The sequence below is a fragment of the Gigantopelta aegis genome, chromosome 6 (assembly GCF_016097555.1).
Source record: "Gigantopelta aegis isolate Gae_Host chromosome 6, Gae_host_genome, whole genome shotgun sequence".
In the NCBI taxonomy this organism is placed as follows: domain Eukaryota; kingdom Metazoa; phylum Mollusca; class Gastropoda; order Neomphalida; family Peltospiridae; genus Gigantopelta; species Gigantopelta aegis.
The window spans coordinates 25,233,876-25,293,485 of NC_054704.1; the positions used below are offsets into that span (position 1 = coordinate 25,233,876).

Below are 59,610 nucleotides of genomic sequence, written 5' to 3' on the forward strand. Positions count from 1 at the left end.
TAAATAGATATTATTTTAAGATGTAATATGCATTTGAACGACGTTTAATCTTGACCAAGTATAATTGCATGCGGTGCATAAAATGAGGACAGGGGACTCATTCGGATATCCATAAAAATAGATTAACGTATGGGTGGTCTAATTATCTTGTGTTTAATTAATAAATTTATTGTGTTAAATGTATTCCATAATTATTGTATTAGATGGAAATTGACTGTTAATACAGCAAAAACAAACGTTGTTTCTGGGTAAAAAGGTCGTAGACCTCCTGTGTTTACTATAGATAATAGCATGTTAGAGGTAACTGATTGTTATTAGTACCTTGGATTGTATTTTTCAAAGAACCACACATTAGCAAAGAAACGTATCGTGGAACAAGCCACAAAAGCCACGTTTTTGTTTAAATCTTGAATATGTAACCTCAGTTTGCCTATTGATTTCCGACTTAAAGCCGCACACCCTAGTTCCATCCAGCGAAAATAAATTATAATTTGGTTAATCTACAAACCTGTAACACACTTAGATCACGTTTTTATCAAATGGAGTGAAAAAGCAGGTTTTATATCGATAAATACCATGGGAATCCCCATGTCCCAATTGCTTGAAATAATTTTGAAAGTTAGTATTCTGATGTCACCGGTAGATGTCGCTCGAAGCACAACAATGCCTACGTCACGACAAATTTCACAGACTTGGGGTGCGTTCGTTTCACCTCTCCTGGACATGTTCCAACTGTTCTGTCCTGGTTGTATCCCCTCTCCAGATATCGTAAGACTTAGCAAAAGTATTGGTTTTAAGGGTTTGTAACGTTTTGTATTGAGACACTTGTCTGAACTTTATTGTTACTGAAAATGTTCACGAACTGTGAAGAAAAATCTCACAAATGAACAACAACAAATCGGATGTTGATTGCGCGAACCGTGCACGAGAAAACAAACCGAACCAAAATAATAACGGTCACGTGATATACCAACGTCTGTGACATTAAAAATAGATTGGACCTCGCTTGCTTAACGGTTTTTTTTCGACAGAACGTCTTGTGAAAAAATGCATTTCGTGGTTTTACAAACATCAGGATTACCAAAAAGCACTTCAGGTGAATGGAAATGTGTATTCTAAATAATAAAATGTAAGTAAAGTGCAATTTTATTTGTGAAAAATGGGGTTTAATAGCGAAAAACAACGCCGTAATGGTTAACAAATAGCTGTAACTAGGGTGTGTCCCTTTAAACTTTTTGACCAAACCATTTTACCTATTTTATTAAACGATTATGAGATATGGTGTTTTTAAAATTGTTCTATTATTGAAAGTGTACATACTAGGTTCCTAAGAAGTATTATTGGCGTGAAACGCAGTACACCTACATTGTATGTATATGGTATATGATGAGCTTGGAAGATTTCCACTTATTATCTATGTGAAAGCTATAATGATTAGTTATTGGTGTAATGTGGTAGTAATGTGAATAAACTATATCTTACAATATATATGGCATTACTATCTGATTATGCTAATGGCATCTTTACATATAAATGATTTAAAGTTATTAAAACTATTTTGAATGAAACTGGATTTAGTTTTGTATGGTTATCGCAAAATTATGTTAACTACGGTAATTTGAGTAACGTTATTTTAGAGAGACTGAAGGACCAGTATTTGCAAACATGGAAAGATATTGTTCATCATTCAAGCAAATATACTAATTACATATTTTTTAAAGACAGCATTAACTTGGAACCTTATTTATTATTACTAAATAAAAACAATAGATGTATCGTACTACCAACCACAAGCTACCAAACAAAGTTGGAAGGTTGGAGAATATTCCTAGAGATAAACGTAATTGTTGTTTATGTGTCGTTGGTATTGAATATCACTATTTGTTTCAATACATTTTTGTACAATAAAGCAACATGCATCTATATACTAAAGTATTTCTTTACTAGACCGTGAATTGTTTTGTAGTACGAATATTAAGTTACTAAATAATATTTGTAAATTTATTAACTGTTTTAAAAACATTTAAATCCCCAAGGAAGAGTATACATAAACAAGCAAAATGGCAGACGGCAGAAAACTGCATTTACAGTCTTGTATGTGGAATCTCTATCACTGTAAATACTAATGGGGTTTTTTTTCGCGGTGTCTGTAATTGTCATGCAAATATTTTAAGTAAATGACATGCTTTCTTACAGGTTCTAAAAGTTAGTATAACCCCACAAATATTTTTTTCCTGCTGCGGGTGTTCAATCCCTCCCCCTCCCCGACACGATAACAGAATAATCATGAATAATCATAAACGTTTAAAACACGCAAGATAATAAGATGATAAAAGTTGTCCACCTTTTGTTTACAAATCGTCTGCTTTTGAAATTAGAATGTTGACACTTTTCATACCCAAGCAGCTAACAAAACGCTGTAAATATCATACATAGTTATTTGTTATAAAAAAAAATCCAATAAGTTTTTAGGAATTTGATTATGTTATGTTATTATATATTACAGAATTTAATGGCATGTTATGTTATTAAAATATATTACAACTCAAAATATGTGTGTGTTTTGTTTAAACGTTTGACTGCTGCTGTAATTTGTGTTTAATTATAAAACAGATCTAAAACGTAATAAGTTCGTTATCCGGGTTTTTGACAAGGAGTACGGGATTGCACGCCCCCACATAACTAATGGTATTCGTAACTGCTGCAGGTTTTCACTATATATTGTGTTACATATGCCTAATGTGCTATTTGATCCATTTTGAATTTTCAACCTGTGTATCATTCTGTTTAATTTTCAGCTATTAAGCTTTTGTGACCATGTGTCTACAATATACTGACGAAGAATACTGAATTGTCTGTAGTATATAGGAAGCAAATAAAGTTAGTTTTGCGACTGTTGCACTCATTTAGTAATATTATACTTTGATGTTTTCAAAGTTTGTTTGTCCTCGTACTCTACGTAACCAATATTTTATCATACACTAGTAGTAAGTCATTATTTGAGAGTACAAACGATAGTTTCAAGGAACATGTCGTCAAAAATATATTTCTCCGTCGGTGAGCTCATCCAGTGCACGACGACAAGTATCTATTACCCTGTCTGTGGGATGATGGATACAAAACACCCCTTGCTCCTAATGAACAAATGTAGTGGTGTCCACTCTGATACTATATTTCAGAATTACAAAACGTTTGACATCCAATAGCCGATTATTAATGAATCAATGTGCTCTTTAAACTTTAACTTCTTATGTGGTTGTATTCATACAAAATCTAATATTAAACATAATTTCCCCGACGTTGGTAGAAGAATATACATTTGGTAAGCTTTAGCGAGTCATCTGCCTTTTTGAAACATTAGTTCCAAAGGAACAAGCTATTGCTAGAAATGTACGTGCCGTTTTACCGTTGTTAACAATAATTACATTAGCATAAGTGTTTTAATTTACTGTCCAAATGAACAATATGCAACAATTCTCGAGTTTGTAAATATGCAGATTTCTCACTAATCCTCTGAAACTGGATACTATAGATGTTGCCAGGCCATATTTTATGAGCATGTGTCTGCATAATGTTAATAATGGATTCAGATAGGCCATTAAGATTGTTCATAGCAATATTTACCATAGACAATATGTGCGTCTTATATGACCCATCATCGACAGTGAGATACCGACATTGGCAGAGTGGTGTAGTGGTTAAGCCATCAGACTTGGTAGGTTCTGTGTTCGACTCAATGGACAAGACCACTACACCGACTTCTTTCTCACTAACCCCTAACCCATTGTCCTGAACAGACAGCCTAGATAGCTGATGTGTGTGCCCAGGGCAGCGTGCTTGAACGTTAATTAGATATAAGGACGAAAATAAGTTGATATGAATAAATGAGTGAAAAAAGAGATAATGCCTAAAATCATTCTGACCTACCCATGATATATCGATTTCTAATTCATCACCACTTCAAAAGTCTACAGTATTTCAAAACTTAACCACCCACCCACCTCCCGAATGACATTTTAATGCAATTTGTTCTCTAATTTGAATGGATTTCATTGAAAAAATATTACCTAATTAAATTGGCATTTGCAATTGTTTGATAGCGTCGCCGCCATCTAGATACAAAAAGTATACGTATCTTGAAACTTGAATCTTCGAAACTTGAAACTTTATTTCTGTACACTCAGGCCGTCAAATGACATCATCTGAGGAATGATTGTACGATGGGTAATTACAGTGACAAGATAACAGGAGCTCGTTATAGAATATATACAAACATAATTCAAACTGGCTATATATACATTTTAAAATGAAGACACATGGTATTGTTTAACATAACAGGATATTATGCTAATATTAATCTTTGTTTAATAGTATGGAGTAAATTTAAGCACTAGTGACCCGTGTCATTGGGCTGAATAAAATTTAAACGTTCTACAACAAATAACCTGTCACTCCTAAAATGGACATTATCAATTTCTTAATTTTTTCTTTTGTTAAACGACACCACTAGAGTTCACTGATTTATTAATCATTGGATGTCTAACATTTGGTCATTTTGACCAGTCTTAGAGAGGATACCCGCTACATTTTTTCATTAGTAGCAAGGGATCTTTCATTTGAATCATCCCACAGACAGGACAGCATATACCACGGCTTTGATATACCAGTCGTGGTGCACTGGCTGGAACGAGAAATAGCCCAATGGGACCACCAACGGGATTAACCCTAGACCGGTATGCACTCTCCACTACTATGTCGAATACTGAATACATTGTCTCTTACAAAAACTTTGGGTTGATAATAATGTATGTGCTATTCAATGAATACAATCCACATTCATTATTAGTCCCCTTTCGGTCCAACCGGAGTAGACTATATGTTTCATCTCCGTCTGTCTGTCTGTCTGTCTGTCCCACATATAGTTTTCTGGATTTTTTTAGATATTGAGCTGAAATTTTGTATATAACTTTATCATATACCATTACAGATCAAGCTTGACTTTCATGACGATTTACACATTTTTACCGAATTATGGCTCTTGACCTTATGGAATACAGAAATATGTTTTTCCTCGATGTCTCGAGCTATTGGACTGAAATTTTGCATATAGTTTATAGTGTATCATTACAGATCAAGTCTGACTTTCATTACGATTTACCTATTTTTGTCAGATATATGTCCCTTGAATTAATGAATTTAGGATATACGAAATTTATTTTTCCGAACTTTATTTGTGCAATGCCTCAAGATATTGAGCTAAAATTTTGTATAAAGCTTTATTATATATTATTACAGATCAAGTTTGACTTTCATGACGACTTGGGAAGGGAAGTACCCCAGTGGTAAAGTGCTCGCTTGATGCGCGGTCGGTCTGGGATCTATCCCCGTCGGTGGGCCCATTGGGCTATTTTTTTCACTTCAGTCAGTGCACCATGACTGGTACATCAGAGGCCGTGGTATGTGTTATCCTGTCTATGGGGTGATGAATATAAATATCCCTGGCTACTCCACATTCATTACAATTCATTATTATAATATGTGCTCCACATTCATTAGTATACATGTACATAATAATAATGTACACATTATATTTATACACTTCACATTCATTACAATACATATAATCTACACTCCACCTGCTTTATTATAGAGATGATTTACACACTTTTCTTTATTATACATATAACCTATACTCTGCATTCATTAATATAAATGTATTCTGCATTCCACAATTATGATTATATATATGATCTACACTTCATATTCATTACTATACATACAAAAAGGAATGTGTTGTCTCGATTATATGAATAATAATTATAAATGAACGGGGAGTGCAGATTATGTGTATAACAATTAATGTGGGGTGTAGATTATAAGTATAATAATCAATGGGGAGTGTACATTATATGTATATTTAAAAACAAAAAATTTCTTTAGGCATAATTGTCAATTGATAGCAATGAATGGGGAGTGTATATTATACGTATAACAATGCATGGGGAGTGCAGATTATATGTATATCAATGAATGGGGATTACATATTATATGTATAGCAATGAATGAGGGAGTGCAGATTATATTTATATAGTAATGAATGGGGAGTGCAGATTATATGTATGGTAATAAACGGAGAGTGTATATTATGTGCATAATAATGAATGGGGAGTGCAGATTTTATGTATAATAATGAATGGAAAGTGCAGCTTATATGTATAGTAATGAATGGGGAGAGTAGATTTGTCGTATAATAAGGAATGAGGTGTGTGTAGATTATGTGTATAATAATGAATGTTGAGGGTATGTTATATGTATAATAAGCCATGTGTATATTATTGTCTAATACGCTGATACCCATATATGTTACTAACATGCACCACAATTAAGTTACCTTTATCTGATCTTCATTCTTCTGTTTTGCTAAGTACAATCATTTTCCATTTTTCGTTGCAAGGTTGTCTATAATTCGCTTTTTTTCCATTGTGTTTTAGATCGTCCATCTAATTTCCTTTAGTTAAAACATTATATAATTAATGTCGTTAAACAAACAATGGTTGTTCATGTCGGATCTTTAAGCATGCAAGGTGGCACTTAACTGTGGTGGGGTGGGTCTGATGTAATCATTTGTCATTATACAATATGAACCTGTTCAAGACCAAGCTTCGCAATATTATCTCCACATAATTTCTGTCATACTAATCGCAAGTAAGGGAAGCCAGTGATGGGTGAAGAGATTCTGGGATCCATCCGATCACCACATATGATGAGTTATTAGTTTTATTCTGCAAATTTGCAAGGGCGGATCCAGAAGAGTTTTAGCCTCTTTGGGTCCGCTTCTGATTCATATACCCAACACCCTCGTTTAGATTCGCCACTGAGATTTATACCACCTTTTTCAAAGTGCACTGGCTATACAAACGTCAAAAACACTAAAAAATATATAATTATGTGAGTGCTTAAAAAAAGTATACCCTACGTGTAATGGGGGAGTGCACATTATTCAGAGGGAGTGCATATTATACATATAATATAGGCTGAGGGAGTGTATATTACACGTATAATATGCACTGGGGAGTGCTTATTCTACGTATAATGTTGACTGGGGAGTGCAAATCCAGGGGAGTGCAAATTATATGCGACACCGGTACCGGGATGCGAACCTTTCTGAATGTACGTTCAGCAATTGTTTATGCTTGTCAACACTTCTGTCATTGGAAATGTCAAAGGTTAAAAGAGCCGCCAAGTTATATTTTACCATACATGAATTTATAAAGAGGAAAAACAAACCAGCACATTGTTTCTTCAGCTGCAACATGGGTGAGATGAGAAACACTTTCTTTGCATATGCATCAATTTATAAAAAAGGAAAGAAATATTTGTTTAAAGACACAACAGCATATTATTTCACCAGCTGCTTTGAGAAGGTCAAAGTTCAGACACAGTAGCTTTCAAACAGACTACCGGTATTATTTTTAAAGGAAAGGAATGTTTGCTCATCGACCAATGAAAACTGAGCATCTCGAACATTACAGATTTTAGTGCCAAAAACATGTACACATATGTTGTTGGGTATGCAGAGTTCTTTTTTTCTAATTGAAAGTTCAAAGGATGAAGCATATGGTGGCCACATTAGATTTTAAAAGAAAAGGAATGTTTTAATGACAATTCGCATAATACTTAATCAGTGGCAGGGCCATAGTTCAGAAACAGTAACTTTGTTGACCTTTCATGAAACATCTTTCTTTTAATAGAACATAATTGAAAGGAATCTTTGCTTAACATGGTTGGTTCTGTCAGCATTGACCAATGCAAATTGATCATCTCAAACATTATGGATATTGGTAACAACATGCTTAATTCATTTTCGCTAACTGTAAGTGTCTACAATAATTTCTCTTCCAACAACAAAATTATCACCAGAAATTACGAGCAAAGAAATTCGTTTTTTGTTCATGTTTGTTGCCTATAGGTGGCTAATATTAGGTCGGATACCGTTATTGCCGCTTGCGGTTATATTTTAAAGTTATTTTCAGGTTTATATCAAATTATTGTTCAAGCACTCTTTCCTAGCACACACACCTCAACTATCTGGAAACTCTATTCAGGACAATGGTTTAGCTGTTAGTAGTTGTAGTGGTCACACACCTACCCATTGAGCCGTTGAAACTCGCTCTGGGTTTGAATTAACATAATTAAATAGAAACATCATATTTATTAAAAGAAGAAATTTTGTTTATTTAAGCGTAGTTTCTCGTGTAAACTTGAATACAACTGATTCAAGAGAATCGGTCACCCACGAAAAAGTAATTGAAAAATACAGCGCTTGACTAATTTATATAATTTTAAACAGGTGTACCCCATGAAGGGAAATGAAATGAGAGAAACACTGATAACATTTTAAGCCATTTTAAGAAGCATAAGTTTACAACTTCCAAAAATTAACCTAAATATCAGTGCCTACTGAAATGAACTGAACTATCTTCTCTTAATTTGTAAATGTCATGTGTTCCAACATAAAGTTTACTGATGATCCATTTTTCAAAAAGTATATGCACAGCTACCATCTGCTTTGTGGTGGGTGGAAAATAAACGAAGTACTACATAATGAAGACATGCAAACGTTACTGCACAGTCCACAACTGAACTCATACTATGTTCATTTTCAAAGCTTCTTCAGACTATAGGATATCGTCCATTTTGTTTCGAAACTCCCTGTAGGATCAGTAGGTGAAGGTATTTCAAGACCATCTATTGGGTAAAAATTAATTTCAATGTGTTTTACACTTAGCATGTTAGATCCTATGAAGAATCTCAAAACCCGTGCCAAACCTTTTGTCGTCTTCAGCTTTCACATACTGGGTTAAATATCGAAACGTTGTGGTTTCGCAAGGGCTCTTTAGTGTTGGTTTAAATAGATTTACCACCCGTGGGCCTGTAGGTTTCCTTTCTTCGAGGAATGATTTGAGCTCTTGCACAGTTTTAAAGTAGTTCTTTGTTAGTGAAGTTTGGGCTAAAGCTGTTATAGAGTCTAATGCATATTTTGGTTTCTGTATGAACTGCTCAAGGGCATTCTAATTGTTTCATGTAACAGTCTATCCTCCTTGAAATAGCCAGTCATTTCGTTTAAAATGTTAACCCTGTTCAGGGTGAGAGTCGGGATTGGTGTTGAGATATATAACAAAGGAGATTGGCTTGCAGATTCTCTTAATGGTGATGATGTGGGTACTTGGGAAGACAGAAAACGTGACAGTTCATCTAACACCTCGTACCCGTCTTGCAGTTCCTGGAAGTGTTCGATTTCAGTCCTGATAATGGTACTGTTAGGCGTGCAGCTTTCCCTTTCAGTACAATTGTATAAGTCTTGCAACTCGTCCCAAATTTCTTCTTTCGTTAACTCTTGAAATTCATTTCTATCTAACTCTTCCATTGTATGTATTACTTCGATAACTGGCTGTTGCAACGTTATTGTGTCATTCAAGGTGTTTATTGTGTTGTCATTGGGAACTTGTCCAAATTCTATAGTCATGTTATTGTCCTGTGAATGTCCTCCTGGCTGTTTCTTTGTACATTTGTATAACCGCAATCTGATTAAAATTAGCTCTACTGGTCTCACCAGTAGATCTAACAGCATTGCATGGACTGCCCATGTCCAGGTGATATTTCATCTATAAATAACACTTTAAATATCGACCAATTACACTTCGCCTTTTATAACGTTATTCGGGAGCATACAAATTCTAAAAATATCGTTCGAGACTATTTATGCAATAGGCGAACTTGTTGGTCTATTTCAACATTGAAAAAACAGGGGGAAAAATGCAATAATAAACTCTGGATTGTATACTAATATAAACAGATTTTATGGCTATACCATCACGGGGTTTGTTTGGGTTTTTTTGTCTTGAAACGAATTTTAGATAAAATTTTATGTTGAAATTAGTTTCCGGCATGCTTCGTAATTCACCCGAATCATTTCGTATACCCTCGGCATAAACCCGAATGATTTCAAATTCTTTTCAAATCACTGGCATGATTTTGCAAGTAAGGTTTTGATTCGTCGAATGAAAGGTCAACAGGACATGAGCTCCAACGGGCTGCTGTTAGATCCACATGTAATAGTGGAGCTAATTTTAATTAGATTGGTATAACCGTAGCATTTTGACTCTTGTATTCTTATATAATTCTTCAACAATGGTCTCATCATCTATTTTCTGTTTACAAAAGTCAGTAATATGACATTCAAAGTTATCTTCGGGTCCTTTCATAGACGTTCCTCCAGGAAAAAAACTACTCTTTTGCTTCCTTGAGTAAGTCTTTGTCTCGTTTTGATATAGCTACGGTGCGTTGCCGAGTACCCCCATCTTTTTGTCTGCGAACTTGTTTATAGTCCGAGATATCTTCACTGTAATCCACCCAGCCCAGATCTATACGCCTGTGTTTCTGTTTTGCGTTTACATTTCAAACTTTTAAATTAGATCTTGCTTTATGTGCTGCGTTGTGTGTTTTTGTGTGTACCATCTAGCACATCTTGTAGACGTTTCACCAGCTTTTTATCCTTCCATACCTTTGGGGCATGTCCTTTGTAAAATGTATTCTGGCGAAATTGCCTGATGCTAGTCCGTTACCATATTTAGGCAAATACTTTGCCAGATCTTCATCAGAAATAATTGCCAGTACATTTTCATCAACCTGAATGAAAATAAATGTATACATTTATTACAAAGTAGCAGAATGGCCTATATTTGACTAGAATGCTGAACTTGTAGAGTAGTGAGTAATGCACGACAAACTCAATTAATCGAAACACCACTTACATATATGTGCGTGCGTGCGTGCGTGCGTGTGTGTGCGTGCGTGCCTCTTTTGTTGTATGTGTCTACATGCTATATAGACCAGTAAGTAACTCCGGACCAATCGCGTTATGGAAGTACAATATTATTACGAGGAAACGCACTATTATTATGAGGGAACATGATATTATTATGAGGGAACACGATATTTATTGTGAGGGAACATAATATGATTATGAGGGAACACAATATTTAATATGATGGAACATAATATTATTATGAGGGAACATAATGTTATTATGAGGGAAGATAATAGTATTATGAGGGAACATAATGTTATTATGAAAGAAAGAAAGAAAGAAAGAAATGTTTTATTTAACGACGCACTCAACACATTTTATTTACGGTTATATGGCGTCAGACATATGGTTATGGACCACACAGATTTGGAGAGGAAACCCACTGTCGCCACTACATGGGCTACTCTTTCCGATTAGCAGCAAGGGATCTTTTATTTGCGCTTCCACAGGCAGGATAGCACAAACCATGGCCTTTGTTGAACCAGTTATGGATCACTGGTCGGTGCAAGTGGTTTATACCTACCCATTAAGCCTTGCGGAGCACTCACTCAGGGTTTGGAGTCGGTATCTGGATTAAAAATTCCATTCCTCGACTGGGATTCGAACCCAGTACATACCAGCCTGTAGACCGATGACCTACCACGACGCCACCGAGGCCGGTTTTGTTATTATGAGGAAACATAATATGATTATGAGGGAACATAATAAAAATATTTTCACGTCGTCTCCGGGGCTTCGTAGGAATTTCTGTATACACCAACATAATTTGTAACAATATGTTTTATAAGTTTATATTGTGACAGTAAGTGACAATCTGATTATTTGTGATTTTCTTAATCTTTGTCCGATCGGACTTCCATTCCTCGGAATACTAGTCTGTTGGACGTGCATTACGAGAAATGTAATTCTGTGGTACTTTTATTCCTGGTACTCCTAATCCACAGGACTTTCAATTCTAGTATTCCTAGTCCTCTGGAATTTATTTCCAATATTTGCTTATTACATATATATGATCTGCTCTGGGTTGTGTACCGGTACGTGACCTGCTCTAGGTTGTGTACCGGTACATGACCTGCTCTAGGTTGTGTACCGGTCGTGTACCGGTACGTGATCTGCTCTAGGTCGTGTACCGGTACGTGATCTGCTCTAGGTCGTGTACCGGTACATGATCTGCTCTAGGTCGTGTACCGGTACGTGACCTGCTCTAGGTTGTGTACCGGTCGTGTACCGGTACGTGATTGCTCTAGGTCGTGTACCGGTACGTGATCTGCTCTAGGTCGTGTACCGGTACGTGACCTGCTATAGGTCGTGTACCGGTACGTGATATATTCTAGGATGTATACCGGTACGTGATCTATTCTAGGATGTGTACCAGTATGTGATCTATTCTAGGTTGTGTACCGGTGCGTGACCTGCTCTAGGTTGTGTACCGGTACGTGACCTGCTCTAGGATGTGTACCGGTACGTGATCTATTCTAGGTTGTGTATCGGTACATGATCTATTCTAGGTTGTGTATCGGTACGTGATCTATTCTAGGTTGTATACCGGTACGTGATCTGCTCTAGGTTGTGTACCAGTACGTGATCTGCTCTAGATTGTGTACCGGTACGTGATCTGCTCTAGGTTGTGTACCGGTACATGATCTATTCTAGGATGTGTACTGGTACGTGATCTGCTCTAGGTCGTGTACCGGTACATGATCTGCTCTAGGTCGTATACCGGTACGTGATCTGCTCTAGGTCGTGTACCGGTACGTGATCTATTATAGGATGTGTACCGGTACGTGATCTATTCTAGGCTGTGTACCAGTACGTGACCTGCTCTAGGTTGTGTACCGGAACGTGATCTATTCTAGGATTTGTACCGGTACGTGATCTGCTCTAGGTCGTGTACCGGTACGTGATCTATTCTAGGTTGTGTACCGCTACGTGATCTGCTCTGGGTCGTGTACCGGAACATGATCTATTCTAGGTTGTGTACCGGTACTTGACCTGCTCTAGGTTGTATACCGGTACGTGATCTGCTCTAGGTTGTGTACCAGTACGTGATCTGCTCTAGGTTGTGTACCGGTACATGATCTATTCTAGGATGTGTACTGGTACGTGATCTGCTCTAGGTCGTGTACCGGTACATGATCTGCTCTAGGTCGTATACCGGTACGTGATCTGCTCTAGGTCGTGTACCGGTACGTGTTCTATTCTAGGCTGTGTACCAGTACGTGATTTGCTCTAGGTCGTGTACCAGTACGTGATTTGCTCTAGGTTGTGTGCCGGTACGTGATCTATTCTAGGTTGTGTACCGGTACGTGACCTGCTCTAGGTTGTGTACTGGTACGTGATCTGCTCTAGGTTGTGTACCGGTACGTGATCTATTCTAGGTTGTGTACCGGTACGTGACCTGCTCTAGGTTGTGTACTGGTACGTGATCTGCTCTAGGTTGTGTACCGGTACGTGATCTGCTCTAGGTCGTGTACCGGTACGTGACCTGCTCTAGGTTGTGTACCGGTACGTGACCTGCTCTAGGTTGTGTACCGGTACGTGACCTGCTCTAGGTTGTGTATCGGTACGTGATCTATTCTAGGTTGTGTATCGGTACGTGATCTATTCTAGGTTGTGTACCGGTACGTGATCTATTCTAGGTTGTGTACCGGTACGTGATCTGCTCTAGGTTGTGTACCGGTACGTGATCTGCTCTAGGTTGTGTACCGGTACGTGATTTGCTCTAGGTCGTGTACCGGTACGTGATCTATTCTAGGTTGTGTACCGGTACGTGATCTATTCTAGGTTGTGTACCGGTACGTGATCTGCTCTAGGTCGTGTACATGATCTGCTCTAGGTTGTGTACCGGTACGTGATCTGATCTAGGTCGTGTACCGGTACGTGATATATTCTAGGTTGTGTATCGGTACGTAATCTACTCTGGCCCGTGTACCGGTACTTGACCTGCTCTACGTCGTGTACTTGTGCGTGACCTGTTCTAAGTTGTGTACAGTTACGTGGTCAGCTCAGTGTTGTGTAAGTTGTTAACCGGTACGTGATGGGGTTTTGTTTTGTTGTTGTTGTTATTTGGGGGGATACGTAAAGCTGCTGATCGCAGTTATAGAAAGTTTGAACTAATTCCGGCTATTACAGCTATTTACCGTTAACTTACTCATGAATTAGAGCAAATCCAGCGAGTTTGTGGACGTCTTGGAATTTGTTGTATCACGAAGTGCATTTTATACGAAATAGAAATGGTGCGTATCTGCTCTAGATTGTGTACCGGTACGTGATCTGCTCTAGGTTGTGTACCGGTACATGATCTATTCTAGGATGTGTACTGGTACTGGTACGTGATCTGCTCTAGGTCGTGTACCGGTACATGATCTGCTTTAGGTCGTATACCGGTACGTGATCTGCTCTAGGTCGTGTACCGGTACGTGATCTATTATAGGATGTGTACCGGTACGTGATCTATTCTAGGCTGTGTACCAGTACGTGACCTGCTCTAGGTTGTGTACCGGAACGTGATCTATTCTAGGATGTGTACTGGTACGTGATCTGCTCTAGGTCGTGTACCGGTACGTGATCTCTAGGTCCGCTACGTGATCCTCTGGGTCGTGTACGGAACATGATCTATTCTAGGTCCGGTACTTGACCTGCTCTAGGTTGTATACCGGTACCTGCTCTAGGTACCAGTACGTGATCTGCTCTAGGTTGTGTACCGGTACATGATCTATTCTAGGATGTGTACTGGTACGTGATCTGCTCTAGGTCGTGTACCGGTACATGATCTGCTCTAGGTCGTATACCGGTACATGATCTGCTCTAGGTCGTGTACCGGTACGTGTTCTATTCTAGGCTGTGTACCAGTACGTGATTTGCTCTAGGTCGTGTACCAGTACGTGATTTGCTCTAGGTTGTGTACCGGTACGTGATCTATTCTAGGTTGTGTACTGGTACGTGACCTGCTCTAGGTTGTGTACTGGTACGTGATCTGCTCTAGGTTGTGTACCGGTATGTGATCTGCTCTAGTCGTGTACGGTACGTGACCGGTACTAGGTGTGTACCGGTACGCTGCTAGGTTTGTGTACCGGTACGTGACCTGCTCTAGGTTGTGTACCGGTACGTGATCTATTCTAGGTTGTGTACGGTACGTGTACGGTGATCTGCTCTAGGTTGTGTACCGGTACGTGATCTGCTCTAGGTTGTGTACCGGTACGTGATTGCTCTAGGTTGTGTACCGGTACTGATTTGCTCTAGGTCGTGTACCGGTACGTGATCTATTCTAGGTTGTGTACCGGTACGTGATCTATTCTAGGTTGTGTACCGGTACGTGATCTGCTCTAGGTCGTGTACATGATCTGCTCTAGGTTGTGTACAGGTACGTGATCTGCTCTAGGTCGTGTACCGGTACGTGATCTATTCTAGGTTGTGTATCGGTACGTAATCTACTCTGGCCCGTGTACCGGTACTTGACCTGCTCTACGTCGTGTACTTGTGCGTGACCTGTTCTAAGTTGTGTACAGTTACGTGGTCAGCTCAGTGTTGTGTAAGTTGTTAACCGGTACGTGATGGGGTTTTGTTTTGTTGTTGTTGTTGTTTGGGGGGATACGTAAAGCTGCTGATCGCAGTTATAAGAAAGTTTGAACTAATTCCGGCTATTACAGCTATTTACCGTTAACTTACTCATGAATTAGAGCAAATCCAGCGAGTTTGTGGACGTCTTGGAATTTGTTGTATCACGAAGTGCATTTTATACGAAATAGAAATGGTGCGTATCTTTAAAACTAGGATCAGTAGCTTTAAAATGGGGCTTCTACAATTGTCTACAATATATTAAAATGTTTACATAATTCGTATGTATTTTATATTCTGCCTTCCTGCCCTCCACTCTCTGCCTCCTTGCCCCCCCCCCCCCTCTCTCTCTCTCTCTCTCTCTCTCTCTCTCTCTCTCTCTCTCTCTCTCTCTCTCTCTCTCTCTCTCTCTCTCTCTCTCTCTCTCTCTCTCTCTCTCTCTCTCTCTCATTGCACTGAATTCTTCATATAACATTTATGCATTTAAGCATTATATCATAACATATTTAGTGGCAGAACCAAATAGGTGTCCAGAATTTAGTTTCCATTGCTGTTAGCAGTGCTTTTTTCTCTATCTAGACCAAGTGTTGCGAGAGTCACATATGTTTGACACCAAATAATAGTGCGAGTACATTTGCACAAAGGAAATGATCTTCGCTGAGGTGACTCAGTCTTTGTTATAAATTTGCTTCTATTCTTATAAACGATTTTCTCCAGTAAGTCTCATTCTAATGAGTGATAATTTGAAGAAAGGGGTCTGAGGGTGAGTCATGATCAAAACAGAAGATAAAAACCTACTGTGCAATGAATTTATTTCAATTTATTATCAGATTTACTGTATAAAACAACAGCCGTTATCGTTTTATTTTTTTAATAAATGTTTCCTTTTTTTTCTGTTAAGCAGAAGTAATATTTTGGCTTCGGTCTTATGAAAAGGAAACTATTTGTTCAACACCACCTCAGCACATTTTAAATTACTGCTATTTTGCGTCTAACATGTTTATTATGACACTAGATCGCGGAGAGAGAGAGAGAGAGAGAGAGAGAGAGAGAGAGAGAGAGAGAGAGAGAGAGAGAGAGAGAGAGAGAGAGAGAGAGAGAGAGAGAGAGAGAGAGAGAGAGAGAGAGAGATTGATTAGGCTACTCCTACGGATAAAGCAACAAGCGGTCTTTTAAATACAACAGCTTGAGATGTATCAATCGTGAGGGTGATGGTGGGATTATAGTCTAATAGGGGCAATCGATCCCACGACCCATTGCACATTGGGCTAGCGCTCTACCATAGAGATAAACTGAAACACACACACAAACACATACACACACAGGAGCTGGTTTTGATTATTTGATTACACTATCCCCAGTGTAATTGCCAGTGTGGATGTAATAAGAGAAAAACTAAAGTCATAATTACATATGTTTTTATTGGCAGGTTTATACAAACAGACTTTAAACAGCAGCGTGTCACAACCATTGATGCAATAGCACAACACAGAATGAGGGCGGCAGGGCTTATAACACAACACAGAATGGGGGGAAGGCTGATATCACTACACAGAATGAGGGCGGGAAGGCTGATATGACAACATAGAATGAGGGCAGGATGGATAAAACCACAATACAGAATGAGGGCGGGAGGGCTGATATCACTATACAGAATGAGGGTGGGAGGGCTGATATCACTACACAGAATGAGGGCGGGAAGGCTGATATGACAACATAGAATGAGGGCAGGATGGATAATACCACAATACAGAATGAGGGCGGGCGGGTTGATATCACTACACAGAATGAGGGCGGGAAGGCTGATATCATATTATAGAAAGAAGGCGGGAAGTCCGATATGACAACATAGACTGAGGGTAGGATGGATGATACAACAACACAGAATGGCGGCGGGTGGCTGATATCACAACACAAAATCGGGTTGGAAGGTTAACAATATATTTATTATAAGGTGGGGGTCAAGCAGAACACAGAATCGGGTTGGAAGGTTAACAATATATTTATTATAAGGTGGGGGTCAAGCAGAACACAGAATCGGGTTGGAAGGTTAACAATATATTTATTATAAGGTGGGGGTCAAGCAGAACACAGAATCGGGTAGAGGATAATGGTTAATTGTATGCCTATTTACAACTTTGGTGGTTATATTAATATAAATGGTTTTGATAAACCAATCAGCAGGATCATAGGCCGAAACTAGCCTGAAATAACTGAAGGTGTAGTAAAAAAAAGACGTATCAGTACACAATACTATACGCTTTTCTGTAGCTGTATATATATATATATATATATATATATATATATATATATATATATATATATATATACATACATACATACATACATACATACATACATACATACATACATACATACATACATACATACATATATATATATATATGATATTTCATGTTTTTTGTCAGATATGATTTATATCTCATCGAGTGAATTTTGCAATTATATCTCACGAGTCGCGCTTGCGCGACGAGTGTAATATGATTGCAAACTTCACAAGATGAGATGCGATATAAATCATATCTGACAAAAAAAAAAAACATGAAATGTTCTATTTACTATATAACTTTTGGCAGTTTACCTTTATTGTTAAAATGCCGGCAGCAAAATAGTTCCGGCTTACTTACAGTGAAGATAACACTTTCTACAGTGACGATAACATATTTTAGTGTGTGAAATAATGAATAAACACTTTTATTTCACTGATATTTTATGACATTTCACTGAATGTTATATAACAAAGATAGATTATTGCATGGGCGGGAGTGCAATACGGAATTTATGAAACGATTTGGGAATTTTGTTTATTCCCGAGCGAGAACGACGGTTATAAAAAAAAATCCCAAACAAGTTTCATAAATTTCGAATGGCATGATGGCGAATATTATAATTATTTATTATCTACAAACTGTGATTTTCAACTAACGTTAAATATGATTGTAATCGGTTCACAATCGACCTTAATGACATCCAGCGATGTCAAATACAGTGATGTGGATTGATGTCAATTTCAGAAACCGTGACTGTCGCAAGCTTGCAGCTGTTATAGCGATACGTGACGTCAGTAATGTGCAATGACATTTTTCAAGGTATTGTTATGACCTAGGCAATAAAGATTACGTGGGGAGAATACGAAATGTATGTAACCGTGTATATATATTAATAGGTCACCTGTCCGTCTTTAAAGCAAAACTGAATTACTAATTTATTATAGAATTTCTTTGTTTAATTATTTGTGGAATTGCACATTTTCTTACAAATATATTACATCGAAAATGTTTAGGGACTGTTTAAACACTTTCACTAATGTCGCTAGAGTTAGCAAAAAAATAGTTAAAATCAAGAAACTTGATTTTTTTTTCTGGTTTTTTAAACACCTGTTAGTGAGACCATTTATTTATAATATCACACAACAATAACTAACATATGCACGTTATCATTTTAAATGTATACAACTGGCTGTTTTCGTTCGTTAGATACGTTTTAAAACAACTAGTTGTAAGATAAATGGTATCAAATGGCCACTCATGTAGTATTCTCTATATAGCTTCTTAAGACAAAAGGTTATTCTGTACTATATTAGATGAGAATAATGGGGCGGTCGCTATATATACGTGTGGAAGTTTAATAGGGGTTTGCTCTTCACAAAGTCAAGCTGCAGACGGACAAAACCATGCCGTCTGCGTTACCATCCGCCGACTCTACACCGGATCTTGAAGATCGTATCGGGAAGGACTACCGCTCCACAGCCAGGATAGTAGCAAGCTCCGTGTACCGGCAGTTCCTCCCGCAGCTTGACGTGTCCAACTTCATCGGGATACCGATGACGACATCCTCCCTACCAACCTCACTGCCTCCGTGAGTATGGACTTAGACTATAAAAAAATGTTGGCCGCCATTTCAAAAACTTTGTTTATCTTTTTTATCAATAGTCTGTCACCCTTTATTTTGGCAGTCCGTCTAAATTGCTCCAATTACCTTCAACTTTGGATGAGCAGTCTACTTTGTTTTTTGGTTTGGTCTCAATTTTGACCAGACATGGATATTCTCAACTTTACTAACTGTTTCCAAATTCCGCCCACCTAAAACTTATCCTCCCCCTCCTGCCCCGGAATTGGTCATTGGCGATGTCAGAGGCTAAGTCCGGGGTGGGCGTGCCTGAACCTTTGGGATATGGGCACGTTAAACGAGTTCCCTTCCCCCTGTATATATTAATATATTAAACAACGCGCATCACAACCGATACAATCTGGATTGTGTAATGTTACAATAGTAAAAACAATACGATAAATATATATCATAACAACATCTGTCTTTCTAGGAGTTTAGAGTAAACAATTTAACAGTTTTAAACTAAACCTGCGAACAGATGCAGGAACTTTCACAACCCATTGGTATGGGAGCACGAACTTTTGTGTGTGCATCCCAGGATTAAGAAACACGTATACAAATACAGAAGTTATCACATCCAGTTTAACTATGACACAACTAACAAATCACACAACACTCTTATTAATCGCAACATCCAAATTAATACATGTTTGTTTCAAATGTTATATTCCCACCAACCATGTGGTTGCCCACGTGGTTACACATGTGATCATATCTGAAACAGAATTAAGATCATCAGAATGCTATAATAAATGCTACATTCAAGTGTGGGGACAGGCACCTTTCAAACAAAATTAGACCACTAAGTGAAGACTACATGTATGATGAGGAAGATGTTCACTGATGATTCTTGCCATGTGACAAATCCCATTTAATACTATGACGTGCCGTACTTAAAAAAAAGTAAAGTTTGTTTTATTTGACGACGCAACTAGAGCACATTGATTTTTTTATCTTTCTGACACTGGTTAGTTTTTTTCAGAGGAAACCCGCTGTCGCCACATAGGCTAATCTTTTACGACAGGCAGCAAGGGGTCTTTTATTTGCGCTTAACACAGGCAGGATAGCACAAACCATGGCCTTTGTTGAACCAGTTATGGATCACTGGGCGGTGCAAGTGGTATACACCTACCCATTGAGCCTTGCGGAGCACTCACTCAGTGTTTGGAGTCGGTATCTTGATTAAAAATCCCATGCCTCGACTGGGATCCGAACCCAGTACCTACCAGCCTGTAGACCGATGGCCTAACCACGACGCCACCGAGGCCGGTTGCCGTACTTATTCTCCATACATAAATTCTAATAAAAATCAAGGCTGGATCTAGCAAAGTCCGTAGAGCACTCGCCTGAGATGCATGGGTCGAAGGGTTCAATCCCATCGGTGGACCCATCCTAACCAGGGCCCTACCACTGGTATATCAAATGGTGAGGTATGTGCTGTCCTCTCTGTGGGAAAGTAAATATAAAAGAACCCTTGTTGCTAAGAAAAAAATGTTGCAGGTTTCCTCTAAAGAATTACGAAATGTTTGATATCCAAATAGCCGGTAATCAACAATCAATGAGTATTAGTGTTGTCGTTAAACAAAACACATTTTAACTTGTTTATATAAACATCGTAATTGATGTTTTAATGTAATACTCTTTCACCTTAAAACATATTGGTGCCACGATCATATCAGTCTATTAAAGGAAATGTTTTATTTAACGACGCACTCAACACATTTTATTTACGGTTAATATCAATCTATTAAATATCGTTTTTAGTTTTACCAATGTTTATTCGAACTGTATTATATATACACATTTTTTTTTTTTTACTTCAATTCCAATTTATTTTAAAATGAGTTTATGTTTAATAAATTACAAAGCAAAAATATTCTAGCTAGCTTAAACGCTGAACGCCAATTTTAATAAAGGGACGTAATTCTGTTTGATTGTTTTTTCTCAATATCGAGCTTTGGTTGATGGTTATATGAACCAAATGTGGCATATTTATAGTTCTAAACTAATTTAATAGGTTATATATAAATATTGTGATTTTGCTAGAAATAAAATAACGGGAAACAGATACGTCGGAAGTAAATAAAGCTTACACTGTCAATTTGCATTTGAAGATATATATTAGTGTAAGTTTTATTGGTTCCGACTTATTAAGTTACACAACCTGACAAGACATAATGAACATGGCGAATATGTCACTGAGTATTATATCTAAAACGTTGTATGGATACAATGAAGCCTTTTTTTGTTGTAACAAGATCAGGCTATGAGGCCAGATTAATGCAACAAGGAAATGTTTTCTTTAACGACGCACTCAACACATTTTATTTACGGTTATATGGCGTCAAACATATGGTTAAGGACCACACAGATATAGAGAAAGGAAACCCACTGTCGCCACTTCATGGGCTACTCTTTTCGATTAGCAGCAAAGGATCTTTTATATGCACCATCCCACAGACAGGACAGTACATACCACATTCTTTGTTACACCAGTTGTTGAGCACTGGTTGGAACGAGAAATAGCCCAATGGGGCCACCGATGGGGATCGATCCTAAACCGACCGCGCATCAAGCGAGCGCTTTACCACTGGGTTACGTCCCGCTCTAAAGTAACACAGTAACTGGCATTCCTTTTGAATCTAGGGGCCTAATTCACAAGCTCTCTTAAGCTGGTGTTAAACACTATTTCCGAGATACTGAATTTTATTCTAAATTTTAATTTTACACTCCTGTGATATTTTTACTGTGTTTTAATATAGCTTTTGAATTTTTAGATTGATTCGATAATCAATTCATTTACGTATAGTATTACCTTTGCTTCACACCCAATGGTCGATGTATTTTTCGTGTTGTGGTGTCGTTAAACATTCCTTCATTCGTCCTTGTATATCTGTTTGCATTGCACTCCGAGATTCTAAAGTTGAGAGTTTAATGAAATAAGTCCCTGTTCTCTTAATATTGAGTCTCGAGTCGAGACTTAAGATTCATTTGCACAGGTTAAAATCTAACTACACTCTGATACATATGGACCGTGTATGCTTCAAAACAATTAAACTAATCACACATTATAATGCGTGTATATGTTACAGTCAATGTCTAAAAACAGGCAATTTGTAAAATGCCTGAAATTTTCAGGAAATTTACAAATTGCCTGATTCACTCAGTCAAGTTACAAAGTGCCTGATTTTAAACATTGACTGTAACATAACCTGTTGGTAACTAAAGGTCATGTCAAATCAAACATCTTAATGATTGCCAAGGGTGTAAATCAGAATAACAAAATCATTAACATTTTTAAAATCATATCCCCGGCTTCGCTGATGAATTGGTTATTTTTTAAGCTACTGTGTTCACATTTCGGTACCGGCTCCCACCCAGTGAGTTTCAACAGCTCAAATGGGAAGAGTAATGCCACCATACCTACTTTCTTCTCAGTAAACACATACTATTAATCACTGTCCTGGCAGACAGCCCAATTAGCTAAGGTATGTAACCAGGATAACGTGTTTGAATCTCTATTAGATGTAAGAATGGAAAATAAATTGAAATGAATGAAAATCGTATCTCGTACAAATTGTTCGAGTTTTAAACGGACAGACCCTAGTTTTTAAACACTACAGTATATTTTTTCACCATTAGAGCCGTTTATGATCATTGAAATAAAACATTACTTATATTTTATTCTTTAGCTTATCCATTTCCGTAGAGCCGAAGTGTTTCTGGTCATCCTTGTGTTTCTAATACCAAAACAAAGGCATCTTTTCATATTTTCATATATCGAAGTAGCAGTTATTGATTTGAGTTCTAGTCTATTTTTAAGGCTATTTCCCGGTTTTAATGTCACAGACTCTTCTTTCACTCTATTGTAACTGTATCCAAATGAGTTACAGGTTTGTAAATTAACTAAACTTAGTGTCAGTTAAAACTAGGATCTGCGCCTTTAACTATAGGGATCGAATTTACAAAGCCTGTTTTGGGGCGTTCTGGTAGGAATTTTGGTGGGTTTGACGTATCGTTTGTTTGTGTGTCTCACACTCATATATCTACATATATGTACAAAGCTTAAACACGTGCGTTTAAGAAAAACAGACTTTTGTAAATTCGGCCCCAGAAGTGTAACACCCTTCGGTATTCATTATAACCTTGATGCTGGATACCCAAACTAAGTGAACGTGTGTAGTGTTACAAGTCCTGTTCAAGCTCTGTTACACAAAACTAAATGTCGTTGTCAACGAGGTTAGCAGCGGATCCAGAGTAAGATGAGGGGTCCGACATCGCCTTTCTACGTCAGTTTAAAACAAAGGAAATGTTTCGTTGTCAACTTTTAAGGTTGTCTCATCCAAACTATCAGCGCACGTGTGAACTGTTGGGCACAAGCTCCAACATTGAGACCACAAAAAGCACGTACTCTATACAGTTTAACATCAATAATCTACACTAGGCCCATTTTTCAGCTTCGCTCTTCCTTCAAGACAGTCCTGGACTGGATACATTCAAAAGCAATGATGTTACCCAAACCAAACTGCTTTGTGGATGACCAAAAACCTTTGAGGTGAGTGAAATTTACAACAATGTGTTATGAGAGATGACGGTGGAATGTGATTGTGAAGTTATGCCGCGAAAATAAGGTATATATGCTCTCTAAGGACACACGACGAGTTATACATGGTGCGTGGGAAGATCGTTGATTCTCATGAACTCTATCATGCTGAAGACGAAACTGGACAGCGTCACTAGCGAGGACAGGATGGCCACGACGGATGACCACCCGATGTAGAACTGTCCGGACGCGTACACGCCCTGTGCGAAGAACTGGAACAACTTGATGCTGTCTCGCCGGATGTCCAGACAGAAGTCCTTGCCCTTGATTCCCATCACAACCAGAGCCATTAGAGTCATGCAACCTGTAGGTGAAAACCCGTTGTAACCCATTATTAATTATGATTCATATAATTTAGTTGTGCGCATGTAAATGTCGACATAAATGAATTGTTTTTAAATATTACAAGCATTTCAAGAGTTATTAGAAAAATATTTTTGCCAAGTTTAAAATAACCTATGTGTTTTCATAATAATACGCACGGCTACTCATATAATAATACGTACGGCCACTCATATAATAATACGCACGGCTACTCATATAATAATACGCTACGGCCGCTCATATAATAATACGCTACGGCCGCTCATGTAATAATACGCACGGCCGCTCATATAATAATACGCTACGGCCGCTCATATAATAATACGCTACGGCAGCTCATATAATAATACGCTACGGCCGCTCATATAACCATACGTACGGCCGCTCATATAATCATACGTACGGCCGCTCATATAATCATACGTACGGCCGCTCATATAATAATACGCTACGGCCGCTCATATAATAATACGTACGGCCACTCATATAATCATACGTACGGCCACTCGTATAATAATACGCACGGCCGCTCATATAATAATACGTACGGCCGCTCATATAATAATATGTACGGCCGCTCATATAATAATATGTACGGCAACTCATATAATAATAATATGTAATAATAGAAATTGAGTTTTATATATTACCTGCGGAGAATGTGAGGAGACATATTGCAATGAGGATGCTGCGTATTTCGTGTAGCGACGGCATCACGAGGTAGCTGACCAGCACGATGGCGGACACGACGTAGATTAACAGACCTATGACACAGAATCCTTGTGTGGCTCTCACAAAATCTAAAACAATGAAACATATAGCGATATAGAGAAACTATATCATGAGACACGACGTAGATTAACAGACCTATCACTCAGAATCCTTGTGTGGCTCTCACAAAATCTAAAACAATGAAACATATAGCGATATAGAGAAACTATATCATGAGACACGACGTAGATTAACAGACCTATCATACAGAATCCTTGTGTGGCTCTCACAAAATCTAAAACAATGAAACATATAGCGATATAGAGAAACTACATGTATATCATGAGACAGGACGTGGATTAACAGACCTATCACACAGAATCTTGTGTTCCTCTCACAAGATCTAAAACAGTGAAACATATAGCAATATATATATATATATATATATATATATATATATATATATATATATAGAGAGAGAGAGAGAGAGAGAGAGAGAGAGAGAGAGAGAGAGAGAGAGAGAGAGAGAGAGAGAGAGAGAGAGAGAGAGAGAGAGAGAGAGAGAGAGAGAGAGAGAGAGAGCGTTAGGAACTATATCATTAGACACGATATAGATTGACACATAATCTATAACATATAAAACACATAGTGATATACATGAGCAACAGACGTATCACAAATAATCGGTGTGTTGCTCTGTTCTGTTGTATTGTTTTAATTTGTTGTGGAATGGATGGAGGTCAGCACAATTCAAAGTATATTAATATTTGGAAATTTGGAAAATTAGAAATATCCTCTAACATTTCCAAAAAGGTTTTCTGTTTGTTTTTGCTTTGTATTGTATTAAATGATTTTTGTTTGTATTTGTTTTTTGTTTTGTTTTGGATTGCTGTTAGGCAAAAAAAAAAAATAGTTGTGTTTCCGGTCGACCGACCGTCCCTAGTTCCCCCCCCCCCCCCCCCGACCCTAATTTTTTTCTTCTCTTAAACTGAAAAAAAAAAAGACAAATAAATAATAATAAAAAAAAAAAGAAATAAAAAAAAGAAGTAAAAATAAAAGAGGACAACATCACCAAACAAGAGTATTTCCTTCCTTGCACATTGTTTACGTACTATTATACGATACATTTTGCACATGTAATTCCCTTCCGAAAAACATCGAGAAATTATGGAAAAGCTTTTGTAATAGAGTTCCTTCCCCTGATTAGCTACCACCTAACAGCTGGCCTCAGACCACAATTAATTTCGCTATATGTTTCTATATAGCCTTAGTGGCTATAGCATTTTTATTAATATCAGCAGGCCCGTGAAGTTTTGTATGTACCTTTGCCTGCATCGGGGACACATACCCTGAAAAGGACAACCCCTGTTGTCCAGCTCTTTCTCCCAGCATATTGGTTTAAACAGACACACCCTCTAAACCAGGCCGGAGTACACCCATTTTACACAAAAAGCACTACTTTTGCATGGGCCGGAATTACCACAAACAAGTCTTCAGTGTCAACAAGTTACACATGTTTACAAACTACATGCTATCCCCTGTCACTTCAGTCAAACAGTTGCCACTTCATAGCTGTCTGCCATGAAATAATCACAGTCAAACAGCAGACTACTTGCGCGGTGAAACTTCCGGATTTTGGACAACCAAATGGGAAGATAACTGTAATCTGAGGCCAGCTTGGTCGGTCACGGAAGTAACCGAATGTACGAACATAGCCTTGGTACAGTTTATTTCGATTAAATATAATCGTATCAATTCAGCTTAATTCTCGTCTTCACTTAAATCAACAGGTCTTATTATTAATGCATCTCAAATGTTTGCATAAAGTATTTAAATTAAGAACAACGAAATTAATACAAATGTCCCATTAATTTAAGGAAATACACAAACAGTGCATACCAATACTACTACTACTACTACTACTACTACTACTACTACTACTACTACTACTACTACTACTACTACTACAACAATAATAACAATAATGATAATGATGATAAATAATAATAATAATAATAATTATTATTATTATTATTATTATTATTATAGTATTCAATTTAAAAAAAAAAAAAAAAAACACCTACCTACCTATCCTAATTTTTTGGGGGATGCAATCGGAAACACACCAGTTTTTTTTTGGGGGGGGGGGGGGGGCCTTAGGGTTTTTGTTATGTTGTGTCTTGTCAAATACATTCTCAGCATTTTCCGTCAAAATAATTATACTGATTAAGCAAGAAATCTTTTTTTGCTAAATTTGGCTAATTTCTAAAATGTCAGACATTGCCTGGAGCTGAGGAACTTTGTCGGAGGCAGAACTTTTAGTATAATGATCAAAATGTCATTCGGTTTTAATATGTGAATATTTTTACATCTAATAATTTAAATAAGACCTCAATATTAGAAATGATAATAAGGGCATTTAAAGATAATTGGCTTATTTTCTTGTTGGAAAGAATCGACTATTAAACCTGACCGGAGTGCACCCATTTTAAACTAAAAACAACAACATTTGCATGGGCCAAAATGATCACAAACACGTCTCCAGTGTTAAATGGACATTCCTGAGTTTGCTGCATTGTAAGATGTTTCCAACTAATAAAATAGTTCTACGATTACACTTACATATTAAATATATTTTCTTGTTTAGAATATCAGTGTCTGTATATTAAATGTGTTTCTGGTCGCCTTAATATTTGTAAGAAGCCCAAACTGGATTTATCTTCAAATAATTTCGTACGTACGAAATGTTTTTATTTTAGGAAATAACCGTGGCAATAATCGTGGTCTATCTAGACAAATGTCTCGGAAAAGGATGATGTAACTAGCTTGTACCACGCCCCCATTACACATTTTTATTGTAGCTTTATTAGTAATGTTAGTGAAAGTGATACTTTTTAAAACAAAGTTCTAATTTACTTCCTGCTGAACTATATGTGACCTGTAGGCGTAACTTTCTTCAGCCATTCAGCAATCGCTAAAATTTAGGTCAGACACGCCCGTGGTCTAACTATGGGATACGCCACGGGTAAAATCAAAGGGACCGACACCAAAGCGTGGTACAAATGAAATTTAACCTGGTACAAATATTAGAACGATCAGAAACACGTTTAATATACACCCACTAATATATTATGCAGAAAAATGTATTTGATATCTAATTACAATCGTTAAAAAGTATCTGTTAGTCAATAACATCTTAAACATTGCAGCAAACTCAGGAATGTCCCTTTAACATGTTAAAACATGTTTCAGTAAAGTACACTTATAACGAACATGCTTAGAACGAACTACTGCATAGAACGAACTGATCGTAAAGTCCCGTTTTATCTCCCTATATATCAATGACCAACTTATGCAGTTGTGTACAACGAACTACTGCTATAACGAACTAACTATCATGGCCCCTTCCGGTTCGCTATAAGAGTACTTTATTGTATACTGTATACGTAATGCGTAATGCGCAACAATCGCTTTCTATACAAATAGTTTGAGTAGAATCCACGTATGCATATCCGTACGCGTGTGCGTATCTGATTACTCTAATAAACGCATTAAGAATTACGTATATGCGTATAAGCATACGGATTAGGAACAAATGGCATTTGCGCCTAATAATTGCCTCTACAAGGTTGTTTGCCATAAACTGATCACCCTTATCCCGAAGACCTGTGGCCAGTTGACCTGTTGCCACCTGAGGTGTGTGCCCAGGACAGTGTGATTGAACCGTAATTTGATATAAGAACGAAAATAGGTTGAAATGAATGGATGGATGGGTGAATGAATGAATGAATGAATGAATGAATGGATATGGCCAGTTATATATCATATAATTAAGGGACACGACTCTGGTGGAGTGACACCTATATATAGTAACAGCGGTTACCTGGCAACTCGTCCCACGGAGCGCACGTCCACTCGTCCGTCTTGAAGTTCTTCTGACAGCTCTTCCACAGACTGACGGTAATTCCGCCGTCCAGCCCCAACCACTCTGACGATCCGAAGGCCAGCAGGAAGAGAACCATCCCCAGGAAGAACGTCACAGCCGTGGCGACGCCGTTCAGAGACAGGGTGGGCACCTGTACGGCGACGACGTCTCCTTTTTGCATGGTCAGTGGCAACGACGATGGTCTCACAGTAGAGTTTTCATAAAGACACGTTATGATGGACTAACTGTAATATTTGCATAACTACTGATAGCGGTCAAGCTGTAGATGTTGGGTTCTTTAGAATCATTTCTATTTTTGCGCCTCTTCACTGGTCTGCGATTGTCTCTTCAGTTCGTTGGTCGAGAGAATGTCATCTGAAAAATATGGTATTATGATATAAGTGTTATAAGTGGTTGTTATGCATTACTGCATCTTATATATTTATATAGCAGTTTATTCTAACGAACCGAAAAGCCGTTTATTTGATCGAATTTGTCAAATTCGTATAGTTGTTCATTTAAAATACATATTCATGGTTCACAATTAAATGGAACAGATTTTCGTTTACCCAATTTTAAAATATATTTCCTTGAAAATTATTAAAATGTGGTTAAAATAAGGAACATTTTATTAGCCAAAGACTAAATGTTGTAGCCACTTTGTATAAAAATTAGCAATTGGCTAATTTGGCAATGGACAGGGTGAGTCCTGCATTTTTAAGGTGTTTTAGCTTTCCAAATGCAATTCTCTGTTTCTAGCCAGATGCGGATCCACGAGGGGGGCGGTGGTCACAGGGGTCCTGTTGTGATCCCTAAATAGTGTTCCTTCACGTAGCACAGTAACTACATAATATTATTTTGCATTAAAACAAATGCTGTACGTTATTCAAAGCTCAACACATTGAGCAAATACCTAAACTAGGAATCCCTTTAAAATTATACTAAATCTCTCTCTCTCTCTCTCTCTCTCTCTCTCTCTCTCTCTCTCTCTCTCTCTCTCTCTCTCTCTCTCTCTCTCTCTCTCTCTCTCTCTCTCTCTCTCTTTGCTTTTGTTTTTTGGGGTTTTTTGCTTGTATATTTCATAACAAATCATAGACTGTCACAGATGTAGACGTAAAGCTTGGTATATTCTCAATGGTTAAATAATATATAAAAAACCCGAGATTGCAGCTTTAAGATACATTCACTTAGAGTTGCATATACCGGCCTCGGTGGCGTCGTGGTAGGCCATCGGTCTACAGGCTGGTAGGTACTGGGTTCGGATCCCAGTCGAGGCATGGGATTTTTAATCCAGATACCGACTCCAAACCCTGAGTGAGTGCTCCGCAAGGCTCAATGGGTAGGTGTAAACCACTTGCACCGACCAGTGATCCATAACTGGTTCAACAAAGGCCATGGTTTGTGCTATCCTGCCTGTGGGAAGCGCAAATAAAAGATCCCTTGCTGCTAATCGGAAGAGTAGCCCATGTAGTGGCGACAGCGGGTTTCCTCTCAAAATCTGTGTGGTCCTTAACCATATGTCTGACGCCATATAACCGTAAATAAAATGTGTGTCGTTAAATAAAACATTTCTTTCTTTCTTTAGAGTTGCATAATGACCAAAACATTAATTTTACTTGTCAAATGTAATGACTGTATTTTGAATTAAATACCCCTATCGTGCACAAAAGTAAAAATACATCCCCAAATTGTTTTATTTACTACTATTTTTTATTTCATTAAAACATCCAATAAGGATGACTGACATGTTAAGACGTGACATTACATTTTGAATTTCATAAAGAACTGTCTGTAATTTTAGTGCACTAATAAAAAAATTTAAATATTTAATATGTTCTGTATCATCAATCCTTCCGGTGACGGACAAATGATTGTCACTGTACATGGTTCTGCGCTACTTTTATTCCCTGTCAGGTATTTCAACATTTTCCGTCAAGTTACGAAAATTGCCGAAGACGTTACCTTAAAAACGTGACGTCAACAATGCTTTGAAGTTTTAATATGCGTATTGATGTCAAAGCGATCCTACGCACATTCGTTTGAATACATTTTAATTTCAGAAATGTGCGAAAAGATCGCTGTTTGACATTTATAATCATATTTATTTTAAATGTGAATAAATGTAAAATATCTGTGCATTAATCTAATATTACCTAATTATGACAGCTAACTACTGTGCTGTTACGTTGCAGTGTTTCCTGCAAATGTCGAGCGGATATATCAAAAGAGGTAAGTGACTGATTGTTTGTCTTTTGGGGGTTTTTTTTATTGTTTCTTAATGCAGCAGGAAGTGGAGTGCGTAGGTATTGGCGTAATCAGTATTTTATATTGTGCGGGGGGGGGGGGGGGGGGGCACATTGGGAGGAGGAACCCACATCAGTTAATGAGTCGTGTTATGCGGCGACGTGTACATGTACAAGATGCTGGGGTGATTGGCGGGCATTGTCTCCATACCAAGGTTAGGGTTAAGGGGTGAAGGTTGGTAGTATTTGTATCCATGGCGTATATGTTAATTAAAACGCTGCGTGAACCGGCTTTAGCCAAATGTGATAATATTGTCTTCTATCGTGTGATTTTATTTGGTGGTATACACCACAAAACACTGGAAAGCGCATTAGCAATTGTGAAATAAAGATAAATCATGCAGTAGCACTATATTGACACTGTCGCTGTAATCAGATTGAGCAGACTATTGAAGAACATATGTTTGTTTATACCTGAACGACAAAACCGTAATACATGATCAGGGTCGGTCGTATCTCTGCACAATGCAGAGTCGAATGGGCATTTGGTAAAATAGTGGTAAATTCCACGACTCTATCTAGTGCCTCGTCTATAGGAGGAAAGCTATTATTAAAGAGATCCTTCGTTGGAGATTTCATTCTTCTTGCACCGCCACAAAGAGGACTACCACTTATGTCTGTGCGTATATCCAATTACCGTTCAAACACCCTGTTCAGGGCACAAACCTCAGCTGCCTGGGCTGTCTGTCCAGGACAGTGGGTTAGTTGTTAGTGGTTAGTGAGAGAGACGTCAGTGTAGTGACCATATACCCACCCACTGAGTCGTTAAACTTTATCTGGATGCGAGCCGGAATCGGGAGGAGAGCTCAGTACCTCCCAGCCTTAAGCCCGATGTCTTAACCACTACACCAGCGAGGACGGTAGAACATATTATCTTTGTGAAATCGAATAGGAGTGTCTTTGTCGCTAATTAAAGGTCATTAAGTGGACTAAAATATCTCTTGTCGCCCCGGGCCCCTCGCGAAACATGATGAGGTTAATTAGTAGAACTTTCTCAGACACGAATCGATTCACCGTCGAATGTTACAGAAGCTCATGGAAAGACCCAGATTTGAAGCACATCTTTTATTTACATGACATGATATCCTGAAGATATGCTTTTTTTCTACTTCAAAAAACAAATCTATTAATTTTCAAATGTTTAGGTAACAATTTAATGTTTATTTCGAACTAATAAATCCCGTACCTAATGGTGTCATATATACATGTAATCTGTTATGTTGGGTAGGATAGATTGTTGGTGTTTATTAAAATTTCATATTAAAATGTTGTTGTTTTCTTTTAATTATGAAAATTTCACATTTCAATGAATATATTAAATGTAAATATTGAAACATTGTAAAAAAAAATGTTTTGCTACAATAGCTTTTTGTTCGTGGTTCTCTTTTCTTTCTTGACATTCAATAGCCGATGATTACTAAATCAATGTGATCTAGTGGTGTCGTTAAACAAAACAAACTTCTTTTTTTTCTTTCTTTCTTACTTTCTTGCTTGCTTTTCTTTTCTTTCTTTTTTTCTAACTTTTTTCTTTCGTTTTTATTTGGGAAAGTTTGTGTTGGCTGTGGAATTTAATTATCTAAAATTATTTGAGGCATGGATAGGGGTGTGTGGAAATGAACTCCATGTTATAATTTGGTCTTGTTGTGATTTGTATGATATTTGAATGGAAGTAATTAAATGCGTGCGAAATGTCTTCCATTCAAAGTTTCCTGGTGGGATTTGCTTGGAGTACTAATGTATGGAATCCGGATTCTCATTTCGTCAGTCATAATATTTTTAATATTTAGATCATATAGTTTGTAGCTTTCTTCAACCTTGAGGGTATCACCTTTACAGCACGAATAGCACACATATAACGTTGCTGAAAATCTCTTAAATACAGACATGGCGGAAGCAAGTAGACATTGGAGGAGGGAGGGGGCTGACTGAGATCAAGGGCGCAAAGCAAAGTTTTCTACTTTCGGTGTACCGTTCAAAACTGCGCCCAATTTCCTTCATTCAAACCGCGCACCCTTTTCCTTTGGGACATTCCAAATTCCATAGCACCATAACCAACCTCCACCTGTTACCGATTCCAGTCGGGCTACTGGTGCTCTCTTGCACCTGCCAATGAAGGCGGTCCCACCCACCCAAATCCTTTCCTGTCCTGGACGGAGTAGCCGGCCGAGGCCGACATCTGCGCCCAGGTACGGTAATGTAAGGATACTACGTTCCACCCTCTATTGATATGCGACTGGCTGTAGGATCAGGTTTAGCAAAGTGTATACAATAATATATAGATTTTTAGTGATTTATTATTCGGAACGAGCAGTTTATAAGGCCCAATCAAGCTATGCCTACACGACTGTGAAAAAGTTTGTATAGTAATATTTAGATTTCTACTGATTTATTATCCGAAACGAGCAGTTTATGAGGCCTAATCAAGCTATGCCTACACGACTGTGAGAAAGTTTGTATAGTAATATATACATTTGTACTGATTTATTATCCGAAACGAGTAGTTTATGTGGCCTAATCAAAAGTCTCAACTGCCTTATAAGATAGCCTTAGTTAAAAATGTGATAAGGTATCGTTAACTAATACATCCTATCCTTTACCTTTGAGCTTAAATCGGAGGTAGATCATCCTTAGTTGTTGTTGTTGATGTTGTTTTTAATGTGTTACGCTGCATTCATCAGCATGAATCATCCATTGCGCCCCTTGTGTTTTGATTCAGTTGTTTTTGCATCCGCGTGGCATCCGGACATACATAATTGTAGCTTTAAAGTGTAGTTGTTTTAAATATAAGCACAGAGCCACTTAATATAAGCATAGGGCCGCACAGTTCCATTAAATTAGGGCAGGATCGTTGAATATAAACACATGGTCATTGACTATTAGAATAGGGTCATTGAATATATCAACAGGGACTTTGAATATACATACAGGGCCACACTGGGTCACTGAATATAAGGGCAGGGCCACTGAAATGAAAATGATTGCCGCCCAGGTCACTGAATATAAGCGCCGGGTCATTGAATATCATTGTTGGATATAAGCAAAGGATCATTGAAATAAGGCTCGGCCATTTAAAATAGGCATAGGGCAAGGGAAAAGTGTCCTTTTCCAAGAAGAAAATACGAAATTGTACTCTGTTTGTCTAGCGGGAGAAGACCCTACAATACTATGCCCTGGTTTGTTTACTGACCCACCTCTCCCTGTTATTGTAGATTAGGTATGGCCCTGGCAATACAAAAAAAAATAGTTATATGAAAATATGTTTCGTGAAGCCCGCCCAACGCTTTATGATCATACATTTTTTAATCAGTAAATGAAACGTCTCAGCAGTCTGGCATGCTATGATGTGAGCTGGTGTATGTTTTAATGATGATGAAGCGGCGAGTATGCAGACCGGTCTAGATTTGATGGCTAAATCAATAAGCAGCGACAATAAATTCACGACATGACTTGCCCCGCTCGGAAGTTCCTAATGCCGATTCAATGTAGTAAACGATCATTGATTGGGGCCAGTGTTTGTCGACACGACCTCTGTCCAATATAACCGGCGAGGTAATCGCTTTTCAGTTAATGCAAGGTCGCCATGTGGTGGAATTTACAAAAAAGAAGAAAATGTATGGCTGCCTTTTCTGAAACACGATTATAACTGATGGGTGTTCAAGAGGCAGAGTGCTTTCTGTCACTAATCAGTCTTTTCTTCTTCTTTTTTTTTTGCGCCTTATGCGGTTCAGACTGTCAACTGTTACGACGAAGTTGACCAACTCGATGGTGGCGTTGTAATTTCCTTGGTGTGCTCAGATTAACAACTAATGGGTTATACGACGAGAATCGAGTTGTAAGAGCGCACAGACTAGCAACTAGACAGTCGAAGAAGTCGTGACAGCAATAAGTTGGCCAACTGTGTACTGGTAGTTGATAGTCTGACACTAGCATTACGTTACATGAACGTGATTGGATAGGCTAGGATGAAAACCAGTCAATATATTCGCGAGCTGGGTGGGTTTTCCCTCAAATAGCCACTGTATTTCAGGTGTATTCCACCAAATCAAATTTTACAGACGACAAAACTTCCATATTTGCATAGATGCAACCTTTTAGTAGTACAGTTGTAACATATATTAGTATAATAGTGTAGAATGTAATACTAACATGTCACTTTGCATGCAGTTAGGCCAACATGTGTAGTGTAAAACTTGATATATAGGACATATAAATATATTTAGAGTAATACAAATATAATATGTCGTGAAAAATACATTTAATAGCTTTTGTCATGAAGATTTTACGTGTAGAATGCAGAAATTGCATTGCAGGACACTTAGTTTTCAAAAATGTCCTCTTCGCGTACTCTATCTAATCCCACCACAATTTAGCCCTTCCGGGGCCGGATTTAGACATTAGGGGACCCGGGGCACTTCAGGTTCGGGGACCCTCAACATAGAAATTAAATTGCATGACAAATAGTCTGGAGGGCCCCTATGGCGGGGGGGGGGGGGGGCAATTGCCCCCTTATAAATCCGGCACTGAGCCCTGGCCTTCTCCTCGCTGCAATATTTCCTCCACATGCATCTGGTGGTAGCCACGGTTTGACAAATCCACTAGAAACATTTTGGTCATGTTAGTCGAAATTATCAACTGTATTACTATAATACATAGGGCCAGATATGATATTGGGAATTTTAACAGGTGGTGAGGGGGTCTAGATTGTGCGGACTGACTTTTATAGGGAGATTGACCTCCAAAACTCTCCTGTACACGCGCCTGACGGGGTCTAGATTGTAGGGACTGATGTTTATATGGAGATCGACCCCCCGAAACTCTCCTGCACACGCGCCTGACGGGGTCTAGATTGTGGGGACTGACGTTTATTTCGGAGATCGACAACCCCCCCCCCCACACCCCCGAAACCCTCCTGCACACGCGCCTGACGGGGTCTAGACGACGCCGGAGATCGACAACCCCCCCCCCCCACACCCCCGAAACCCTCCTGCACACGCGCCTGACGCGGTATAGATTGTGGGGACTGAGGTTTATAGGAAGATCGACCCCTCCCCCAAACCCTCCTGCAAACGCGCCTGACGGTGTCTAGATTGTGTGTACTGAAGTTTATAGGGAGATCGACCCCGACCCCCCCCCCCCAAAAAAAAAAACCTGCACACGCCTGACGGGGTCTAGATTGTGGGGGCTGAAGTTTATAGGGAGATTGACACACACACACCCCCCCCCCCCGAAACCCTCCTGCACACGCGCCTAACGGGGTCTAGATTGTGGGAACTGAAGTTTATAGGAAGATCGACCCCCACCCTTCCCCGAAACCCTCCTGCACACGCGCCTGACGGGGTCTAGATTGTGGGGACTGAAGTATATATGGAGATCGACCCCCCCCCCCGAAACCCTCCTGCACACGCGCCTGAGGGGGGTCTAGTTGTGGGGACTGAAGTTTATAGGGAGATCGACCTCCACCCCTCCCCAAAACCCTCCTGCACAAGCGCCTGGGGGGTATCTAGATTGTGGGGACTGACGTTTATAGGGAGATCGACCCCCCAAAACCCTCCTGCACAAGCGCCTGAGGGGTATCTAGATTGTGGGGATTGAAATTTATATGGAGATCGACCCCCCCCCTCCTCCGAAACCTCCTGCACACGCGCCTGAGGGGGGTCTAGTTGTGGGGACTGAAGTTTATAGGGAGATCGATCCCCACCCCTCCCCAAAACACTCCTGCACAAGCGCCTGGGGGATATCTAGATTGTGGGGACTGACGTTTATAGGGAGATCGACCCCCAAAAATCCTCCTGCACAAGCGCCTGAGGGGTATCTAGATTGTGCGGATTGAAATTTATATGGAGATCGACCCCCCTCCCCCGAAACCCTCCTGTACACGCGCCTTAGGGCATTGGTCAAAGCTTCTGTGAGGGCTAGAGATTTTCTCAAACATTTGTCAAACACTGCGGTAGCAGCGATTATTAATTTTCAGCAACAGATTATGTTATATATTAGACGGGCAACCCAAGCAGTCGAATTGTCTGCCCAGGCCAGCGTGTTTGTGAATTAAACTTTGATATATCCGTGAATCGAAGTTACATTATAGGCATCATAATCAGCATCATCATCATGCCAATAATGAAAAGCGCCAGACGGGAATATGATTAATCCATCTGGAAGTGTTTGATCTTTGTACTCCAGCCTCATACATAACAATATAATACTTTAATGCAGGCCTTTCATAACTGATTAAACTTCCTGCCAGAACACAACACACGGTGGGTGATCACAAGAAAACAACACACGGTGAATACGAAACTCCTCGTTAACGCCAACACACAGGGACGCAGGTGCAGCTCTTCCGATTGAAGGTAGAAAAAGTGTAAATTTTATTAGCACGCGACGTCGATCTGTAGCATATCGATCGATGTGTGTAATAATCGGGCTGTAATAACAAGACCTGCGGGGAAATTAAACTTGCTTTTACAGACCCCGTGGTGTACGTCAGTGCTTTATAATCAAGTGCAGCGACCAATAAATGCAACACTATCCAGGTGCGTGTGCAGGAATTTACGCAGCGGGTCTAGATTGTTTTGAGCGACGTTTCGGGGAGGGGGTGGGGGTCTTTGGTCGAGCCATGCTCTCCCAGAAAATATTAGTAAAAAAACTAAAGAAAATTCGATTGAGCGGGGGGTAACACCATCCACTACCCCCCCCCCCCCCCCCCCCCCACACACACACATAATGTTCTTGGTAGAGGGTACAATATTAGACACAGCTTCTGCATTCAAACCCTGCAATTGCCAACGGCAATCGGCAATGTCGTGGTTATTGCTGTGGTCTTTTTAATTCTCCACGGCAATTTTTTGCTTTGGACTATATTCGGGGGTTTTTCAATGGCATGGGTTGTTTGGTTGTTGTTGTTTGTTTTTGTGGGGGGTTTTGTGGGGGTTGGGGTTTGTTTTTTTATAAAAAAAAAAAAAAAAAAAAAAGATTTTGGTCGTGGACATTTTCTTAATTGCAAGGATTGCTGCGGGTGGTCAACCCCTCACCATCACCACCACCACCACCACAACCACCACTACCACCCACTACCACCACCACCACCTATGGTGGTATTCCAAAGGGGTAACTAACAGGCATATATCGTTTTCTATAAAAATAAATACATTCATTATATTCATTCATTAAAACACTAAAATTGTGGTTCGCTTCGATTTCAGGTGGCATGTATCCCCCCTGTACTCCTGTGGGGTCCGCGCCTGTAATACTAACGCTGGGCCCAATTTTACAAAACGACTAAACCACAATTCTTATATTATAGTACAACAAATATAGTTAGAAATACACATATCTCATTTCCATTCATCCTTAAAATGATCCATTTTCCGTAATGATATACTTTTCTTCGTGAAATAGATGCCAAACACGTGTAAACGTATGCCCGGTGTAATTGCTAGTCGCAGACGTAAACTTACGACGTTTTGTGAAATTGGCTCCAGTCTCATTACTAACACACGGAAGTTCCTAGCAATTCAGGTGCTTTTTATAGTTTCTGATTAGCGTATTATCACTCAGATATAGATTTTTTTAAAGAATGTCAACAAATTATTTTAATACTGAAGCATACAGAATTGATTAACTTGGGTTGCCTAGTTGCCATGTTTTTATTAATAAGACGTGAAACACGTTATTTATGTAATATCAAATCTAGGTCATGTAAGTGGCGTAACAAAAACCTTTTGTTATGTTTTGTTATATTCTGTACACCTTTCATCCTTAATTACATAGCCTATGTTCACGTTTTCAGATAACACAGTCGGTCTTGCTTTCACTTCGATGTCTTAAAGCGACATTCCTGAGTTTGCTGCTTTGTAAGATGTTTTCGACTAATAAAATATTTCTACGATTAAACTCTCATATTAAATATATGTTCTTGTTTAAAATATCAGTGTCTGTATAGTTAGTGTGTTTATGGTCGTCTTAATATTTGTAAGAAGCCCACACTGGATTTTCTCTTCAAATAATTTCGTACGTACGAAAAACAATAATTTAGGAAATAAAATGAAAGTTAACCTAGTACAAATATTACAACGGTCAGAAACACGTTTAATATACAGCCACTAATATTTTATGCGGAAAAATATATTTAATATGTAATTACATTCGTTAAAAAGTGTCTTTTAGTCGATAACATCTTAAACATTGCAGCAAATTCAGGAATGTCCCTTTAACATTGTAGAGCCTGTTTTTACTTTTGGGGAGATTCCGTCCAATGGTGTCTTTTCTTATGTTACTTATACTGATGGTGAGGCAAGTTCACAGAGGAAGGAAGGAAGGAAATGTTTTATTTAACGACGCACTCAACACATTGTATTTTCGGTTATATGGCGTCAGACATATGGTTTAGGACCACCCAGATATTGAGAGAGGAAACCCGTTATCGCCACTTCATGGGCTACTCTATTCGATTAGCAGCCAGGGATATTTCATATGCACTATCCCACAGACAGGATAGTACATACCACGGCCTTTGTTACACCAGTTGTGGAATACTGGCTGGAACGAGAATATCATTCGTTATTTTTTATAACATACTTGTTTACACATGTGCGTATGTTAACAATTTCAAGACATACGACTGGCTGTTCCTATGTAATGACCAGGTCACCAATGCCATACATCCAATGAAACAACAGCACGATCGAAATTGATTACACTGGTGTATAGTTAACCTGACAATCATGTGTCTCTGATGCGTAAGTACAAGGGCTGTAAATACGTTTTTGTCGAAAAAGATGTTAAAATTTCTTAAAACCTGGTGTTTGATGATATGTAAGAAATAGAATAATACATTCGTGTCCGATATATACCATATATCTTACAACTCGTTGTTTAAAAACGTATCAAACTCATTAGATACATCTTAAAACAACTCGTTGTAAGATAAATGGTATCTAACGGCCATTCATGTATTATTCTCTTCAGATATTCTTCCTATGGACCGGCCTCGGTGGCGTAGTGGTTAGGCCATCGGGCTGGTAGGTACTGGGTTCGGACCCCAGTCGAGGCATGGGCTTTTTAATCCAGATACCGACACCAAATCCTGAGTGAGTGCACCGCAAGGCTCAATGGGTATGTGTAAACCACTTGCACCGACCAGTGATCCATAACTGGTTCAACAAAGGCCATGGTGTGTGCTATCCTGCCTGTGGGAAGCACAAATAAAAGATCCCTTGTGCTAATCGGAAAGAGTAGCCCATGTAGTGGCGACAGCGGGTTTCCTCTCAAAATCTGTGGTCCTTAACCATATGTCTGACGCCATATAACCGTAAATAAAATCTTCCTATGGGCCTTAACAACATTTTTGCATTTATTTATGTATCTAGTATAAGATATTAAAAATCTCCTCTCGAACCTGCGTGCTAAATATGGTATTTTTGGAATAATTTTATAAATTTGTATTATGACTATATTCCTTCTTCATTTTTGTGTTTGTCATTAAAGGGCACACAAACACATATAATATGTTGCACTTTGGTTAGTAATATTTATAATTTAAAAATTGCTTGTTTAACACAAAACTTTACATTTTTTAATAAAATGCGCACGTCTCATAAAGTCAAGTCCAATTTCACCGTATTGTGACTAATGCGAGCATACTTTTTTTAGGATTTGGTCCAACATAAATTTTGAATCTAATTTGGAGATGCTGAATCCCCCAAAAATTATGTTTTATGGTTCAAAATGGCAGAAAACGAAATGGCGGAGAATTGTGTAATAAAAAGTATTTAATTGGTTTCCTAACGATATTTATAGCATTTTTATGTTTTTAGAATAAAACAAAATGTTCAGATTTTCAATATAGATTTTTATAAATTAATGCATAAACATGCATTAATTTATAAAAATCTATATTGAAAATCTGAACATTTTGTTTTATGGTCAAATTATTCAAAACCAGATGGCGGAAAAATAATGGCTGCCATTTGTCGTAAAATTTGTAAAATTGACATCCAAGTGTTATGAAGGGCATTATTTGCTGCCATAAATGCTTTTTAAAATGTCAAAGCTAAAGTTGGTTTTGTTTAACGACACCACTATAGCATATTGATTTATTAATCATCGGCTATTAGGTGTAAAATATTTGGTAATTTTGACTTATAGTCTTAGAGACGAAACCCGCTACATTTCTTCGTTAGTAGCAAGGGGTCTTTTATAAGATCCATCCCACAGACAGGATATCATAGACCATGACCTTTGATATATCAGTCGTGGCGGACTGGCTGGAACAAGAAATAGTCCAATGGGCCCACCGACGGGGATCGATCCTAGATCGACCGCTCATCAAGTGATCAATAGATGTTCTGGAAATAGTTGCACCCGGAGTTGGTTCATCGAGGATGTGCCATATGCGAACTTTACAATGGACCTTTCAGTTTCCGAGATAGAACATTTCGTACTTTGTCTACACTGTCTACTGCCAGGCCATACAATTTACACAAATTTATTGTCCAAAGCATTCCTGTTTGTTCATAGAAACCACCAATTCTTAGAGTCCTTCAGTTTTCTTTGAAAAGCTATAACATATGAATTAATATCACTGCATCTCAGAGTATGAAAAGCAAGCAAACATAACATTCCAGGGCTAAGAGGTATGTTTGCAATATTATGTTTATAGGAATGGTTTTCCCGAAATTTTCCAAATGTTTCATGAACATTTGACATGTGAAAATGCAAAAAAAGCAAAAACCAACAGGACATCAGAGTCTTACTAATATGTACAACAGTATTTAGTCAGATAGTTTTGATCAATACATGAACTTCTATTCTGACATCAGATTCCTTGTGCTTGATCTTTGGTTATTGAACATTCAACGCAGAGTTACTACTTTACACTACATCGTCTTCAAACCCCCCACCCATTTTGTATTCAAAGCAGAGTCTAAAAAACGTTTCAAAGAGGAAAATAGCTAATTTAACATTGCTTTCTGTTCAACCAATTATTATGGGGCATTGACATCCTTCTTACATGTTTGTATATCCCTAATTTGTGCGTTTATTTCTACAGTTACAGAGAATTGTTGCGATCAAATACAACAGGTCTGATTGTCAGCATATTTCTCAATCATTTTGTTCCCTTCGGCTTTCGGACTTCGATCAAATACCTGTTCGTCAACAGTCAAGACTGACTTGCCAAATAATTCCATTTACCTTTGGATATTGCTTTTGTTTGAACAACTGGTATTGATATGGGTAGCAATTCATTATTTTTATAATCAGTACAATATTCACTTCATGGCCAGCGGTGTGTGATGTAAGTAGTCTGTGCAATATGTTTTTACTAAGTTCAAGGAGTGTACCTGATTATAAATCTAATTGATAGAATTGTGTGTTTTGGGCCTTTTAACTTAAAAATTATCATATAAACATTCGTGAAGGATTCCATGTGGCAACTGATGAGCATCCACATGCTAGACAGTACACCAACAACTGTAGTTCGTGTGATCATATCTATTAAACCTTAGCAACATGTCCTAATGTGAGTACAGATACTGATCCCAGTTATCATCACCCACTGCCCAACGTTGTAAACGCAACATGAGAAGCACTTTACCATCCATCAAAATATGGACATTTAAATCGTAACTTAAGACATCGCCACCTTAGACCACAGAAATAAGAACATACATCACTGTCATTAGAGGTTTTAATTTAAGATTAAACGTTGGAATGCTTGAGATGTTAGCGTATGATCTCTCATTCCTCTAGTCTATTTGGTGTCCTGTCAATACCTGACCAGCAGCTACCGGACCAAATGTACCGTGAACTTCTTTTTGTGGGATTTAATTTGCATGGTTTTCCTCAAATATGCATTTCGTTGGGTGTTTACATTCGTTGATCAAAAAGGTGGTATCATAACTTTGTATTACTAGTCCACGAATTACACGACAGTTTGACTACCACAAAAAGGTTATTCCACAATATCAGTCTCCATACCTGAACCTTTCGTGTGATGACAGACAGAGGCGGATCTAGGGGGGGGGGGTGGGGTGGCAGGGGTCCGGGCCCTACTAAATTTTGTGAGTTATAATTTTATTACAAATTAATTTTTAAAAAATTTACGATCCCTCTCCAAACCTCCCCCAAAGTTCTCTTGGCATTCCGCCTCATGTCATTGGGGCCCCCCTAAATAAATTTTCTGGATCCGCCACTGACAGATTATTTACTAGTTGACTGTACTCGTCCACGAATTACACAACGTCTACGAATAAAAGAGAGTCTCTATACCTGAACCTTTCATGTGGTAACAGATAACGTTAAAAATACAGACAGTTGATATCAATATATTAACCTTCTACTATAGGCATAAGTTTCCCATAATATTTTCATAAAACTCTTATCAAATATTTAAATTTGAGGTAGTGTGTATTATCAAATGGCCGTATGCGTATACTTCTAACTGTTCAGATACGTCCATACGGTACATTTCTGAAAGATAATGTTTAAGATCTTGATTTTTGGTGGATGGTGGATTAAACAAATGGGCTTATGCTTAACATTGGTTAACGTGCGATTAATAATTAATATTGTTATACACTGGCTGTACATAATCCAGTTAATTAATAGGCAACGTTAATAACGTTGCGCATTGTTCAACGCTGTACCTTATTTGAGAGCAAGGTTTTCTATTCAGGTGCGGATACGGGGGTTGGGGTGCCGAGAGGCATCAGCCCCATTTTTTATAAAAGTCAATTCAAACACGTTTTACCATGCCCGGCGCCCCACCCACCTCCTGTCTTACACAAACTTCTGGATCTGCACATGTTATTTATGGAAATAATACGAAACAATAAAAAAAAGTCTTTATTTGATAATTTATAAGAAAATGTCATAAATGAGAAAAATATGAGAAACTTGTGAATTTTGTTAAAAATAGCTAAATGTTCTCCCCTCCAATAAGATTTTAAGTTATTAATTGATTACCATTGGGTTTAGCTTTACTGCATTATTCAAGGGCTGAAGAGGAGCAAGTTAAAGTTTGTTTTGTTTAACGACACCACTAGAGCTGAAGAGGAAGGACATAGGCCAATGGTAAAGCGTTCGCCTGATGCGCGGCCGGTCTAGGATCGATCCCCATCGGTGGGTCATTGGGCAATTTCTCGTTTCAGCCAGTGCTTTACAACTGATGTAACAAAGGCTGTGATATGTACTATCCTGTCTGTGAGATCAGGTACATAAAATACGCCTTGCTTCTCGTGGAAAAGAGTAGCCCATGGTATGGCGGCAGCGGGTTTCCTCTCTCAATATCCTTAACCATATTATGTCTGACGCCATATAATTGTAAATAAAATGTGTTGATTGCGTCGTTAAATAAAACATTTCCATTATTCCTTTAATCCTATGCCCTATGACATATTTTATTGCTAAAAAGACGGATACATACATAATGTGTTTCCTGTCCTTTTGGCAATACTATTTATGTTATGTTATGTTATTTATAAACGTAACTAAAATGTGTTAAGTGCGTCGTTAAATGAAACATTTCTTTCTTTCAAGCGCTGAACGCAACCTCTTTGAGATCTCGTTGAGTCTACACTTTGACCTCATTAAGACTCAGCTGTCTCCTTCAGGGAATACTTTAACATGTCTCCTAGTAATAACTACCTCTGTAAGTCATCGAGCACGTTTACTCTTCTGGCAGTTTTACTAATTCACTAACTAGCGAGACGAAAGGTTTGTTTCGTAGACAAACTAAGTCACAGAGGTCGACTTTTGAAGGATTCATTCAGATTCGTGTTATACAGTTTTAAATAGTTTACGGAGGGAAATGCATGAAATCACACTGAATAAAATACAGTAAAGTTCTGCTCTTTTGTTACGTAGAAATTTCAAAAACGCCATTCCCTTCCTGATAACAAAACCCATCTTCCCCTCAGCTTGGCCCGGTACTAAAAACACAAACAAGACCAAACAAAACACACATAAACAAAAATATGACAAACCAAACAATAGCAACCAATCTCAATTTGAATTAGTTATCTAATACATAATACAGTGTGTCGGAAAGTACATATAAAAGATCCCTTGCTGAATTAGTTATCTAATATATAATGCAGTGTGTCGGAAAGTACATATAAAAGATCCCTTGCTGAATTAGTTATCTAATATATAATGCAGTGTGTCGGAAAGTGCATATAAAAGATCCCTTGCTGAATTAGTTATCTAATACATAATGCAGTGTGTCGGAAAGTGCATATAAATGACCCTTTGCTGAATTAGTTATCTAATATATAATGCAGTGTGTCGGAAAGTGCATATAAAAGATCCCTTGCTGAATTAGTTATCTAATATATAATGCAGTGTGTCGGAAAGTGCATATAAATGACCCTTTGCTGAATTAGTTATCTAATATATAATGCAGTGTGTCGGAAAGTGCATATAAAAGATCCCTTGCTGAATTAGTTATCTAATATATAATGCAGTGTGCCGGAAAGTGCATATAAAAGATCCCTTGCTGAATTAGTTATCTAATATATAATGCAGTGTGTCGGAAAGTGCATATAAAAGATCCCTTGCTGAATTAGTTATCTAATACATAATGCAGTGTGCCGGAAAGTGCATATAAAAGATCCCTTGCTGAATTAGAAAAAGATGTAGCGGGTTTCCTCTGATGACTACGAGTCAGAATTACCAAAAGTTTGACATCCAATAGCCGATGATTAATTAATCAATGTGCTCTAGTGGTGTCATTAAACAAAACAAACTCGTTATATCCAAGTAAGGTTCAAACACGCTGTCAAGGGATCACACCTCAATTATCTTCAAGGATTTTTGTCCCTGACAGTGGGTTAGTGGTTAGTTGTTAGTAGTTAGTGAGAGAGAAGTCGATGTAGTGGCCTTACACCTACCCATTGAGTCGTTAGTGGTTAGTGAGAGAGAAGTCGATGTAGTGGCCTTACACCTACGCACTGAGTCGTTAGTGGTTAGTGAGAGAGAAGTCGATGTAGTGGCCTTACACCTACCCACTGAGTCGTTAGTGGTTAGTGAGAGAGAAGTCGATGTAGTGGCCTTACACCTACCCACTGAGTCGTTAGTGGTTAGTGAGAGAGAAGTCGATGTAGTGGCCTTACACCTACCCATTGAGTCGTTAGTGGTTAGTGAGAGAGAAGTCGATGTAGTGGCATTACACCTACCCACTGAGTCGTTAGTGGTTAGTGAGAGAGAAGTCGATGTAGTGGCCTTACACCTACCCACTGAGTCGTTAGTGGTTAGTGAGAGAGAAGTCGATGTAGTGGCCTTACACCTACCCATTGAGTCGTTATAACGACACGGATCCTGTATCTACAAAACCTTATGTCTAATGACTTAATTACTACCCCACCGATGCTTTTCATTGCTGCTTTTTCATATTCTAATTTACTGTTTACTCATTTACCTAGAGCTAAATCTGACACCATCTTGCACAATATTGTGATTCTAATTATTATTTTCTATGGGATGATGAAGAAATAAGCAACAAACATAGGCGGTCATGTAACTCAAAATAATAAAGGTTTGACTATGTAGTCATGTTGGTATAAAGTGCTCCTACTGGCAGTAGCTAGTGGGAATTTCCATATTAGCTCAGTTGGTAGAGCGCTGGTAGTCCGTGGTTCGAATCCCCTCACTGGAGATTGCATTACAATTATGATGTGGTTTGGCGATTTTTCTTTTAAGTAGTCCATCATTCTTCACCAATAAATTATAGCTGAAATACGTCACAACGCAAAGATCATAAACTAGTTTATTACCTAGTCACATGTTGTACAGTTTGTTAAATGTTTATAGAAATCAATAACACTGTTTCGGCATACAAAGAGAATGCTATATATACTTATGGTTCTACATATTCAAATATCGGCAATACGATTATTGAAAAGTTTGCGAAATTGATGGATTAATAACGGCGTTTGGCTTTTGTTGGCTTTGTTTCACCTCTGTCATTTGGGTTATTTTTAGAAACATGCGTTACCATGGGAAATTGATTGTGATTAAATTGCACAGAATGTATTCAGGCAAATAAAGTCGAAATTTAATCATTTCTGTGTAACAATGCGACACGTAACCACTTTGGTCGTAATGAGAATTGCCAACAGCATGCAGCATTATAAACATTTTAGTTATAGATTTTTACGCCTGTTTCGTAGACATCGGATTCCACTATTACGTCATTGAAAAAAAAAAGTTCATGCAAAGGAGCTGGGTAAGCTCATGGTTAGAGCGCTGGATTGAAGAAGGAAATGTTTTATTTAACGACGCACTTAACACATTTTATTTACGGTTATATGGCGTCGGACATATGGTTAACGACCACACAAATATTGAGGGAGGAAACTCGCTGTCGCCACTTCATTGGATACTCTTTTCGATTAGCAGCAAGGGATCTTTTATATGCACCATCCCACAGACAGGATAGCATATACCACGGCCTTTGATATACCAGTCGTGGTGCACTGGCTGGAGCGAGAAATAGCCCAATAGGCCCATCGATGGGGATCGATCCCAGACCGACCGAGAGCGCTGGATTGATGGTCGATAGCTTGTATAATTCAGGCATCACTGTTACTAAACAGCTACAGGGTTATTACATGTTTGAAAAAGTACTTTGAGGGATTTTTCATCCTGATACTTGCTCCAACCCGCTATGTCTCAATGGGGAGATGCAAGGCCATATACACCGAGTTTCACCCACATTACGGGTGGGATGATGGGTGTGTTTTTCGAGTGTATGACCCCACATTAGGTTGATTACCCGGTAGGTTCAGAATACCCCGGACCGGGGTAAAACAGAGATAGCTCAAATGATAGCGAGTTTGGTGCACGGCCCTGTTAAGTTGTTCCATGCAAAAATGGAAACACTGCAGCTTGACAATTCACCACATCATCAGATTCTATATATGATTGTGATGTCAACAACATGTCTTTGTCCACAAGTGTACGGAACAGGGGAGATTAGGGGGTAAAATGCTCCTCTAGTGATGGAGCAAATGTTAATTTTCGGGCAAAAACGATGGAGACATTTAGGCAAAACAAGTCGGCCTGAAACTTTTCTACCGTGTACTTCCATCACTCTATTCATAATATTAGTTGTAGTTCGTGTAAGAATGCGCAGTTTGGTACTCTACATAGCTGTAAGGTAATACTAATATGAATAAACGTTGTCATCCATATTCAGGTATTTTAGCTTAATTCGGGTAAAAATCAGTGTAGACGCCCCCCCCCCCCCCCCCCCCACGCCTCCTCCCCCTTACTGCTATGTCTTTTTTGTCTCTGTGTTAAATGTTTTGTGGTGTTTTAAAACAAATACTTTGAATGCACTCTTGGTCGTCATGCGAATCTATATCTTACGACATAGTTGAACGCTGAATTTTAAAAATAAAGGTAAATTGCCAAAAGTTATATAATAAATAGAAAATTTCATGTTTTTTGTCAAATATGATTTATATCTCATCTCGTGAAGTTTGCAATCATATCTCATGAGTCGTGCAAGCGCGACTCGTGAGATATGATTGCAAACATCACTCGATGAGATATATAGCATATTTGTCAAAAAATATGAAATATTCTCTATTTCGATAAAGTGATATTCCGCGGTCATATCACATGCACGTTAAAGACATCCGACTGGCTGCCGCAAGTTGAGGACCAACATTTATAATTCAAACTATTAAAGTGAATACTACAGACACTGATTTCTACCATAGATAGAACTTATGTTTTAACCGTTTTTTAACCTGGCCTGTTGTTGATGTTTTGGGGACGTGTTTGTTTTGTTGTTTTTGTTGGGATTCGGGATTTAGTTTTTTCATGGGGTTGAGAAGGTTTAGTTTTTTGTTGTTTGTATTTTATTGTTTGTTTTATTGTTTGTTTGTTTGTTGTTTTTGGGAGGGTTTTGGGGAAGCCTTATTGTTTGTTTTTTGCTTGTCTTTTTTATCTTAATATCTCAAAAATAGACAATTACTTTCTTAATAAGAATCTTATCTTACAACTAATATTGATTAAAATGTATCTAATTTCGCCGTTAAACAACTCGTACGATGAATGGTATCTAACGGTTATTGACTCGTATATAATGTTCCTTGTGTATCTTGTTCACAGGCAATGTACTCTAGTGGTGTCGTTAAACAATACTAAAAGCGATCGCAAGCAAACAACAGTACAATTACCTGCATAGATTACTGGTGTTATTTTTATCTTCTTTTCATTCTTATTTTTTGTGAATGAAAGAAAGAAATGTTTTTATTTAACGACTCACACTCAATTCATTTTTATTTACGGTTATATGGTGTCTGACATATTACATGTGTATGGTTAAGGATTATACAGATAATGAGAGAGAAAACCCGCTGCAGCCACGCTGCTGCTTTTAATTGAACGATTCATTCATCCATGCATTCATTCATCAATTCATGTATGCATGTATGCATCGATGCATTCATTCATTCATTCATCGGTTCGTAGTTAGTTGTTAATGAGAGAGAAGTCGGTGTAGTGGTCTTACACCTGCGAATCCAATACCTACCAGCCTTATGTCCGATGACTTACGTCCTTTGTAACACCAGTTTTGGAGCACTGGCTGGAACGAGAAATAGCCCAGTAGGCCTACTGGCTGGGATCGATTGGGCATCAGGCGGGCGCTCTACCACTGGTCTACGTCCCGCCCCTTTATATATACAAAAAGACGAAAACTAGTGTGTGTATTATTATTATTATTATTATTATTAGCCTATTGATGTTCCTTTCATTGTGACTGACTAGGAAGAGGAAGTGGAGTTCATTGTTCTAATTAAGACAATTCTGATTAACAACACTGAGGTGGGGTTCTGATGCGTTGTTCGTCCGTTATGAGACAGTTGTTAATTAGATTCGCACTCATTAACTTGATTGTTGACTCTCGTCCGTAACGACCGGCCTTGGTGGCGTCGTGGCAGGCCATCGGTCTACAGGCTGGTAGGTACTGGGTTCGGATCCCAGTCGAGCCATGGGATTTTTAATTCAGATACCGACTCCAAACCCTGAGTGAGTGCTCCGCAAGGCTCAATGGGTAGGTGTAAACCACTTGCACCGACCAGTGATCCATAACTGGTTTAACAAAGGCCATGGTTTGTGCTATCCTGCCTGTAGGAAGCGCAAATAAAAGATCCCTTGCTGCCTGTCGTAAAAAGAGTAGCCTATGTGGCGACAGCGGGTTTCCTCTCCAAATCTGTGTGGTCCTTAACCATATGTCTGACGCCATATAACCGTAAATAAAATGTGTTGAGTGCGTCGTTAAATAAAACATTTCTTTCTTTCTTTCTCGTCCGTAACGCGGCGAGTCCTCATTAACCGCAGAGCAGTGGTAAACTGCCCAGACGTGCGAATAACTGCTGAGTTACCAGGTTCATTTTTCAGTCGTGTTCAACGGTAATGAGGTCAATTAAAGTATATTTTGTTTAACGACACCACTGGAGTACACTGATTTATTAATCATCGGCTATTGAATGTCAAACATTTGGTAATTTTGACATGTAGCCATAGAGAGGAAACATATTTTCATTAGTAGCAAGGGATCTTTTATACGTACTATCCCACAGACAGGACAGCACATACCACGGCCTTTGATATATACCAGTCGTTGTACACAGGCTTGAACGAGAAACAGGTTACAGGCCATCATTTCTCTATTAAAAAGAATATATTCACATAGTTTGACATTGTAAGAATGTTAGGGCGGGATGTAGCCCAGTGGTAAAGCGTTCGTTTGATGCGCGGTCGGTCTAGGATCGTTCCCCATCGGTGGACCCATTGGGCTATTTCTCGCTCCAGCCAGTGCTCCACAGCTGGTGTAACAAAGGCCGTGGTATGTACTATCTTGTCTGTGGGATGGTGCATATAACAGATCCCTTGCTGCTGATCGAAAAGAGTAGCCCATGAAGTGGCGACAGCGGGTTTTCTCTCTCAATTTCTGTTTGGTCCTAAACCATATGTTTGACGCCATATAACCGTAAATAACATGTGTTGAGTGCGTCGTTAAATAAAACATTTCTTTCTTCTTCTTTTTTTGTTGTTGTAAGAATGTTATTAATTTTCTGGCCATACCTATCCTAAAATTACAAGAGGGAGGGGCTGGCAGTTAAAAAAAGGAATCAGAGACGGGGCTGGCACAGTATAAAAAAAAGAATCAGGGGAGGGGCTGTTAGTAAAAAAAATAATCAGAGGAGGGGCTGGCAGTAAAAAAAAGAATCAGGGGAGGGGCTGGCAGTAAAAAAAAAATCAGGGGAGAGACTGGCAGTAAAAAAGGAATCAGGGGAGGGGCTGGCAGTAAAAAAAGAATCAGGGGAGGGGCTGACAGTAAAAAATGAATCGGAGCAGGGGCTGGCAGTAAAAAAAAGAATCAGGGGCTGGCAGTAAAAAAAAGAATATGGGGAGGAGCTGTCAGTAAAAAAAGAATCAGGGGAGGGGCTGTTAGTAAAAAAAAGAATCAGAGGAGGGGCTGGCAGTAAAAAAAAGAATCAGGGGAGGGGCTGGCAGTAAAAAAAAAATCAGGGGAGAGAATGGCAGTAAAAAAGGAATCAGGGGAGGGGCTGGCAGTAAAAAAAGAATCAGGGGAGGGGCTGACAGTAAAAAAGGAATCGGAGCAGGGGCTGGCAGTAAAAAAAAGAATCAGGGGAGGGGCTGGCAGTAAAAAAAAGAATATGGGGAGGAGCTGTCAGTAAAAAAGGAATCAGGGGAGGGGCTGGCAGTACAAAAAAGGAATCAGGCGAGGGGCTGGCAGTAAAAAAAAGGAATCAGGCGAGGGGCTAGCAGTAAAAAAAAAGAATCAGGCGAGGGGATGGTAGTACAAAAGGAATCAGGCGAGGGGCTGGCAGTACAAAAGGAATCAGGCGAGGGGCTGGCACTTTTTCGTAGTTTTCGAGGCCAACTGCCCCTACTAAGTATATTGTTTGAAAATAAATCCTAACTTATTAACAGACTTCTAATTACACAATAATTCTTGTTTTTTGTAGTTTGGAGAGGTAGTGCTAACACAAAATGTCGCCTATATTTTTCTTTGAAAATAAATTCTAACTCATTCACATAAAAGGAATTCTAAATTTAAACTACGCTCTTGCTTATAGAACTCAGAAATAAGACATGTGGTCTTGTAGCTATTTGTATACCCCACGGACATGCCATAACGGAATGACTAATACTGATTGTCTTGCCTTGTCCAGAAAATTGAACTTTCGCGGATGTTTGCATTTGACCATTTGTCTGGACATCCAATTACCACCAGCATGTAATGTGTCCGAGCTAAAAGGGGACCGCGGAAATGAGCGTCCAGTCGGGTGCGCCCACAGAAAGCAGTCAAGTACCAGGAACTAACTGGCTGCCTCGTTACGCTGAACACCGAACAAGATGACTGCATCCTGGGAGTTACGGCACAGTGTCACCACTTCACTGGTGACCGCAGTGCATGACGGGATGGCTACTGGACATCTGTGTTGCAGGATTCATTGTTGACCAGTCAATTTGGTTTTGCAATTGTCTGAAGTGATCTCCTAAACGTAGACACAAAATGCGCCTTACCTTAGGCCTGCCTGAATGCGAAATGAATTTGCAGTTGATTGCAAAATGTAGTGCAGCGAGGCGGCAGCATGTTTTTTATTTAATATTCTCTGTCACGGGGATTCTATAATACCCGTAACTGAATAAAACACGATTATCCAAATATCTCTCCTAACTGTATATCTATTAGATCTCTCTGTAACAGGCAGTTCAAAACCGCTTTGGCTCGTCTAGGTATGATCAGAGATAAGATCTTATATAAAGTATATATTATTATAGTACGTTTAGTTCACTAGAAAACCCAACAAAAACACAATACACTTTGGAATCTGTATTAATCTACGCTGACAAATGTACAGCCGCAGTACTTAATTAATAGCAACAATAATAACAACCCAGAACTAATCACTTAATTAGTTAATCTCTAGATGTCTAGTTTACACAATATGCTAATCACTTCACCGTGACACAACACCCACACGTGTGATAATTGAGAAACGCTTCTAGGGAATCTTAAGTAATAAAGGAATTACCACTCTATTCCTAACTGGTTAATTTTTAATTAACCCTTACTACTCGTTCAGTAACCTTGTAACACAGAATTAATACTGGTACCTATCACAATAAAGACAATAACCTACAGTTTACCTAGGTCTTCTAGGATGACTGGCAAAGCTTTATATTACCAAATACTTGTATAAATTTAGAACAAAAAATCTACGATTTACTTCGTCAGATGACCGAAGACACTGTCTAAAGAATATTGGTATAATACAGTATTAAAATATTTAAAGTCACATCAATCACATCAAGGTTATACAACAGAACAGAAATAAAATATTTACCAAAGTCCAACCGGACTAACGTTCCCCCGGGATACCTTCCTATCGTTCTGTCCTTTTTGCATCTCCCAGATATCTCTAAACCCTAGCTATTTATTATAAAATCAGAAAATCGCCTGGGGTACAAGGCGGTACCTCACGTATCATCTGATATTCCACCTCTCTCAGAGTCGGTATATTTTCTCTGATCGTCAGACTGGCTGTCGCCATTCCGCGAGCAATCCCCTGGCCATAAACAGCACTACCGGAGATATTACGTAACTACTAGCCACATGGCCTCCACACCTGCTCTGGGTGTGTATTAGAAAAGCTCGATGACCGTCGCGCAGAAGTATTACGTAACAAGTTGCCCACCTGGATAAGTGCAATTGGAACTGCACACGGCCTTCTAAAACAATTAATATCGCCACAGGCGAAAAGAGATTAAGAGCATGTACCGTCACATTCTCAAAGAAAAATGTGGTAAATATAAGATTGGAGACAGATTCAGGGAGGGTACAACTTCTGAAAGTTTTATCTATAATATTTCAAAAACACATAAAAATGCATTATGTCAGGACATATTTTTTCTTTCAGAAACATGCAACAGACGCAGATATTACACACATTCAGGACACATACTATAAACTGTCGTAGGATGATCCTATGACAATGTATAATATGTATCTGTTAAACACTTGATTTTCTAGACACTTCACAGTTTGGTGTTTGAGCCTCCCATCTGGATTCGTGTCTGAATTATTATAATAAATACGCGATAATTATTTTTAAAACGATATTCTGGAGTGTTACTAAACAAACTTTCGTTAAAATACATTCACAGACTTTAGGTCAAATGCGAGTTATATGGTGTAGACTTATTTGGATTACTAGTAGACGTCAATTCAGTAATTTAGATTCTATGTCAGCGAGAACTAGAGATGATGTCAGTAAAAGTCAGATACTATACTAAGTCACTGAACAATGAAAGTTAAAAGTTAAAGTTTGTCTTGTTTAATAACGCCACTAGTCTAGCACTAGAGCACGTTGATTTATTAATCATTGGCTGTTGGATGTAAAATATTAGGTAATTCCGACATGTAGAGGAAACCCGCTACAGTTGTCCATTAGCAGCACTTCCCACAGACAGAACAGCACTGGTTGAGACGGAGGCGGGAGACGTAATGGGTCCACCGAAGGGGTTTGATCTTACTATCCAAGCACTTTAGTCGAGCGCTCTACTGACTGAGCAAAATCCCGCCTCCATGAGCAATAAAGTTATGTTCCTAACAGTTAACATTGGGATTAACACGTGTTAGATGCTAGGCCAGTCACAGCTAAACGCCAGATCATTGAGAGTTAGGTTCCTAACAGTTAACATTGGGATTATCACGTGTTAGATGCTAGGCCAGTCACAGCCAGATCATTGAGAGTTAGGTTTCTAACAGTTAACATTGGGATTATCACGTGTTAGATGCTAGGCCAGTCACAGCCAGATCATTGAGAGTTAGGTGCCGTGTCAACGAAAGTTAGTCACTGGCAGCTAAACGCTACATGTCAGTGAAAATTAGATGGCATGTCAACGACAATTAGACGTCAAGTCAGCTAGAGTTAGTCAAGCCATTGGCAGCTAAACGCCGTGTCAGTGAAAGTTAGATGTCATGTCAAGGACAGTTAGACGTCAAGTCAGTGAGAGTTAGTTAACCCATTGGCAGCTAAACGCCGTGTCAGTGAAAGTTAGATGTCATGTCAAGGACAGTTAGACGTCAAGTCAGTGAGAGTTAGTTAACCCATTGGCAGCTAAACGCCGTGTCAGTGAAAGTTAGATGTCATGTCAACGACAGTTAGACGTAAAGTCAGTGAGAGTTAGTTAACCCATTGGCAGCTAAACGCCGTGTCAGTGAAAGTTAGATGTCATGTTAAGGACAGTTAGACGTCAAGTCAGCTAGAGTTAGTCAAGCCATTGGCAGCTAAACGGTGTGTCAGTGATAGTTAGATGTCATGTCAACGACAGTTAGACGTAAAGTCAGTGAGAGTTAGTCAAGCAATTGACAGCTAAACGTCGTGTCAGTGAAAGACGTCATGTCAACGGCAGTTAGATGTCAAGTCAGTGAGAGTTAGCTGCAAGTTATTAGAGTTGGACATCAGTTAAATGCTAGATTAAGGAGAGAGTTACATTGTATCTTAGTTAGCGTTAAATGCTAGATTGATGAGAGAGAGAGAGAGAGAGAGAGAGAGAGAGAGAGAGAGAGAGAGAGAGAGAGAGAGAGAGAGAGAGAGAGAGAGAGAGAGAGATATGATATTTTGCGAGAGTTAGATGCATTTAACGAGTTAGATGTTAGGTTAATGTGAGATGTTAGGTTAATGAGAGACGTTAGGTTAACGACAGTTAGTTGGTAGGTTAACGAGAGTTGTATGTTAGGTTAACGAGAGTTGGATGTTAGGTTAATGAGAGATGCTAGGTTAACGAGAGTTGGGTGTTAGGTTAATGACAGATGAACCTTCTTCTGGTGTTTCTTCTTAATAGAAGATATTATTATTTGGTGAATAACATACCACGAAACAACCAGTTAATTAAACGAGATATCGTAATGGATATGTCTATTAGAAGAAGGGAAAAGATCATAAATTTTATCGTCGTCCCAACATTATTTCTATCGGCACGATATATGTACATTACACGTAAACGTATTCAGTATACTAAGGTCTCAGTACACAGATGTCATCTACCACTGAAATCCATGTTAAATTGCCAAACTTCAAATGAAGATAGTCAACAGAATGGGTTCTCGTTGGAACTAACAATATACATGATTGCGAACATACATTATATAAGCATTTATTTTCACTCCAAAATTGAGTTTGTTGCTATATGACCTCATCTGGCTGTAGTACCGGTCCGAACAGGTCGTTTTGGACCTCATTCACACCTGCCGCCTCTTCCGCTATACACCCATGTCCCAAAAAGTCAATGCACAATATTACAAAATAACATGGATAAACTCCAGCCAGAAGGCATACCACTGAAAAATACTAATTGTTTTAATTCTTCCCCAATTACTAGAAGTGAATGTGTGAACCACAGCATAATTACACTCATGTCACCTTAGTCTGCGCGGCACAAAAGTCTGCGCACGTTAATGACGTTACATTACGTCTCGAAACAAGTGTCGGGGTATGTTTGTAAACAAACAAACAACGTTAATTTAACTCACAAAACCGTTGTTAAAACAACACATCTTGATTATGAATATATGTATAAAACTGGTCGATAACACTTTTATTGAAAACAACTCTGAATTAATGCACTAAAAGTATACTGTTGCCAGCCTCGATCAACGTGTTTTTCTATCAACATGTGTCTGTCAACGTTGTAATGATCAACGTTGTAATGATCAACCTTCAACCTTGCATATCAACTTACATAAATTTACATAGAAGCTTCAATACATACCTTATTGTAATTTATGAATCCATAAATCAAATGAATGTCTTATTTAATCTGTTAACGTAAACATCCAAGCATACTTTGAATTTCCCTCCGAGTGACACAATGCAAAATGTCTGCACAGACTTTGAAGATTGCACTGACAGCATGGCCTATTTTAGCTATAGTCTGTTTCAAAATTATCATTGATTGTCCTATATGTCTAACGAACACTATCTGTGCTCATTTACACAGTTAATAATAGAAATGTTTTGTTGAATAATGATCAAATATTTTGACATTGGCTTTTTTTAATATTGTCATTTTGTGTTGTCCAAACTAAGGAGCATGGAACACCGTTTATATTTATCTGATTTGCACAATCTAAATGTTCTGAAACAGACTATAACAGGAAGTGTTTGTTATTTAGAACTTATAAAAAGTCGCATCCATTGTTTGTTGCTGTTTTATGTAAACATTAGCGACAGAAGTGGTTGTTTTGATGTTTGCTGCGCAGACTTATGTGCCGTCGTGCAGGCCAGTAAATGCAGGGGGATCCCACTGAAAATGCGCTCATTACTTGAGTTTAAAAAACATTAAAATTAAAATAACTTTAGTTGTAACACGTTTATTGTTCCATTGTACTGTGGCAGTGAAATAAATATGTTTAAAGAAATATTTTAACTTTAAAATATAACACAAATGCTTAGGTGCGCAGACTTAGGTGCCACCAGTGTATATCACAATTAGGAACCTTAGTGGACCGGGTCGGGACCTAGCCCAGTGGTAAAACGCTCGCTTGATTCACGGTCGGTTTAGGATCGATCCCCGTCGGTGGCCCCATTGGGCTATTTCTCGTTCCAGCCAGTGTTCCACAATTGGTGTAACAAAGGCCGTGGTATGTACTATCCTGTCTGTGGGATGATGCATATAAAAGATCTCTTACTGCTAATCGGAAAGAGTAGCCCTTGAAGTGAAGACAGCAGGTTTCCTCTCTCAATATCTGTGTGGTCCTTAACCATATGTCTGACGCCATATAACCGTAAATAAAATGTGTTGAGTATGTCGTTAAATAAAACATTTCCTTCCTTTCGTGGACCGTAATAAATGAACTTTCACCCGGAAGTGAACCGTGTAGTGAGACCTAAGATTAAACGCAAACGTATAAATTTATTGTCCCCTAGTTTTGGAGAAAAATCTCAAATTCAGGCAAAAATTACAGATATACTCGGGCAAAAGATGTGCTAACCTGAGACCTTTTTACCATGTATTTCTATTCTCAATATGAGTTGTAATCCATGTAGAATTGCGCAGTGATTCGTCTAAAACCATATATAGCTGTTTGGTAGTAATGCTAACATGAATAAATGTTGCTATTCAGATTCGGGCATTTTCGTTTAATTCAGACAAAAACAAGCCTTCCCCTCTACAAAAATGGAAGCCCGTACGCCTATGAACGCAAAGAAAGCATTGTCAACATTAGCTACCAATGAGTGCGAATAGAAGTTTAATGTTTAAAACAAACACTGTTATTTATAACAGGAAAAAACCCGACATGAAATTATTAAAGCATTTCTAACCCCAACTACAGAATCGCAATTAGTAATACTAACGAAAATTCTGTAATGCTAGGGTTACTGGCATTAATGTGGAGGCCTGAGGGTAAAGCTCATTATCCTATGGGTTATTCCAGCTCTTTGGACTCTTGTGGAAGCTTCAAGTGGCAAGGTTATCGATCACGACAGCCTTCTTCAAAATTTTCATTTCAAAGTAATTCGATTTCTAATAAGAAACTCTCTTTTTCGGGGTATGATAGACAGCGCAATATGTAAGAGTTTATTCTGTTCCCTACTGGATATTAAAACAGGTATTGACCGTGAACGTGAGCGCGCGCTTTCCATTGATTTGCGACCTGTTATGTACCACTGACATGTGCAAACATACATTACATTCATCCGTGAGTGGACCATATGCAGTATCTACAACAGCTACAAATCATATCAATGTATCTTACCTTAGTTGCTAAAGTATTTTTTCCGGAAGTCGTCTGCGAATTACAACGTTACAGTTTTTACTAAATCAGAATCTTGCTTTTGTAAGCAGACGAGAAGACCACAATTCCATTTCGTCAGCAGACACCTTCCGGCGGATCACTGTTTAATGATTTTTTATTGATTCTTGGTTTGTACTGCCGCTCAAACCTGGATGCATCTGGAAGTGGCCATTCAGGAAATATAACAGTAATTTATTACACCTAATACACTAACAGAGGAAGCGACGCGAGGTCCTCACACCCCCAAATGCAACCACCTCCCCATCTCTGCTCCTCACACAGAATACTGCAATTGATATTGCGTGCCTGCACAGTTCAACCAATCAATAATTCCAATCTTGTTTAAATATCACGGCAGATGAACGTTCAGTTACTGTAGCAACAAAAATAGCAATAAACAAAGATGTAAGCGTATGCAGCTGACAAATATGAGATAATAATGTTTATTCCATTCAGTTTGATTACAAGTGGTGTTCACCAATCCGTTATAATGTTAATACTACGATTTCCCAGTAGTATGCAAACGTTTTGTAACAAATGCCAACAAAATACAAT

The 59,610-nt window shown here is 38.6% G+C and overlaps 1 protein-coding gene across 1 annotated transcript; it reads right to left on the reverse strand.

The window, feature by feature from the left end:
* Positions 1-23,054: 23,054 nt before the first annotated feature.
* On the reverse strand, positions 23,055-59,359 carry LOC121376105. Its single transcript, XM_041503899.1, has 4 exons — positions 59,017-59,359; positions 28,861-29,277; positions 24,917-25,066; positions 23,055-24,246 (listed from the first exon to the last, which is right to left on the reverse strand). The coding sequence occupies exons 2-4, from the start codon at positions 29,081-29,083 to the stop codon at positions 24,002-24,004; spliced, it is 618 nt and encodes a 205-aa protein (XP_041359833.1). The 5' UTR covers positions 29,084-29,277; positions 59,017-59,359; the 3' UTR covers positions 23,055-24,001.
* Between the last annotated feature and the right edge of the window lie 251 nt (positions 59,360-59,610).

What these genes read in the sequence shown, in the direction of transcription:
- LOC121376105 (XM_041503899.1), bottom strand. Translation starts at nt 29,083, where the DNA reads ATGCAAAAAGGAGACGTCGTCGCCGTACAGGTGCCCACCCTGTCTCTG. An exon ending in TCCGTGGGACGAGTTGCCAG is followed by an intron (nt 25,067 to 28,860) that starts GTAACCGCTGTT and finishes TCATTGTTTTAG; the next exon opens with ATTTTGTGAGAGCCACACAA. An exon ending in TCTCCTCACATTCTCCGCAG is followed by an intron (nt 24,247 to 24,916) that starts GTAATATATAAA and finishes TTTCACCTACAG; the next exon opens with GTTGCATGACTCTAATGGCT.